This window comes from Helianthus annuus, chromosome 17 (assembly GCF_002127325.2).
Source record: "Helianthus annuus cultivar XRQ/B chromosome 17, HanXRQr2.0-SUNRISE, whole genome shotgun sequence".
In the NCBI taxonomy this organism is placed as follows: domain Eukaryota; kingdom Viridiplantae; phylum Streptophyta; class Magnoliopsida; order Asterales; family Asteraceae; genus Helianthus; species Helianthus annuus.
The window spans coordinates 28,888,149-28,960,237 of record NC_035449.2 but is presented as its reverse complement, the minus strand read 5'-3'; the positions used below and the strand labels follow the sequence as shown (position 1 = coordinate 28,960,237).

General features: G+C 35.1%; 6 protein-coding genes and 1 long non-coding RNA gene across 12 annotated transcripts; 1 reads left to right on the top strand and 6 right to left on the bottom strand.

Annotated features, from left to right (window-relative positions):
- Nucleotides 1–30,886: 30,886 nt before the first annotated feature.
- Nucleotides 30,887–36,806, bottom strand: LOC110923934. Its single transcript, XM_035986185.1, has 8 exons — nt 36,737–36,806; nt 36,314–36,352; nt 35,949–36,188; nt 35,593–35,844; nt 35,056–35,494; nt 34,011–34,951; nt 32,636–33,856; nt 30,887–32,550 (listed from the first exon to the last, which is right to left on the bottom strand). Exons 1-8 carry the CDS (start codon nt 36,804–36,806, stop codon nt 30,887–30,889), a joined length of 4,866 nt encoding a protein of 1,621 aa, XP_035842078.1.
- Nucleotides 36,807–39,591: 2,785 nt separating this feature from the next.
- LOC110926322 lies at nt 39,592–40,318 on the bottom strand. The gene is made up of 2 exons (XM_022170070.2): nt 40,022–40,318; nt 39,592–39,900 (listed from the first exon to the last, which is right to left on the bottom strand). The coding sequence occupies exons 1-2, from the start codon at nt 40,268–40,270 to the stop codon at nt 39,667–39,669; spliced, it is 483 nt and encodes a 160-aa protein (XP_022025762.2). The 5' UTR covers nt 40,271–40,318; the 3' UTR covers nt 39,592–39,666.
- Nucleotides 40,319–46,799: 6,481 nt separating this feature from the next.
- On the bottom strand, nt 46,800–47,396 carry LOC110866154. Its single transcript, XR_002551191.2, has 3 exons — nt 47,292–47,396; nt 47,016–47,224; nt 46,800–46,916 (listed from the first exon to the last, which is right to left on the bottom strand). It is a non-coding gene; the product is annotated as an uncharacterized LOC110866154 (long non-coding RNA).
- Nucleotides 47,397–52,303: 4,907 nt separating this feature from the next.
- LOC110867663 (translocase of chloroplast 120, chloroplastic) lies at nt 52,304–56,801 on the top strand. Of its 2 annotated transcripts, none has more exons than XM_022116673.2 (4): nt 52,304–52,455; nt 52,685–52,955; nt 53,033–56,407; nt 56,479–56,801. In XM_022116673.2, exons 2-3 carry the CDS (start codon nt 52,722–52,724, stop codon nt 56,330–56,332), a joined length of 3,534 nt encoding a protein of 1,177 aa, XP_021972365.1. In that variant the 5' UTR covers nt 52,304–52,455; nt 52,685–52,721; the 3' UTR covers nt 56,333–56,407; nt 56,479–56,801. The 2 variants fall into 2 exon arrangements, with proteins under 2 accessions (XP_021972365.1, XP_021972364.1); XM_022116672.2 differs by having other exon boundaries at nt 56,474–56,801.
- Nucleotides 56,794–57,929, bottom strand: LOC110866384 (pectinesterase-like). The gene is made up of 2 exons (XM_022115537.1): nt 57,698–57,929; nt 56,794–57,197 (listed from the first exon to the last, which is right to left on the bottom strand). Exons 1-2 carry the CDS (start codon nt 57,927–57,929, stop codon nt 56,794–56,796), a joined length of 636 nt encoding a protein of 211 aa, XP_021971229.1.
- A 706-nt stretch (nt 57,930–58,635) lies between these two features.
- Nucleotides 58,636–61,462, bottom strand: LOC110867664 (repetitive proline-rich cell wall protein 2). 5 transcript variants are annotated; one of them, XM_035986805.1, is made up of 3 exons: nt 61,047–61,396; nt 59,452–60,336; nt 58,636–59,355 (listed from the first exon to the last, which is right to left on the bottom strand). In XM_035986805.1, the coding sequence occupies exons 1-3, from the start codon at nt 61,213–61,215 to the stop codon at nt 58,889–58,891; spliced, it is 1,521 nt and encodes a 506-aa protein (XP_035842698.1). In that variant the 5' UTR covers nt 61,216–61,396; the 3' UTR covers nt 58,636–58,888. The 5 variants fall into 5 exon arrangements, with proteins under 5 accessions (XP_035842698.1, XP_035842697.1, XP_035842699.1 ...); XM_035986804.1 differs by having other exon boundaries at nt 58,636–59,532; nt 59,587–60,336; XM_035986806.1 differs by having other exon boundaries at nt 58,636–59,525; nt 59,682–60,336.
- Nucleotides 61,463–68,855: 7,393 nt separating this feature from the next.
- Nucleotides 68,856–71,154, bottom strand: LOC110867666 (translocon-associated protein subunit alpha). The gene is made up of 8 exons (XM_022116677.2): nt 70,974–71,154; nt 70,326–70,496; nt 70,189–70,239; nt 70,008–70,096; nt 69,845–69,922; nt 69,482–69,685; nt 69,269–69,340; nt 68,856–69,102 (listed from the first exon to the last, which is right to left on the bottom strand). The coding sequence occupies exons 1-8, from the start codon at nt 71,038–71,040 to the stop codon at nt 69,052–69,054; spliced, it is 783 nt and encodes a 260-aa protein (XP_021972369.1). The 5' UTR covers nt 71,041–71,154; the 3' UTR covers nt 68,856–69,051.
- Between the last annotated feature and the right edge of the window lie 935 nt (nt 71,155–72,089).

Here is a 72,089-nt window from a genome sequence, read left to right as displayed (position 1 = left end):
CCAGAGGGCTCAAAATAATTTATTTAACAAATAAAATCAGTAGAAAAAGGTTTGGGGTCAAAAGGATTTATAAAACTCATTTTATGGCTTAAATGGTCAACACCGGCATTAACCGAATCGACTTAGCGATCTATGAAACGATCAGCCAAAAATTAAATAAAAATCTTCAAAAATCCCAAAATATTATATAACATCAGTGGGTAAAAAGTTTCATATCAGAAAGTGGCCTTAAATAGGCTATACGCTAAATGCGCCGTTTATTTAACATAAAGATATAGTTTTACGCTATCGGCCATAACTCAAAATCTGGACCACCAACTGATCTCAAATTTTCGGTGCAAGTTTATAAATTAATAATAAAGATTTCTACTCTTTCACTTTTCCAAAAATCACGTTTTATATCAAAAAGGCAAAATAGTCAACTTTAAGCATAAATCGGAAACATGCATATGAATCGGTTAAGCATAGACTCAAGATGTAAAAATTCCAGAGAGTTAAACTTAAATGAAATGGTCAAAAATAAACTCTAATACAGATCTCAAACATGCATGCATGGATCCGAATCGAGAGTCAACGAAAAAGTCGTTTTATAAGACTTTCGGTTCCGATCCGAGTTTATACTAAAGATTGTCGAGTTGATTATGGTAAAACACATTCTTATATTCATTATAAGTTATTTTTGATGATCAAACTGATTGCATGTCATCTACACTACTATTTATGCTATATTTCGCAAAAACGATTTCTGTTGACTTTTTAGAAATAACTTTGACTCGACAAATAACATGCATATAGTGGGAATCAGAGAACACCCTTTTGAGGGTTTGTTTCCCACATAATTACCAACATAAGTGTGGTTTCAATTTGAGAAATGACTGAGTAAAACTCGCTTAATCAGAAAGTCAAAGCATAAGAACAATAGTTTGACTTTTAGCAATTAATCGATGCAAGAACGAATTAGAGACTGAATTAGGAGCTTACAAAGGTCCTATTGATGCTTAGTTATCACTAGGATGTTGCCTTGGCGTTCAGAAATGCTCCAGGAAGTTGTCTTGAGAGTTTTACAAGTTGGATGTTCTTGATCACAATGTATGAGCTCAAAGAAATGAGCTTTTGATCTGTTTTATGGATGAAATCAGAGGTAGTAGCATGTTCTCAGTAGCCTAGGCATGCAAGGACTTTCATTGGATCAAAAGAGAGGTGATAACAGCTGTTTACAACTTCAAATTCGGACCCAAAATGGTCATTTTCGCGATTTCTGTTACTGGTAGTCCCACGCGGCCCGCCTGGGCATGTCCAGGCGGGTCGCCTGACCCCTGCTGCTGTCAAACAAGTTTCAAACTTGGCAGATTTGGTCCCTGAACTTGCACGCGATGTTTCGGCTTCTTATTTTGACTCGTAAACCCCCAAACTTGGTTTTTAAGAACCTTAGGACATTTACCAACATGGAAATGTCCTCGGATAACTTTGCGCCCAACCGAAAAGCCATGAAATTCGACGTTGACGCTTTTAGTCCCTCAAGTACGGTTTTGGCCATAACTTTCTCATACGTTATCGAAACTTCACGAAATTTTTACCACATATTCTAGTGAGTATATTTTAGCATTACAATGCTTCGGGTCTGCCAAAAGTTCACTCAGAGGTATAAATTCAACATGTTGACACTTTTGGCCCCTATAGTTTGCAATTCCTCACTTTTTTGTAATTTCCGCGTCGTATGATCCATGAACCATCCGTTTAAGGTTATAAACATTATGTAGGGTTATCATAGAGTCCATTTATCCATTGTTGACACTTTGGACCCTTACGTTCCATAGTTTTCACCGTTTGTCAACTTTAGTCCCTCTAAAGTTTGTTTTCGCATATGCAAAGCCTATGACACGTGTCAATACATTATTGGACGTAAATTTTTGAGGTGTTACATCCTCACCCCCTTAAAAGAAATCTCGTCCTCGAGATTTACTGAAACAAATGAGGATACTTCTCTTTCATCGTGGATTCTACTTCCCATGTGTATTCGGGACCTCTACGGGCATCCCTTTTGACCTTAACAATAGGTACATGCTTCCTCCGAAGCTTCTTCATCTGTCGATCCTCAATCGACAATGGTTTTTCCACAAATCTTAAACTTTCATCTATGTGTATATCTATATGCGGTATAACCAGTGATTCGTCAGCGAAACACTTCTTCAGATTACAGATGCGGAACACATTATGTATAGCGCTAAGTTCTTCAGGCAAGTTTAACTTATAAGCGACTGACCCGACACGTTCAATGATCTCGAAAGGTCCTATGTATCTCGGGCTTAGCTTGCCTTTCTTACCAAATCGCATCACCCCCTTCCAGGGCGATACTTCAAGTAACACTGCATCACCTACTTCGAAGTGAAAATCTTTGCGCCTTGGATCCGCATTCGATACGGGTTTATCATTATATCACAAGTCTTCCAACCGCTTTGTGATAGTGCTTCATGACTCATTGGTGAAACATATCCTTAAATCCTTAGGGTGTAATACATTGCGAGCTCCACCAAGCTCCTTAAATAGGTTTTAGCTCATAAGTTATTTGATCTCGATATATTCGTTTACTTCGAATGGTTTCATATATTCACAGCTTACTAGCCTGACAATTAACAGCTTGGCACACCTTTCCAGGGTGATATCTTTTGTTGAACCTTATTTCTTAACAAGAACTTAGGAGGTTTGCTATTTCCATGAATCCTTGATTCTCTGCCGAATACTGGCAACTTATAGATGGTTATGGATTTGCTCGATCTTATTCGTTGTTTCCAAGGCAACTTTTAGATCCCGATAATTGGACTTACCAATTTTCTGTCTAGCAATAGATGTTTAACATCTTATCTATACAAGGTCTCCCAAAGGAGCAGCGTTGATACTTATACAACAACTATTACCGAAAAGCTTATCTTAAGGCGATATGGTTATTCCAATCACTGCTTGACTAATCTCAAAGAATAGTTGTTCCTTACAGCTAGTCGAATAAATCGACGATCCTGGCAGCAATTTGGGGATTTCTAGTTATTGCCTAAATAGGGTTGCGGTAATCAATGCATAAGCAAGATGAACCGTCTTTCTTATTTAAAAAAAAAAAAATCGGAGTTCTTAGAATCTTGAATTTTGGCTTTACGAAACCTTATCCAAAACTTATTTATTTGGCTCTTAGTTCTTCCTATTTCGTTGGTAATAACAGATATAAGATTCTTACGATAACTGCAGCCCTAAGCGGGATGTTTGTCCTAACATCCTCTTGCCTCTCAGAAGGTAACCATGGTAATTCTTATAAGGAAGCTAATTATGATACATAGAGATGTCAGAGATTTACGCATTCTCAGGCTTTAGCTTATTTATCGCTTTCGGTGTCTGATAAATGACATATTCCCTTTACCATTGCAAAGATGCCCTAATCAAAGATACTTATAAGGACATTTTTATATTGGATATCTCCTTTGAATACTACTAGTCGACTTTAGTACAATATGACAATTGGGATATCTTCGGGGATCCCATGCATTAAACCTCCATACTGATCAGGCATGGAAGCAATCTATGGGACACACTAGGATACGCAAATCCTCATATGGTACTCTTATCAAACATAGTTTGGCATTCGCAGATGATAGAAAACAATGAGAAAAAAATAATAAAATAAAATAATTAATATATATTGTCGTACTCTTTCTGGGGTAGAGTACTCCAGATTCTTATGAAAGGATTTTCTTCGAGGATGGGAGAGAGGTCATTAAAGATTCCATTGGTAACTTATACCTCATATTTAATATATGGAGTCCTTATGAATGTAATCCAGAGTTTGCTAAGCTTATGGTTTGCTAAAGATTTATTATCCCTTGCATCAATGCAAAAATACTTGGCAGTCATTATCAATGCTAAATGGTATAGGACGTACCTATTGCTATTATCGATGTGCACTGTCTCAGGTATTCAACCGGTAGTCTAGGCGGTTCCTTTCTTATCCTTTCCAGACCTAGCTGCTCCTTTCTTGGCAGCCTTAGGGCAATTAGTACTGATGTGCCCCTTTTCACCACAGCTGAAACAGTTTGCATCCTTCATGTCCCTACATTCGTGGGACTGGTGGCCAGTTCTTTTACAGATGCCACATTGCTTTATCTTTTGGCTTAATCGACACTGCCCCCAATGTCTTCTTTTACAGGTTTTGCATGTAGGCTTTTTGTTGGAATCCTGTTGGTTATTGTTGAGCTTGGATTTGCTCTTCTTAGGATTCTGAGAGTTATCCTCCTCCCTTTGTCTTTTGTCATTAGTTTCATTCATGAACGACTTTTGTCTCACTACATCTAGAGTGAGAGACAAGGATAGATCTACAGCTGATCTGTAGTTGGCTGGCCTTGAAGCCTTAACATCCCCTTTTATTTCTGGTGCCAAACCACCGATGAAACGCGCAATGCGTTTTGGTTCCGGGGTGATTAAATAGGGTACTAGTCTAGATAGGGAGTTGAAGTCGGTAACATATTGCTGGCAATTTAGGTTTTTCATTGAGAGGTTCAGAAAATCTGTCTCCACCTTTTCCACTTCGTGTTGTGGACAGTAGTTCTCTTTGATAAGGTCCGCAAACTTGGTCCATCCCATAAGGTATAGGGGAATTTTCCCCGTGGACTGCATCATGGCCTTCCACCATACAAGAGCCTCTCCTTTAAAAGATTGTGAAACAAATTTTACTACGTCCTTATCAGCACAATCGCTGATGTCCACAACCGTTTCCATTTCCTCAAGCCATTCCATAGCATCAATTGCTCCTTTTTCGCCATTGAAATCTCTGGGTTTGCATGAGACGAAATATTTGTAGGTGCACCCGCCCTCAGTTGAACGGGGCTTATCATAGAGTACTAACTCCTGAGGTTCGCTCTTTTCATCTGAAGAGTGAACGAAGCTCTCCTTACGAGCTGATGTATGCGTTTCCGTATGGATCTTTGAGTGAGTGACACTTGGTTCCTTTTTGTTCTCAAGGACCTTATCCACAACTTCACTAATTGTTGCGCTAATCAAGGCCTGAAGAGTAGTGCCATTAACATTTATATTTATATTTGCATCCTTGTTTTTAGCCGCTGCATTGCTGTGTGCTTCGTCGGAAACCTCCATTCCGGAGCTTTGGTACTAACACCAAAATAACATATGCTTAGATGCAAGTTATTATGGAATCATCGTAACGGATGATTTATAAAGTCATGGTATTACTAAACCATAATGGCTTTTAGGTTTATAACTTCCTTATAGTATGCTATTAGAAAGTATGTCAATTATATTTAGCCTAGGTCAAAAGGACCATCAATTGAGTTTATGGTTTGGACCGAGTCCATCACCTTTTGACTGGGGGTCACAATGTCACAACTGTCCTTGTCATAACGACAATCTTTAGATAGTTGGAAGGCTTGCCATGAAGGACATTAATAATCATAGGCCCGAAGGCCTTGTCACAAAGGACATACAAAATATGGCACTTAAGGAATTAATATATAAGCTGCAATCTTATTGGATCAGAGATCTTAAGGTTCGAACATAGTTCTTCACCTTTGGACAGAGAGTCAAAGACTACAACCGTCATCTTGTGGAAGATAATTTATTTTGCCACAAAGGCTAGTCAATGTACATCATCCTGACTAACTAGATGATTGGGAGCCCCAGAGGAGTCGGCCGTGGTAAAGCTTTGAAGGCTAACTAACCATGAAGTAATAGCGTATTTAATTACAGGGAATTGTCGAACCTGATAATTTAAATAGCCATGGTGCAAACAAACCATATAGGCCAATAGATATTATTAAGTTTATTTGATCATGTTTTGCCTAGATTTTTAAATAAACCATCTTTGGCGTTTAAATGGAATAAATCCTTTATACTTACTAGACAGGGGACATAAGTCACGACTGTCAATGTCATAGCGACATCTTATATAGCACAACGGCTTGTTCCATAGGACTTTTCGATGGCACAGATGCCTTGTCACTAGGGAAATTTTAAAACATAATCAATGATTCCTTTGGATCAGAAAATTTCATAATTCATTGTCTTGACAAGAAGTTATGGAATATAACTATCGTTTTCATGCATGCACCTTTGCCCGTAGGTATACATCCCAGGTGGATGTTTAGATGTGTACATCATGTTCGACGTTTATTAGCCATGATTCCTATCGATCATATAGGCTAATTAAGGGGTTTGGAAGTTCCTAATATAAAGGTGACAATCGCGATTTTATCGCATCACTGTTGTCGGGAGTGTTAACACGTTTTCAAGTGTTAATCAGGATCTGAATCTCTTCTAAACAGGTTTTACCATCTTAGCAAGGTCTTCAATGACATTCAAGCTAGGTCAAACCTTTTAAGATTCTCCTTTAATACATACACTTAACAGAAAAGGAATAATGTTTATTTTATTCAGGATTTTTATCATGAATCCTAATTTATAAGTGAGTAATAGCACAAATGGCCTAGTCGAGTAGACAAGTTTAATTTATAAGCCATGATTTCTGAGAATCGAGGCATTACAATTTATCCTAGTTATAAAACATTACGGATATTGAGGTGGCACCAAGGCCTAGTCACAAGGACATTTATAAATTATAAGCTAGGATTTCAGAGAATCAAAGCCTTGAGGTTTGAACCTAGTTCATTACCTTCTTCTGACAGGGAGTCATAGGTTACGACTGTCTTTATTAAAATTTCTGGCCCGTGGGCCTATCAATTGACATCTCGTAAGATGTTAAGACATATAGTCATTGTACTGATGATACGCTCAGCGGTCACAGTAATGACATGACGCCATGATCAGTGTCATTAATTTAATCAACTGTCGTTCAGTGGTCATAATGATGACATGACGGCAGGATTAGCACTTAATTTATATCAACTGTCATTCAGCGGTCATAATAATGACATAACGACAGGATTAGTACTTAATTTAAATCAAATGTCATTCAGCGGTCATAATAATGACATGACGACCAGATTATCGTCTAGAGGGCTTTTGAGCATAGCTCACCCCCTTAGGACAGGGAATCTCAAAAGATTCACAACTGTCGATGTCGCAATCGGACAGTGTATTATAGCTCGTGGCACTTCATCCTTAAGGGATGATTATTTTACTTACAGGGAATTTTAAATAAATCCCAATTTTCAAATTTATTACCCGTAGGCACTTCATCCTTAATGGATGGCTATTTTACTTGCAGGGAATTTTTAAATAAATCCCAATTTTCAAATTTGGCCTGTGTGATTTATACTGCATCACAATTTGCCTAGCATGTTAACATATTTTCAGATGTTAACATAAATTTGGAATCTTTTTGACAGGTTCTACCATCTTGGCCATGTCTGCGACGACACGTGGCTAGGTTTCACCCCTAAGATTCTCTTTTTAATATAACGCAGATCAATCCTAAGTTGAGACGTTAATTATGGATCTGAATCTAATTAGGGAGATACCATCTTGGCTCTGCCCTAAATGACACCTGAGCTAGGTCTTGTCCCTTTTTAGATTTTGCCATCTTAATATAATGGTAGATCTTATAACAGAATTGTTATTTTAATTTACTTCATATATTATATTCATACATAATGATATAAATGAAATCTAGATAAAACATCCCAATGATTTTAAAAGAGGTATAGAATTGCCCAAAAAGGGACTTAAAAGAAATGATGTTGTCCTCAAAGGGACCAAAAGATAAATATCGCTATAAAGACTTTAAGGAAACGATCTTCAGTAAAAGAAGTTTCTTCTTCATTTTTGTTCTGAATGTCCTCTCCTTGGTCGTACATTAATCCTGGTCGCGGTACGAAGCTCAGTCTTCCCTAGGCCTCTAATGGGGAGAATTTCCATTATGGCTTCTTTGCTTGACGACATATCAAGAATATATAGAATTGAAAACAAAAAAAAAGATTCTCCGAATAGAGATGAGGGTATTCCTATGTTAAGTCTAGACTCAGAAGGTTAAGGAATGTGCTATTGTGTCATTGAGATTAAACACAAAAGGCTAGTGTTTAATTCACTCAATGTTGGCTCTGATACCAACCTGTCACACCCCGAATTTCCACGTGTCACCGGTGGGCCCGGTGGGGAGTATCGTGACGTAGTTGATAACATCATAGTCAAACAACACAATTTATAAATGCACAGCGGAAGCAAAAGATAATATTTTACAATCCGAATATAAAGTAATATCAAGTATTACAACGGATAGTAGGGGATCCACAGGCGGATCTTAAAAATTAAGTATTGTTCAACAGACTTTAGACGCCTAGAATTTGCAAGATTCCTTATTAACGCCCTGAGCAGCTTCCAGCCTATTACGTACTTGTACCTGTCACTTAGACTTTGGAAAATACGTCAGTTTTCACTGGTAAATACACTCAACTGACTCATTTGAAAAGAGTTTATGAAAATTGGTTTGGGCGCACAAGGCACAAAACTATTTTGACACTTGATTAAGATGCACAAGGCAAGATTAATCTTTTATACTTGGGACAAACTATATCTCATGTTATCAGTTTTACATAACTTGCTCTACATACGGGGCCCGGTCCTAAGCCGGTTCAAGATTAACCGACACACCACTATTCCCCTATTGGGAATCCCATATTGGGTATAATCAAATAATAAGCATAAAGCATCTGTCAGGTGTATGCCTACACCCCGTGCTTAGGTCGTGGCCATTGCAATTAATGAGTCAAGGATATCCAGGACACGGTCGCATTAACCCCCAATGTTTCAGTCAAGCAATACGAATTAAAACAGGTTATTTGAATTTCCCGACACATTGGTCTTCGAATCCCATACCTGACCATGCGGTATTTATATTACCGTATCCCAAGCCCGTAATAGGGAAAATAAGTTAAGAGTATTTACCTGAGCTAGCTCCTGTCTTAAATAGCAAGAATTATAATAACTCAGCCGTATTCACTTAAGTAAGCGTAGGTACAATTTTACCGGAAGGCTCTAGTCTGGAACGATGGTATAAATAACCAATTAGAATACTAACGGGTCTTTAATTAAGCCTAAGCTTAGACCGGTTAGTTTTAAGGAAATATACGGTTCAAGCGCACGATTAAGCGAAGACCGGATAGAACGTGATTTAGACCCGACAAGTTTGGATACTTGTATAATATGGGTATACTAAATACATTCTGGATTTTGAGACAAAAATGATAACGTTTGACCCGTTTCGGTCAATTTATGCAAACTAGTTATATAAACCGAACCGAGCGCTAAAAGAGCGTTACGGGTAGGCAAAAGAGTCATATGCAAGTTCCCTGAGATAATATGCTTTAAATATGATATAATATCAGCAAGTTATGTTCTATTATGCCCCGAATAAATTTAAACTCAATTTATGCCTCATAAGGGCATTTCGGTCATTTAAAAGATTATAAAAGAGTTAAATTGGAAATCTGAGTTACGGGTCTGATTTATACAGTAAATATGTTTAATTCGACATATTATAACAGTAGGGTATGACCCGTATACAAAACTTATTATTTAAAATCAAACTATGCACCGTAGGGGTATTTTAGTAATTTCGCAAGGGCTAAAAATGTCAAAACTGGAAATCTGAGTTCAAAGACTTATACTTACTGTTATTATATGAAAATATGCTAAATACATCAGTAGGTATGAGTCTTATATGTTTAATATGAGTATAACGCTTACTATGCGCTAAAAACGCTAAAAATGCGATTTAGAGCCGTTTCCGGGTTTTTAAAAGAAAGCTGAGATTTTTATATTTCCAGAGGGCTCAAAATAATTTATTTAACAAATAAAATCAGTAGAAAAAGGTTTGGGGTCAAAAGGATTTATAAAACTCATTTTATGGCTTAAATGGTCAACACCGGCATTAACCGAATCGACTTAGCGATCTATGAAACGATCAGCCAAAAATTAAATAAAAATCTTCAAAAATCCCAAAATATTATATAACATCAGTGGGTAAAAAGTTTCATATCAGAAAGTGGCCTTAAATAGGCTATACGCTAAATGCGCCGTTTATTTAACATAAAGATATAGTTTTACGCTATCGGCCATAACTCAAAATCTGGACCACCAACTGATCTCAAATTTTCGGTGCAAGTTTATAAATTAATAATAAAGATTTCTACTCTTTCACTTTTCCAAAAATCACGTTTTATATCAAAAAGGCAAAATAGTCAACTTTAAGCATAAATCGGAAACATGCATATGAATCGGTTAAGCATAGACTCAAGATGTAAAAATTCCAGAGAGTTAAACTTAAATGAAATGGTCAAAAATAAACTCTAATACAGATCTCAAACATGCATGCATGGATCCGAATCGAGAGTCAACGAAAAAGTCGTTTTATAAGACTTTCGGTTCCGATCCGAGTTTATACTAAAGATTGTCGAGTTGATTATGGTAAAACACATTCTTATATTCATTATAAGTTATTTTTGATGATCAAACTGATTGCATGTCATCTACACTACTATTTATGCTATATTTCGCAAAAACGATTTCTGTTGACTTTTTAGAAATAACTTTGACTCGACAAATAACATGCATATAGTGGGAATCAGAGAACACCCTTTTGAGGGTTTGTTTCCCACATAATTACCAACATAAGTGTGGTTTCAATTTGAGAAATGACTGAGTAAAACTCGCTTAATCAGAAAGTCAAAGCATAAGAACAATAGTTTGACTTTTAGCAATTAATCGATGCAAGAACGAATTAGAGACTGAATTAGGAGCTTACAAAGGTCCTATTGATGCTTAGTTATCACTAGGATGTTGCCTTGACGTTCAGAAATGCTCCAGGAAGTTGTCTTGAGAGTTTTACAAGTTGGATGTTCTTGATCACAATGTATGAGCTCAAAGAAATGAGCTTTTGATCTGTTTTATGGATGAAATCAGAGGTAGTAGCATGTTCTCAGTAGCCTAGGCATGCAAGGACTTTCATTGGATCAAAAGAGAGGTGATAACAGCTGTTTACAACTTCAAATTCGGACCCAAAATGGTCATTTTCGTGATTTCTGTTACTGGTAGTCCCATGCGGCCTGCCTGGGCATGTCCAGGCGGGTCGCCTGACCCCTGCTGCTGTCAAACAAGTTTCAAACTTGGCAGATTTGGTCCCTGAACTTGCACGCGATGTTTCGGCTTCTTATTTTGACTCGTAAACCCCCAAACTTGGTTTTTAAGAACCTTAGGACATTTACCAACATGGAAATGTCCTCGGATAACTTTGCGCCCAACCGAAAAGCCATGAAATTCGACGTTGACGCTTTTAGTCCCTCAAGTACGGTTTTGGCCATAACTTTCTCATACGTTATCGAAACTTCACGAAATTTTTACCACATATTCTAGTGAGTATATTTTAGCATTACAATGCTTCGGGTCTGCCAAAAGTTCACTCAGAGGTATAAATTCAACATGTTGACACTTTTGGCCCCTATAGTTTGCAATTCCTCACTTTTTTGTAATTTCCGCGTCGTATGATCCATGAACCTTCCGTTTAAGGTTATAAACATTATGTAGGGTTATCATAGAGTCTATTTATCCATTGTTGACACTTTGGACCCTTACGTTCCATAGTTTTCACCGTTTGTCAACTTTAGTCCCTCTAAAGTTTGTTTTCGCATATGCAAAGCCTATGACACGTGTCAATACATTATTGGACGTAAATTTTTGAGGTGTTACAGTCAGATACAGCATCAAGTTTGCGAGACTATTCGTGATGCTAGGAAGCTATTACCAGCCAAATTTCGTGTAGTACCTGCACTTAATCTTTTGGGGAAAATACGTCAGTTTACACTGGTAAATACGTTCAACTGACACATTTGAAAATGTTTATTAAAATTGATTTGAATGCACGAGGCACAAACTCGTTTATAACTTGAGAAAATTATTAAAATCTTGTGAACGAATTACATGTCCTTTTATGCGTTCAGTAGCCCGGATCCTGTCCGGGTTAAAGATTAATAGACACACCACATTGCGTAAAACCGTAGTGTAAAAACCAACGGCTATGTCTTTTAATAATAATAATGTCGACATAATATACCGGGTGTACGCCTACACCGGGATGTCGAGGTCGTGGCCATTTCGTAAAATGATGCCAAGGATATCCGGGACAACGGTCATTAACCCCCCAAAGGCTTTTAAGTAACAAGACTGTTTAAATGAGCCGATCACATTATTCAATTAACCACCTAAGCGATGGAAGATATGATGCTCAATCAAGCGGTATTAATATACCGTATCCCAAGCCCGTATAAGGGAAAATAAGTTAAAGTATTTACCTTTGCAAGTATATTCCTTAATGGATTACGTCACAGGTAGCTTTTACTGGGGCTCCTATTCTGGAACGAAGGTTTTAATTAACCTATTAGAATCCTAACGGGTCTTTATATTGGCCGTAGCCTAGACCGGTTGGTTCCGAAATATAAATATGGTTTAATCGCGCGAAAAGGCGAAAACCGAGAATGGAGTGTGATTCCGACCCAACAAGTTCAGAGACTTGTTTTATATGGGTTCAAGGTTCACACTCTGGATTTTGGGGTCAAAATAATATGGTTTGACCCATGTCGGCTAATTTATGAAAACTAGTTCCATAAGCCGAACCGTGCGCACAATAGGCGAAACGGTTAACCATGAGAGTCCTACGTTTATTTCCTAAGTTAATATGCCTTAAAGAGGTTGTGGTATCAGTAGGATACCTTCCGTGATGCCCGTAACGAGTTTAAGTTAATATTACGCCCCGTAGGGGGTTTTCGGTCATTTTAAAGACTTTTAAAGAGCTTTTCGAGTTCTACAGGAAATCTGAGTTTCCCGAACAGTTTATAAAGTTTAAAATACTTTATTTATTATTTAAAATCAGTAGCAACTGGAATCGGGTCAAAAGACCTTGTAGAACTCAAGTTTTGGCCGAAAAGGGCATATTCGGTATTTACCGAACCGTAGCCATAACCGCAGGTTATGAGCGAGGTAAAAATTATTAAAAATCTTTAAAATTCCAAAAATATTATTTTATAACAGTGGGTAAAAGTTTTGGTGACGAAATCTTGGTTTAGATAGGCGTTATGCTAATTGCGCCGTTTATTACAAAAGTTTCTTATAAATGCGCTATTTAGCATAACTCTCATTCTAGACCTTGGATTGACGTGAAACTTTAAGGACATGCTTATAATTTAGTAAGCAAGGTTATGGTCCATTCACGTGTCCGAAATACTCGTTTTATTTTAAAAAGGCCGTTACGGTCAACTTTTAGGCGATTAACGGAAATGCGTAAAAGACCCGGACAACCAATGAACCGGTCACGGAGGGTTATACCATCATGTAACCTGGTCCTAAGAGAGTCCTAAGGCATATCTATACTTCACTAAAACGGGTCAGAACTGAAGTCAAAGCAAAAGTCAAACTTTTGCGACATTCGGCCCCGAACCGAGTCAATATAGCAAATGGTCGATTCAAACGAGCGTAAACAAGTTTATATGCTTAATATCATGTTTTATGAGTGTCTAAACAGGTTGCATATCATTTATATTACAGATTATGCAAGAATCGCAAAAATAGCTTTCTGTTGACTTTTTAAGCATTCGTTTGACTCGACATTTGAGCTAGTTAGAGTGGTGATCAGAGGGAACCCTTTTAGAGGTTTATTACCCACATGAATACGAACTCATAACTACTTTTGATCCGTCATAAGACTGAGCCATTACGGATTTATTTTGAAGTCAAACCGTAGTTACGACGGTTTGATTTTTAGCTATATTACTAAGTAAAATTGAACCACAAAGGATCTAAACGACTTACAGAAGCTTAGGCTTGCTTAGAGAACAAAGAAGAACACTTGGGAGCTTTTGAAGTGACCAAAGAAGTGTTTTTGAGTTGTGATAAACTTATGCACACAATGTGCTTATTTATAGTGCAAGAAGAGCTTTAAGATCATCACAACACACTCTACAAGTGACCATGGATGAATGGCAGGTGGCCTAGAGAGTTATGGGTCGAGTAGGGGGCGCCCATGCCTCATTTATTGGATGTTTGGTCGTTCACAAGCTCAAAAGGCATGTAAATCCAAAGTTTCTGCATCTGGGCGTCCCACGCGGCCCGCATGGAGGAATTAGGCACACTTTAACGCGGGCCGCCTGAGGTTTTAAAAATCAGGCGCGTATATTAGAAGGCTCGCGGCCCGCCTTCACTTAACCCAAAACTTAACGCGGGTCGCGAGAGGTTTGTTTTTCAGGTTTTTTAAATCTTTTGCAATGATGACGAAATCCTGGTAATTAATAACAAAATCTTTCGTAATTATTAACCTGACCTTTCGGGTTTGAAGGGGTAACTTTGCGGTTTGGCCCTCGGTTAATTACAACTAAGGACCTCGTGTTATTTACCCGCATTGTTAAGTCCCCGGTTAGTTTATTAATTATTCGGAAAGCCTTAACTTTCATTGTTGACGCTTTTAACCCTTCTTATACGAATTTGACCACAACTTTCTCGTTTTAAAACGGAACTTCGCGGAATTTATACAGTATATTCTAGTGAGCGTATAATACTGTTACAAAGCCTCGGGAGCGTTAAGGGGTCACTCAGAGGTATAATTTAAACATGTTGACACAGTTAACCCCTGTAGCTTGTAATCTCTCACTTTCTTCCGTGTTTCGCTTCCGTACGATCCATGATTTATTCGTTTGAAGGTACAAGCATCACTTAGGGTTACTATACAGTATATTTACCCTTGTTTGACATTTATAACCCTCGAATTTATATACTTTCAAGGTTTGTCAACATTAGTCCTTTATTTTATGTCCATGCCACGTGTAAACTAATGACACGTGTTAACACATTATTGGACACAAAAATTCGAGGTGTTACATCTAACTCAGAATGGATTTCTATTCGATAACTTTATGGTGTGAAACCGAGATCTTTAGATACTAAACCTATTAAGACACCACTAGGCCCCTCAAACACTCTCAAGACGATTCTTGTGGCACTACCTAGGCTGTTACGCTTACCGGTTTTCTAGATTTCCTCACAGTCCTCTACTTTCTTGAAAGTGCCTATATAAGACGCTCTACCTCACAGCGCGAACGTCTAAAGCAACTACGGGTTTTAATCTTGATTTAATAGACAATGGAATGTTAAGGACTTATAACCAAACCAAGACCTATTAATAACCTCGAGCCTCACAGCGACAAGTTTAGCAGAACACTTGATTTTATTAAATTACCGAATATTACTTCTAAGGTTACTTACTCGATTTTCACCCTAAAGGATTAATGATCTATTACGTGATAAAGACCGTCACCTAAATCAAGAACCCTAGCACAACCATATTATGTGATAAAGACCGTCACCAAGGATTATACGAAGCAATAAACAGTGATAAAATAATCGTCAAGCACGCATATGCACCAAGTTAAATTCCCGAAGCTTTTACAATACAAGAAAAATCCACAACCACGCCAAAAATCGAATAAAGAACCAAACTTTATTTAACTATTGTCATCACTAGGTAGTTTAAAAAGTCTAGCTAAGAATCATAACCAAGAACAAGATACAAGTCTCAAATAAATAACAAATCATAGTATCCAGTTAAGAGAAACACAAAGTCTTTAAAACTGAATACTAATCAATTGCAAACACGGACTTAAATCTTGATCGTGACTTGAACCCTCGTACCAACTCTTTTCTTTTTCGTCCAACTGATGATGTGCGTATCCCCCAAATTCAGTCGTCCAGAATAATGTCGACTTCTTTAATGTATTCAGAATGATGTTGTTGTGCATCTCTGATGTCGTATTATGCCTCTCGTATCTCCCCCCTTTAATAATGTCAGCCGCCTCTTAATTATAATATGTCACCCCCAAAGTCTTGCGTGCGTGTCAAGGTGAATTAGATTCCCTCTATTCTATTGCCGCCTGTATGCTTCTTGCATGGCCCAAACCAATTCACGAAAACAACTTGCTAGTGGGCTACTAAGATCTTTCACGGCCCAACCAATATTACTTCTTTTTTTTTTTTATATCATCGATACATGTGGTGTTGTGTTTAAAACACAAACCCACCAATGGGCCCTTCATGTAGATCCCCAATATTCAAATGTGCATGCTGTCCTTTTATTTTTTCTCTTACGCGGCCCACTTTGTTCCAGATCTCTTGCCTTTTTAATTCCTTTACAATCACCAAGTAATGCGCATATGGCTGATTAGGAATTATTATGATGCTTTAACATTATTTTAAATAGCCCATAACCCAAATTCACGATTCTGCTCAAATAGTTGGACTAAACATGTATGGTGGCCCTTTTAGATAACATAGAGATAGCGGACTCGGTCCACTCATGGAAAATAGCTGCAATTTTACTTCGGTCACTGGCACTCTAATCTGCCTAACTGGTTGGTTATTTCCATATTACTCGTTTTTGCTCCATTTGCACCAGGACCTGGCAAAACACAAAATAATATAATATAATACTAAAAACTAAAAATAATAAATAAAAACTATCCAAAAATTATACAATCTACACGGGACAAATATGTGTATTTTAACCTACATCAGGCAGCGGAAATTACATCGGAACCGTAGTTAGGAAATATTTTATCAGAGTAAAATACCACACTTTTATAATATTAAATACGTGGGAAATTTCCAAGTTTCCAGTACACACATGTAAGACCCATCTTAAGATAACAGAATTTATAATATTTAACACGCATTTATTACAAAATGCGAGCTTACAAAAACTTTGTTGGGTTTACGATCATACATGATCAAAATATACTAGTCATCATCCTACTTTTTAAACCTTCAAAATGAGATTTTTAAGAGTTTACATATTAACTAAACAAAGTAGATCAATGCGGAAGCTTGGTTTGGTGCGTTCGGTTCTTTAAAGTCGCTTGATCTTCATCCGGAGTCTTGCGTGCTTTTACCTAATGCCAAAACCACGTTAGATGTTAGTTTGACACTTTAAAATCAAGTATAAACAAGTTCTATGGTTAAACAATGAAAAACAACAAAAAATCTGGAAATGGTGGCTGTCGCGCCCCGCGACAGAGATGAGGTCAGCTTTCGCGGCCCGCCACTGCCGTCGCGTCGCGCGACGGTGAGACCGTTTTGCCGTGGCGTAGCGCGAGTGCATGTTTTTGACAGTAGGATCGTTAGCTGGAGCTGCATATCAGCCCAGCATCACTATTTTTCATTTCCAAACTTTAAACCAACATAACTTTTGACTCGAGCGTCCGATTTAGCCGATTCTTTTTCCTACGCGTCCGTAATTAAATTACGGACCCGTTTATCAACATGATTCATGCAGGAATTTTGTTTAAGAACAGTTGGCCTATAATTCGGCTCTTTGCTTATTCGACCCATTTGTTTACAAGTCCTACAACTTGTTTTGTTGTCATCTCTTGTTTTCAAGGATTTTACCCATTCCCGGGTTTACCAACAATAGCGTTTCGCTCCCTTACCGAGAGTTGCTTACGCCTTAACAACATGTCTTGTTTTTTAGGGTTTAAACATGCTCCTCTTAAAAAGTTTGACAAGCATTATTTCTGAACTTAATCCCAATACCAAGGGTTCATTTGCAACGAGTTTAGCGAGTCCGCTTCACGGCTTACGCTTTTATTATAACAAATCATCGAGTGATGCTTCAATCACTTCGACATTTACGACTCGACAATGTTTTGACCCGTTTGGATGTCGAATGGAGACCACCATTTCAAAGACATACCAAACTCTACTTTAACTAATGTTTTGACCCGTTTTATTCGTCTAATGAGCTTTGTCACTTCCGTGACATAACGGGTTTCCTTTTTCACTTAATTTCAATACAACAAGCTAAAATAAATAAACAAACATAATGTAACGAAACCATAGGTCGCGTACCTTTAGACCACACCCTTCAAACGCGTATCCCCTCCGGCTTGTCCGCTTGACGATCCGGATTCTTTGCCTAAAGAGTTAAATTCACATTCGATTTAGAACCCTTTTTGTAATCATTAACGCATAGTTCACTATGATAATAAAACCTGCGTTTTCTTCCGATTTTCAACATTTTAATCCTCACTTAGGCATTTTAACAAACACCTAGTGGGTCAAATTTTTACATAGTTAATACCAAGTTCTTGTCTTGTTAATTTCATCTAAATCAACTTCAATTAGGCAAATCTACACATAATTTTAACATCAACATTTCAGAAATTACCTCATAAATTCATATTACACTAGAACAAGAATCATAATCCTAGTGTTTATCTACTTTCTACAAACCCATTAATCACCTACAATGGTGATTATAAATCCCACAAGTATCATGCAATATTTTAACAAGAAATCATCTAGGGTTTATCCCTAGACATTATATTACTTCCAATTTCATCTATACAACACATAATCAAGCTTAATTTTCGTTTTTCACAATTAACCTAAAATTCAAGATGAGTTAAAATACCAAAATTTTGCCTACCTTATGATCCCTTCGACAAGGTGATCTCAAATTTGTGCTTGATACTTGATTTAGAGCTAATTGTGGGCTTCAATTTGATGGAAATCAATTGAGTTAGGGTTTGTGGGGGAAGCTCTGTGTCGCCCCTATGTTGTAATCGACCAGACACACACTTTTGTGTGTGTTTGGTGTGATAAACTTTTGTTTTAATATTTCAAGTTTCAAGTTTGACGATTCTAATCCCTCTACATTTATTTAGTTTGTATTTAGGTATTTTAACCCTCTTACATGTACCACAAGATTCGTGACCAACTGGGTTATCGATTCCTAGTTAGCTTGTTCTTGTTTAATTAATACTTTATGTATTTGATTTAAAGTTTTATAATTTCTGGGGTGTTACAACACATTTTCATAGGGATAAACCCTATTTTATTTAAATAAAAACATCTCTTTATTTAGGTAACTTTTATAGCCACTTTTCCAAGCCTTCAGTGTTGTCCAGCTGGCTTCTATTCGGCTTTCACATTTTGTTACCTGAAATGCGTTTAAAAACATTTTGTTAGTGGGAAATACTGGTGAGTGAATCCCAATTTAATCAAGACGGGTAAAAATCATTTACAGCATTAAGGGCGGTCGCGCAATTACATTTGTTTATTTTCTACTTTAATTACCACCCACGGTACTGTCAACCCGACTTGTGGTCATGTTACTACTCACAGTGTAGTAACAAATTTTGTATACAAAACCCCAACATACCGACGATAATTGTAGAATACAAATACTTAATCGCTGTTTAATATAATGTAAATTATTTGAGGTTTTGTAAAACAGTTTGCGAAAAGGAGGATTACTCACCTTGCAATCTTAGGGTTTTCTTTTGTGATTTCCTGGTAATTATCTATTAATTACACAATGCACACGCGTTAGTATAATAACCCAATATTTACATTAGTTATACCCTCCCCGAGACAGAACTCCAACGACTACGTCGGGCAGAGCCTCGAAAGCCGTTACGGAATCCTAAATCAATCGGGCAGCGTATCTAATACGTAACCGGGGGTTATAATACTTACAATGAGGCATGACTTTGTTATTTAGGGGGGTATTATGCCCGGGTATAGTGTATACTATATAGAAATTGAGAGAGAATGTTGAGAATTGAACGACGGAAAAGTGAAACTGATCGATCTCATTTATAGGCTGGAAATCGGGTTTTTCGCGCCCCGCGTAAGCTGAAGCTTAATCCTTCGCGGCCCGCAACATAGGGGTAATAGGGCCTAGCTTGGTCGACTCAGACCACTAGCCTTCACACGCGTTGTGCCCGTGGCAACTCAGGGTGCGGCCTGGTGGTTGATCTGTCGCGGCTCGCGTAAGATGAAGAGGAGGTCTTCGCGGCCCGCGAGCGACCCATAAAACTTGATTTAATTTAATTTTTAATTATATAAGAGTATTTGGGACCAGTTTTCATATACGGGGTGTATTTTAGGACGTATAGGGGCTCTCTAAATTTTAGGGGTGTCGGAAATAATTTTGGAAGGTTGTTATATAATCCAACACCAAAAAGTTAACCGCATAATAAAAATCCTCCACCTTAACCATCACATCAGTCAACATTCCCCTTGGACGTATAGGAGTTTGGTTAGCCAATATCACAGTGGTTTCGACGTTTTGTAGAGGACCAAAATCGTGTTGGTCATACATACCTCCCGGGAGAATGCTGACACAAGCTCCAAGGTCTAAGAGTGCCCATTCAACTTTAACTTCTCCATCTTGTATTGAAATAAGGGGTGCTCCTGGATTTTGGAGTTTTGGTGGCAAGGTACCTGACAATGCACATGCATGCATCATTAGATCAAACTGTTTTGGCAGCTTGTTGTGCCGATTCTGGGTACTTAACTCTTTTAAATATTTAGCATGAGCAAGAACTTCATTAATAACATCATTTAACGCTAAATTAGTTTTTACTTGTTTAAAATTTTCCCACCTCTCGTTCTTTGATGGGTCCCGTTTACTCTAAACCAATGTTTTAACTGGTTCTACTAAAGCTAAAGGAAATGAGCTGGTATTAACCTCCACACCCTTATCCTTAACCTCAATTGACAATTCATTCAGACAATTTTCACAAAAAAAAAGACTTTTTTCACCGTCTTTCATGATTATGTTGAAATTGTTTTATACCCATACTCACCCTCAGATGCAAGATCAACATCCTCCACTTACCCCTCAATGAATTGCAGTGGTGGAGTAGCTTTAGCATTAGAAATTTCTTACATTAGAAGAAGGCTTACTGCGTTGATGTGTACATTCCTTGTAGTTCGGGATCCCAATGTGTCACACCCCTTTCTAAGGCGGAAGCACGAGGTGTGATCATGAAAGGTTTTCATTGCATACGATTGGTAAACATACTACATGCTCGTAAAAATAACTTCAAATGCCAAACATTACATAACTGAAATCATAGTTTAAGTGTTAACATCAAAAGACAGCATATTGTCTGAAAGTTTACAACTTTATTCAAAGATAAAACATAAGCAACATCCACGAGCAAGAGTAAGACCGTGCGCACATCCACTTTAGTTACCTGAAATACATGTGAGTTTTTGGAAAAACGTCAACATAATGTTGGTGTGAATTCATGCAGTTCTTGTATTGAACGTTTGTATACTTTGTATGAAAAACATGGTATGTATCTTGTATAAATCAAGTATTTCTGTATGTATCATGTTGTTAATGGGTTGCAAGGCCATTAACATGTGACACGACATAGGAAGCATCTAAACCATAGGCATTTTTCTAGTTGTCGATTCACGACTAAGACACAAAAGCACTACTCGGTACTAGTTTTCACCAAGAGTGTGGCTGCCCGAAAACCCTTTAGATCTAACCTTTTGTTCTGCGGTCTTAGTATGTACACGATTAATGGTGCTTATGGTACCCTATTCGTGACACGATTTCTCGTATCATTCCTCAATTCTTGTATCCATCATACCATTTATAAACATTGTAATTGTAACATGTATTTCACCCCCGAAGTTATAAAACTGAAAACAGTTAAAAGAAAAGGGGGAGCATGAACTCACAACTTTGCGTTCCTTGCGCCGTAAACTTCACCGGTTTTTGCTTAACTAGCGTCGTGACCTAAACGTGTTTTATTAGTGTTAGTCACTAGACTTGTATCGCGCAAATACAAGTCACCATCTTTTATGTATTTGTTCTTGTGTTAAAAATAATTTATATTTTTAACTATGTGTCTTACTTATATTATTTTCTCAACAATAAATATAAGTATCTTGTATATTTCACCCGAATTATGTATTTTGTCCAAACCTTCATTTCATGCTCATAACTTGTCCAAGTTATTTATTCTATCAAGTAATATATTTTCATAAATATATTTTCTCGTATTTGTCTAAGCATGTTGTATGTCTATTTTTGTATTTTCACTCCTTAGGAGTATTTAGTTTATTTTCAAGTCCTAATACACTATTATATGTAATACATACTACATACACTTAGCACAAAATTTTGGTGATCAATAAATATATATATTTTCCTCAAAAATATACATACTTAATATCAATTTTTATCTTGAAGAAATCATCATTTCTTAACACAAAAATTAGGGAAACCTTGGTAAATATTTGTAGATACATATTTAGGGAATAAGTTTCTCAAAAACTTATATTTTTCTAAGTGTCAAAATTTATAAAAATTTTGACATAGTCTCCCCTAAAAATGGAGGTTTCCCATGTTTTCAAAACATGTGTTTATTTTCTTTTAAATCATCATCAAACATCAACAACTCATTCAACACTTATCAAGTCTTACCATAAGCCTAGATCATGTAAATCACACTACATCATGAACTTGAAGTTCTTGTAAAAACTTATAGTAACTTACCATGTTATTTAGTAGGTTTAGTTACCCTTAAAAGTGTGTTTATTTCTTTAAAAATCTCATTCTTGAAAGGTTTAGTCATTTACAACTTGTAAGATGATTTTTCTAAAAATACTTCTTTTGTATTTTTCTTGTTTCGTAAGTGTTTATACACTTGTTTTTCTAATAAAAATAGTGTAAGTTTGGTAAAAACCATGATCTTTCAAAAATCATATTTTGAACTTGGTTTTCTTGGAACATCATTCATAAATCTTGGATCTAATAGTTCACTAGCTTACTTTGTTTACTACTTTTCGAGAAATCATTTTGTTTTCAAGTTCAAGTCTATGTATGAGGATGATCTTCTTGTGTTAACACATAATCATCCTCTAACTTGCCAGATTAAGTGTTCAATCACAATCTAGCAAGCTCCATGTAGTGATCAACATCAATATTTCTAGTAATCAACAAGCAAACATTATACATCTACTAAACAACATTATTTCATTAAGATATCATCATATTTCACCTTGTGTTTCAAGATTCATGTGTATGTCTTTTAGGGTTCTTATGATAATCAACATGTTATATCTTTTAACCAACTAATATGGAAGTAAACAAGTGTTAAAAGGATCTTACTACTAGCTTCAAGCTAGGGAAGAACAATGAAGAAGATTGAGTGGATAATAGCACACAAGAGAGGTCCTTCAAGATCCGTGAGCACCGAGCCTCGTTAGTGACCTTCTAGCACCTTGAGAAGACCTTGGATTGTATGACCTTGAAATGAAAATGGTGAGTGTATGAGGGAGAGGGGTCGGCCGTAGCTTTGAGTGGGAGAGGGAGAGAGTGTGGTGTGTTGTGATAAGTGTTGAAGAAGATGATGGTTCTTATAAACACAATCTCTAATACCCAAAGGTCCTAATGTCTCCTCAAGTACAAGCACCATCTCAACAAATCCAAGAAGAGATTATGGAAAGATTTTAGAAGATTATGTAAATCTTGGGTGTGGGGGCCACCTATGTGGGCCGTAAATTTGTATATGGGGGGGGGGTTAAATGTAATTTAGATGGTAAGTAGGTGATTTAATTGGAGGTTAAGTGTAATGCCTAGTGTTTTAAGTGTGGGATGCTTCATGTAGTATGTTAAAGCATTCGGGAACCATAACTAGCTCTGAAAAAGTAAAACAATGCTTCTAGTAATATTTTGATGTTCCGGGTAATGTCCGGTTATTCGGTTAAATACCGGTTCGTTAAAGTGCTAAATTGCACCGTTTAGTGTCCTTTAAGTACCCTTTTGTGACACTTTTAATTCCCGACACTTAGGGAAGTATTCTGGATGATAAAACATGAATTCTACATAATATTTTGAGGTTATAAAGCTGATTGTAGCTGAATTCTGTAAAATTCTGCACTTAAAGTGCATTTCGGGTGCTTTTTAGTGTGTATTTTAGCTTCCGGAAAGTCTATACATAAACCCTTGTATGAACTCTTGGGTTTTAATGTATTCTTGTTGTTGGACCTACATCTAGGCACCAATTCTATTGTCTGACTGCTTTCTGCAGAATTGTTGACACAATGTGTCTCACCGGTGAGTTTACTAGTATTTCTGACGCAACGCTGTTCATTAATGCATAAAGTAATTCTTGTAGTATAAAACGTGCATGAATTCACTTGTATAGTATGTAATCAAACAATGTTGACATTTAAGAACATAATTGCAGTCATTAAATAATAATTAAAGTGTACGGAAATTACCGGTTTGGTGCCGGTTGTCACACAATGTCTAATGTTCTGGATTTACTAGTATATCACTGGGAAATTTTCCAGTACTCGTTCTTGTAACACCCCGTGTTACGAAAGTCAAAGTCAAAGTCAAGATTGAAGTCAAAGGAAGAAAAGATTGCTAATTGCGATCTGTCACTCCTTGCTCAACTCCTATTTTGACTTCTTTGACTTGTAGTCAATCTATTTATTTTATCGCATTAGTTGTATTTTGTGGAGTACTTGTTAATAATCGATATTTAATCGCTATTTATCGCATGTTTTATCGCTTATCGCATCGCCATCGCATTCACGCCTTGAATTATAGATTCTGTATATTGTTTTATGTGTGTGTGTTACCTAAATATTACTTGTGCACGTTTAATTTATGTTTGTGGTGATTAATCGAAACGCACATCGCAACTTAATCGCAAACGCTAAACGCAAGTTATTTATAGTGATTGTATGTTAGATATAGTAGTTAGGTTATTTGTGTAACTAATGGGTAATTCTATCGCATCGCTCGCTTGAAACGCATCGCAACGCTCAACACGCGAATCGAAACGACAAAACTCAACACGCTGGACACCAGGATCGAGTGGCCATCCGATCGGATTGCCATCCGATCGGATTGTCACCCGATCGAGTTGCCATCCGATCGGTGACCAATCCGACCCATGCTCCCTTTCCTCTTTTGGAAACCCTATAAATACCCTCATGTCATATCATTTGTGATGTGACAGCTCTCTCACTCGACCAGCCCGCTCAAGCTCTTCTTTCTCTCGATTTCTCGCGATTCTTGTAAGTTTTCAACCTAAATCTTGTACTTCTATGATCTACACACACTTCTTCATCATTTTCTCTTTTGAATCTTAACTTTTAACCGTGAAATCAGTGGATTTGAGGTGTTCTAGGGTGATGTCATCATGGAGTTCTTATAAACTTCAAGTCTTGGCCTCATTCCACCAAGAACAACTCAGATCTGAAGGATTTCCACAAGATTAAACAATGTTTTCGCATAGATCTACACATATTCATGGTTGAAAGGATTGAAAGATGGTTTTCTAACTTTCTTTCAACTATTTTACACTCAATGCACTCAAAACCGATAGAATCGGAGCTCGTTCTGATCTTCTACTCCTTCTTAGTGTTGTGTCGGTTCAAGATCTGGTAACTATCGACGAGACTACCGATTTCGGGTTAAACATGAACAACTGTCTTGAAACAGTTGACAGATCGGACTAGGGTGATTCCTGTTCGATCGGGTCACTTTGGTCTTGATGGGATTTCTGTTGTTTAGCACGTTGTCACACCGTCTCGATAAAAACTACAAACTTTCAAAACAATCAAGTGCCAAAGACGTTCAGGTCGTTGGGACATATTGCCGTCTGATCGGATTACCATCCGATCGGATTGCCATCCGATCGAACAGCCATCCGATCGGCTTACACTTGGTTCAACACTTAACAATTTTCAACATGTTCAAAACAATGTCATAACCAACGGATTGCCACCCGTTCGGATTGCTATTCGATCGAGTGACAACCCTGCTGTGAACTTGTTCTCACTAAGTGTCCTACCAATCGGATCGTTACCCGATCGAACCGCCGTTCGATCGATCGACCTGAAGGGTAAAGATACTTCTCTGTTTTCAAAATGCTACAACGAAAACTTCAAAGCCATCATACACAAACACATCCTTACCAAACAAGATGTCAATCCAATCGAATGGCCATCCGATCGGATGGCCATCCGATCGGATGACCATCCGAACGGATTGACATCCGATCGACTGGCCATCCGATCAGATTGCCATCCGATCGGGTTACCATCCGACACTTGGTATTTATGCACCGTTTTACGCGCCGCTTATCGTTTATGCTATCGTTAACTGTTCAGGTTAATCTCTCTCAGCGCTCCCTTCAATCCAAGAGAGTGTTTACTTGTTAAACACAATCTGTGAGTATACTCGAACCCTTTTTTGCTTTACGCACTTTTGGGTGTTACACACGTTACTTATTCTAATTCACAATCTACACACAACGGAAACACTATTTATACGATAATCGCTCTCGCATGTTATACATGTCATTCGATGAATGCTAGTATGTTATGTTTACACAATGATTGTTGCCTGACACCTTAGCAACGATAGTACTATAGTTTGGACTCAGCACATGTCGTGGACAGGGGTTGTTAAGGGTTTTACTTCACGTGTCCCAGTGGGGATATGTGTTGCGCATTCTATAACTCGCAGTCACGTCTGTGCATATTTCTCTGTCGATAACCTACTTGCCTTCACTTTGTACATGTTACATGCTGGTTATGCGTAAACTATTTCGAACTCTATTACTATTATCAAACTTGTATGCTCACCTTTACACTATGTGTATTGACATGTATTTTAACGTATGTGACAGGTGTTTGAATGCTTAGGATGCTTGCTTGCTCTTCTTGGAATCGAGTAGGATTGAGAGTCTAGAAACAAAGACAATTTATTTTATTTAAATCTGAGTTGTCGAAACATGTTATTTGTCTTTGAGATAACGCTGTCTGTAATAATTTTACTTGCTTAATAGGTTATGGTATGGGACATAATATTAACTATTCGGTTCAACCATCTCTCCAGCAAGTTGTCTCACTTGTGTTTTCAAAGATATGATGGCTTTATTTTATATATCATCTTTTTGAGTTTGTGCTTCATCCAATTGATTCCTACTTTGCATCTCTTGATGCATGGCTTTCAACATCCCCATCATCTCATTTCCACCAGAAGAGTTAGAATATCCAGATGATCATCTTTGATCATTATTATGCTGATATGACCTTTGGTAGTCCCCAATATTTCCCCCTTGGTAATTTTCATAATTTTGCTGACAGGGTTGATATAGTTTCTAACTACCACTTTAACGACTTCCTTGGAAATTAGGGTTTGCTTGATTTTCACCATTGTCACCATGGAAATTACCGTGATCACACGACTTGCACCAGTGTGATCAAGCCATCACGGTGGTAACGTGGCCAAATGGATCCCAACAATTAAGTAAATAATTAATTAAAGTATATTTAGATGTTTAGGTAGTAAAGTTTAGCAAATGATTAATAGATATGCAACTTTGCACAAAATGCACACCAAATGTTAAATTTGACTTTTAGGATGTAAACCAAGAGTGGACAAGAACTCACAATGAAGAACTTCAAACAACCCAGATGACTTCATACCATTTTGTAAAAGTTATAAAATTATTAATGGGTGTCCATGTTTAACATATACTAATATATAATGATCAAGATTTTCAGGAAGACGGCCAACCTAAGAATCAATCTATCATTTCAAACCACATACTTTGCTCATATTTGTAAAAATGGAAGGCTCATATAGATCAATGAAACAAATTCGCTATTCTTTTAACGTGATAATATATACAATTGTCTTAGGTGTAGTTTGTTTTTTAAGATGTAAATTATCCGTAGTTGGCGGACCACATCTACATATAACTGTAGAAGAAGAGGTGGACCAAATATCCGCAATCTGCAAGAAGAATGTTGTTTTTTTTTAAACTTATATAGACTTCTAAAATAAATTGGTGGTGGTGTACGGAAGCTGGTGGGTGGTGGTGGACGGTGGTGAGTAGTGGACGTGGACGGTGGTGGTAGACGATGGTGGTGGTAGACGGTGGTGGTGGTGTTTAACCCTCTGCAGACCTTAGAAGATCTTAAGAGTGGTTGGGCTAAGGTGTTGTTTGTTTTTCTCAAGAAGAGCTTTTTGACCTCTTATGTCTGCGTCGCGCAGACCTTTGGGTCTGAAGACTGTTTGTTTTCTCGAAGACCTTTCATTAAAAAAGGCCTGCGCGCCCTCTTCTTGGGGCAGATGTGGACTCATGTCTTCAAACCTCTTCTCATTCTTTCTTTTTGCCCACACAAACACAATCACCTAGAAAAAAACCATAGCTCCGATCTTGAACACCTCCATCATGTATTCTTCACCTTCTCCGTCTGCATCTCTCCGATCTTGAACACCAGTCCACCATTCTTCACCTTCTCCGTTAACCTTTGTCAAACGCCACCAACCTGCATCCGCCATTAACCACCGGTCATCACCATCATCTTCTCCGACAACCGATGGTCACCAACCTGCACCTCACCTTCATTCACCATCCATTCACCATTAATTGAAAATGGATATTTAAGGGGATTGAAGATGTCATGTTCTGGGAATAAGGAAGGAAGGAAAATTTTGAAGTTTTATCGTGGAAATTTTCCGTCGTCAAAATAATGATAGTTTTCATTTGAAAATTAAATTAAAGTCTTGATGAACAAAATAATGAATAGAGTTAATTACATAAATTGTATATATAGTTTTTACAAACTTTTTTAACTTTAATAAATCAATTTATTTATATTTCAGTTTATTTCAGTAGCTGGCAGAAGTTAAAAAACAAACAGTCTTCTTTTTGCAGACTGCAGAGGTTTGGTCCACCTCTTCTGCTACAGATGTGTGCAGATATGGTTCGCAGACTGCAGACGTTTTACCTCTGAAAAAACAAACAGCACCTAAGTCTGCACCAAGAAGAGCTCGCGCATACGTTTTTTTAATGAAACATATTTGGAAAAACAAACAGTCTGCAGATGGCAATTTCTGTGCGATTTGAAAAAACAAACAGCCTGTAGATGACAATTTCTGCGCGTGGTCTGCGCGATGCAGACAGAAGACCCTGCGCATATCTTTTGTAGAAAAACAAACACCACTTTACATAGTTGGTCCACAAGAACAAGAGATATTTTGGTTTTATAAGTGCATATGTAGTGGTCACCCCCCACCCCATAACCCTCTTTACCCCAACATAACCCCACATAACTCCCCCCCCCCCCATAACATATCTGTGTAGTGGTTAACACCACATAACTCTCCCATAACATATATGTGTAGTGGTTAACACCACATAACCCCCACCACATACCCCACAAAACACATCCCCCCCCCCCCCTTCACCGCTTATCACCGAGGGACTAAGACATATCCACCCTTTAAAACTATCAAGGTGTTTTTTTTTAACACATGCTTGACTACATATCTCAAAGAAATTATCGGAGCTTCGAGCCTTTACATCTTTAATGTTGAAGTTTATTAAAGACATGTTTCTATTGATTCAAAGCCTCTCACCATATCATGGTTGAATCTAAACATCACTTAAACGGTTTCTAGAGATTACACTTATGTAAAGTTAGATTGTTGTATCAATGTATCATAACCAGCCAAAGAACATTAAGTCTAATACAATTTATATTCTATATTATCCGTGTGGCCATTTAGGAACCACGCTTGCCTTAGCTTGGGACTTGGGTTACTCAATCCACCATGTGAGATTGAAATTTTGTTATACACAAATGGGCCGGGAGCCCGAGACCTTTTGATTAAAAGACAAAAGTTGCCTCAAAACTCATGATAATAAAATATATATTTATCATTTTTTTAAACGGTAAACTTTATATATAAGGTTATCACACTCTTCAAATCGGAGAGTTCCGTATTGTTCCACTTTGGCCAGACTATGTTATCTTAACCGGGCCTACGCTGGCTTCAAAATTTGGCTTTTTTGGGTGATCCCCGGGAAACCATACCGCCGGCTGCCACTTGACAGTCGTTGTGTCACCACAAAAGCAGAACTCTCTGGTGTAACACACGGTGGGATGAAAACCCGGTTGAGCTCGGGAATCGAACTAACAAACTCACACAAGACCTAGTCCAAATCTTTCATTGCCTATATCCACCCCAACATGACACAAATTGAAGTTAAAATTGAGTCTCCATTAGAAAGACCAAATCTCTTACCACTAGGTCACAAATAGTGGATATGTATTTATCATTTCATTGAGTGGGTTGGTAAACCATTTTAATCTTTTAATTAAATATACATAAACATAAACATAAAGCGAACTACAATAATTGATAATTGATAAGCTACAAACTTCACTTTTCGGCTGTTTAATTTCACACTTAATAATATACTTTTTTATTGGCATTTGCATTTTATATAGATAAATACTAGGCTATCACCCGCGAACATCGCGGGGTAGAAAAAATTTATATTTGGATTAAAAAAATAATACATAAGTAATACTTATAAACTAATGAGTGGATTTTTTCCTTTAGTAACAAATATTTTTTTTTCGGTTTGAATAATATTCACAATTGGCGTCCATGTGTGTTTAAAGGTTTCAGTTAGAATTATTAACTTTTTACATGGGGTAACGGCATGAGGAAAGTTTGTTCGCTTTGTTATTATTTTAAAATGCTTTTATTGCAGAAAGTTTACAAAAATAAGTTAGAAGTAATGGGTCGTTTAAAATGTTTGGTGAATGTATTTTTTTTGGTTCGCCTTCTATTGAATCAATTTGGGCAATCATGTCTTCGGCTCCAAATGATTATTTTGAAACCTTCTACAGGCAAAATAAAAAGGTATTTTCATAATGGCCCAACTTCCCTTTGACTCACACAAAATATGTTATGCAATTTATGTTGCTTTGTGATAGTTATGTATTAGTGAAATAACTTAACACAATAAATGGAAACAATAAGAAATCGTTTAAAAAAATACTATACTCTTATGAATATGTGAAATGTTATTCAAGTAGTGTTTCAATAAAATTATAAGTGACTGAGGTTACTTACTGTTAGTAAACACCAACATATGTAAGGTGATATGATAAAAAATAACTAATAACAACCATTCTAGTAATAACAACAATTCAAGTAATTTTTAGTACACCTATTAGAATGAAAATTCAATTCAGACACATATCATAAATGTGTGAACACTTCTTTGTAAACCACATTAGTTGTTGTGTTGGTAGGTTTGCCATCCTTATCAAGAATTAACATCTTCACACCTTCCCTTGATTTAACTCTTGACAATGCTACATATAGCTGGCCATGTGTAAAAACGGGCTCTTTTAAAAACAATCCAACCTTAGATAAAGATTGGCCTTGACTCTTGTTGATCGTCATAGCAAAGCACACAGCAACAGGAAACTGTCGTCTTTGAAAAGCAAAAGGAATTTTTTTGTCGGAGGGAATCATGCTAATTCTTGGTATGAATGTTCTGGTTCCGACATTAGCACCTGATATAATTTCAGCTTCTATGACCCTCTTTCCAAGAAATGTAACCTGTAACCTTGTACCATTACACAAACCATTTTGCTGATCAATGTTCCTAAGAAGCATAATTGGAACTCCAAGTTTTAAAACCAAACGATGATTAGGTAAACCAGATATCTTTAAACCATTAAGGACATCAGGTGAATACAACTCTTGTTGGAATGAATCGATACCTTTCTCCGTCGCACATATACTATCAGAACTCAGGTACTCTGTTGGTTCACCAGGAAACAATTCTAGTAGTCGATCATTTATTTCATGTACGACCTCGTTTTTTGGTGTCAGAATCGCCCTTTCAGAAAAATAATCTCGATCCTTATATCTTTCAAGAACAGATGGATATACAAATTGAATTAAACTTTCGATGGGATCCAAAGAATCTGTGATTAACAAATCAGATGGTATTTCTACAGTTGCTACACCATCATTGTCCCCTCCAACTTTACCCTCGCCTATATCAAGAAGCCATTGGGCAAATCTCTTTGTCGACTCGATTGTAGATGGTAAAACACCAACAGTCAATCTCATGTTTTTGGTCAAAGTAAGTAACTTGCAATGGGGCCAGATATAGGAAGAACTCAATGAAGCGTTAACAATTTCTTGCCTACTTCCATTTGGAATAACAGGAAGAATTTGTCTAAAATCACCACCAAAAACGATAACCTTACCTCCAAACAAAACATCCGACTGACAATTGCTTTTATCGACAAAAATATCTTTTAATGTTCTATCTAAAGCTTCAAACGCATGTCTATGTACCATGGGTGCTTCGTCCCATATAATCAACCTAGTTTGTTTAAGCAGATAAGCTACATCACCATCGGGCCTTATGTGACACATAGAACTCTCATCTAAATTAATGGGGATGTGAAATCTAGAATGAGCCGTTCTACCTCTTGACATTAGAAGTGAAGCAATACCACTTGAAGCCACATTTAAAACAATCTGCTCCCTCGACCTAACGGTTAAGGCTAACGTCTTCCACAAAAACGTCTTCCCGGTTCCTCCATATCCGTAAACAAAAAATACACCTCCTTTCTCGCCTTCAACGGCTGTCATTATCTGATTATAAACATATAGTTGTTCGTCAGTCAATGAAGATTTTAGACTATCCAACTCACTCTGTACCTCAGGAACACTAAAAGACAGTTCTTCGTCAACCAGACGATTGTTTCCAACTGCAAACGAATCGTAATCAGGATAAGGAATTGTTGGCCATCGTGTCAAAGAGGACCCATTTCGAATGAGGTACTTCTCAATCTCCACCAATGTCTTGTTCTTCAATCTGTCATCTGACATTACAAGATCTGTACAGCAAAAAGTAAAGCCATTTAAAATATGTGGGAAAAACTAACTATGAATAGTATTATGCTTAATAAATCAAAAACAAACCTTTGTTCTTTGTTTCTTTTCTCGTTTTATATAAAATGTCATCCCCCAAGTATTTCCATGTTTGTTCGAAAACAAATTCAGGTCTTGATAATGTGTTTGACAACAGCAAAGTGACAAACAATGCACGAATATACCGACCATCTCCCGTAAAACTGGCTTCTTTAATAGCTTCGATGTATTCCATGTCATCGTCTAACAAACCCATTGCATAACATGCATCCCTGAAGGTTGGAAACAATTGGCCATCAACAGTTCTAATTTCTTCAAAGGATCTTGGTCCTTTGACTTTGTTTAAAAGAATTCTAAGAAAATATGGTTCACCCAAAGCAGGGGAAACAGAATGAATGCGTCCAATCTGTAATAATTTTTTTTTACGTTCTGCCCAATTTCTATCCTTTAGTTTCCAACAGAATTTTGTAGGAAACTCAACATATGTAAGCTTCCGTGCTTCCTCATTATTTATGTTCATCTCCATCCACTTTAAAAAAATTGATGAAGAGACTGATGGCTTGTCCAACACTTCTTCAATATCATCTTCGGCACCAAAAACAACATTTTGTTGACCTTCCATATGAAAAGGAAGCCTCATAACTGGAGGAAACCTATAGTGAACTTCATTTGCAAATATTCTCCAAGAAGCTTCACAAGCGGAAACGTACCTACAATCATAATAAGCTTTTATCTCATCCTTTGATGTTTTTTCGTTTTCTGTACCGTCTCCATTTGACACCACAAGCGATGCTTTGTCTGGACCTTTATTAATGTATTTAAACAAATATTTGATAGAACCCGCTTGATTGCACCATTCTACATTAATGTGAGCTTGGTATCTTTTCAAAAGAAGCGGATTATATGGAACGACACTTCTGTTGTCCAATTGAACTTTGGACTTGATAATGGTGTTTCCATTATCTCTTCTTCTGTATACAGGGAAACCTTCAGCATCGGTAATTGTTTCATTAATGAATTTTTTTAGAAATTTTTTTGTACATCTATTATCAACCATACAAGGACACTTGGGATTTGCATTTCCACATGGGCCATGAATCATAAACTCGGATACAAGAGCATAAAGAGCGGGATCTTGAATCTTATTTGGTATCTCAGCAGATATGAATTTGTCTATGTGATCAACGGAGAGAAGCTTGGATTCAGGTTTCAAAAAAATACAAATGTGAGCATGTGGCAACCCACGTTTTTGAAATTCAACAGTATAAACCGCTACAAAAAAAAATTAATAGTATTAGAGTAAGTGTAACAATTTAATACTAAAAATAATAATAATATAATAATAATAATAGTAATAATAATAATAATAATAATAATAATAATAATAATAATAATAATAATAATAACATTTACATTGTATTTATACCTGCACTTAGTGCTCCAAGCACTTTCTTGTCTTTCAAATCCTTTATAATTGAATCCAGTTTCATCTTAAACAAACGACACATAATATCTGGTCTGTCCTCTTGCTTAATAGAAGTATTTCGAAGGTATCGGATAATCTCTGGCCACTTAGGATTACATGTCACCGTAATGAAAAAATCAGGATACCCGAACCATTTGCAAATAGCCATAGCATCTAGATAATTTTGCTGCATATATCGAGATCCACCAGTAAAAGATGATGGTAGTACTAACCGTACCCCAGTGTTAGATAGATCCTCTTTTCCTTCATTCTTAAATTTCTGAAGATTTGTGTATGATTCAGACCTAAGATGTTTTTGTTGAAAACGGATATAATTAAGTCTTTCACTCTCGATCATGGTATATGCATCAACCAAAAATTGCTGGAACAATCTGCGGGCATTTAATATTACCGAAAATGAAGTTGATCGATCTTGGATTCTATAAGCAAAGAATTCTCTCATTGTACACTTGGGACTAATTTTCTTTAAAGTACTTATACCATCCCTATGAGGAATGTCTATTCTATATCCGTCATCACCATTGGGAAAAAGAATTGGATACTGAAGTGCAAGATATGATGGATGAAGTTCACTTATTCGTTGAAGACCTTCAGTGTGAGACTCAACAACAATATCACGATGGTCAACTATTTCTTGGATACCACCAACAATCAATGCAGCAACTTCAGAAGATGAAGGCAAGTTGTAAGTACGACCATCAAGATCTCTTTTGTAAATGATACGAAGTTTGAAGTTCTCATTAGGATTATCAGTGAAGTGGTTTCGTGCTATTCTGTAACTTTTAACCAACTGATTATTATTATCCAGGAAGTCTTTTAAAAACTTTATGAGATGAAGATCTATTTGCTTTAAATGCAAGTCGGACTTATTTGTGGAGTCACTGTGAATTAAGAAAGACGTGTTAACTAAATTTAGCACATAACATAACATCTGTGTATTGGTAAATAAAAAAAAATAAAAAAAACAATAGTTTGTATGAAATACCTGAACAACTTATTTCTATTTGAAACTTCATTCTCAGTGTCATAAATATAAAGCTGGGAGAACTTTGGCTGTTTTCCAGGTGCAGGTACCAAACCACCTAATGTATGAAAATTCTGTCCACTTATACGGAATACATAAGGTGCCCTCCCACTATTGATGCTTGAATCTACTTTTCCACCCATGGATGTGAATGCGAACATAGAATTATATCGACGGATATTCTTTAGAAAATACTTGCTGTTTTCATTAGAATTTGCAAATAGATCCTTGTATATTGAAGAAGGCTCTTTCAAATCCGGAAGCTCCACTTTTCCATAACCACAACATAAGCTATAGGTTAACTTACCCAATGTAATTCTCCCTTTACCACCTTCGTCAGTCCATAACAATGAATCACACATCTCACATTTAAGGCTTTGATTACCGTGATCCAAATATTCTAACATAAAACAAATTGATCACTGAGTAATGAATAAATTAACGAATACAGTATAAGTAACTAATAAAAAAATAACAAATACTCAGAATTAGTATAACCTGTTGATACACCCTTACAAGGGTCTTGGATGGGTGCAAACACTACATTCTCATCATCAGACGTAAGATCTAACATTGGAATAGGATCAATACGGCGTTTCTTAGGTAAAAGCTTTTGTTTACCGGAATTCAACTTTGTTAACGTTGAAGAAGATTGACCAATGGAGTTACTGCTTTGTGTAACAATGTTTGACTCAATAGAAAACCGAGTACTTGTAGAAGTGGTAAATTCGTTATTCAAAGGAAGACCACCTACTGAATAAAAATACAGTAGCTACTGAGATATATTTAGCAATACATAAAGTCTAAAAATTTGTAGACTATAATGCGAAATAAAAGTTGATGAGATAACATACTTGTCGTGATGGTACTTGATGATGCTGATGTGTTTACATATTTCAAGTTCCGCACGGTGTGAAAATTATTAGATGATGAAGAAATATTTGAATTATAATTCTCTTTGTCGATGACCTGAGACCGATTATTGACTTTTGAGCGTCCTCTACTAACAGGACCAGTAGTTTGTTTCTTTGAATTCGAACGTTTGCTATCAAGATAGAGCTTCCGCATTTTTCTTCTTTCTTTAGCAAGTAATCCTGAAATATTCAATTTAATAAAACTCTATAGATTAGATCGTATTCGTGTAAGAAACTAATATAACAACGTAAGAAGTGTAGTGACTGAGATAACATATATTAAGTTAGTTTAAGATATGACATACCATTTGAGTTATAACTAATCGAAACTGAATCATTTGTACCTAATAAATTATGTATATACAAAATCAATAAGCACAACATATGATATGAAACCGTTAAATAACTGAACAAAATGAAATATATAACATACCAATAACTGTTTGAGGTGTATGAGCGAATGATATACCTAGATTAGTGGTTAAAAGTTGTCCACAAAATATAAATATATTTATATTGTACAATAAATGAATTTATAATGATCCAACAATCAATAAAAACTTGTAATATAACAATTTTACCATTGGAAATATTGGACAACGGTGTTCTTGGAAGCGTACCTAAACACATAGTTTTTAACGTGTGATTATATATAGAGATTACTAATATCAAATGGAATACATGTAATTGTAATTGTTAACAAAATCAATTGTACTAAAATAACTTACTGTTAGATGATTCCCCGACTAAAGTATTATCAATCAACGGTGTATTTTTAAATCTTCTCTTACTTGCCATTTGCTGTATTCATAAGTCAAAGCAGACAACATACGTTAAATTGATAATAAAAGGATATAAAGGAATAACAAAATCAAAATATAATAAAGTGTTAATTAGGTCGGTTAGGCAATTGTTAAAAGCCCTAAAATGATGCATAACCAATTCGTATGAAGTATGACTACATTTTTTACTTCACGTTTGTAACTTGAAAACAGTTGCTGATATAAGAAATGTGGATGGAACCTAATAAAATTGACAATAAGAAGTTAATAGGTGACTCAATTGGTTTAGTGTGATGCAATAAGGTGATGCTTAATCTGTAATATGAGTAAATCTGCATATGTACAGGTTATTAGTACTTACGTAACCGTGTATTTTGAGAATATGGAATGACTGGATGATATAAGGTGATGATCAGGAATCTGTATTGCATTCAACTTAAAAAAACAATTTTACAAGCATCGGATATTATAATTTAACAATGTTTAAAACTTGAACATATAACATAATAAGAGTTTTGCAGATACCTGAGAAATGAGGTTATGTAGAATCGTTGGTATGACGACGAATAAAAGAAAAAGGATAGCTAAAGACGAAAAAAAGATACTGTTAGATGCTTTGACAAGGAATTCAAGTAAGTGGTTGATGAATAACAAAAATGATAACTACTTTTATTCAAACAATGAACTTATTTATATAACGTATGTAGGATAACTAATAATTACATTCATAATATATAAGGAAGTAAATTAAACTAATTAATATTAAAAATTTCGTTACGTTAAAAAAAATACGTGGTCTTTAATTAGAATATTGTAATTAAAAGAATTATTAATTACTTGTATTTACAATTAGTATAAAATAATACACGCCTAATTTAAATAAGGTTTTAAATTCTTTCCATATAGTGGTCTTTTATCTATATATAACTCATATGATAGGTTGACTAAATATTGTAGAAACAAAAAATTCGATTGCTTTTCCAGTTTTGAAGTTATTTAATATATTTTTAATATTAATAAAATAACCCGAAAATGTATGTAAAATTTATAGTTCATCCATTTTACAAAATTAAGTTCACATAATATGTAAATTAATTTGACTAATAAGTTTGTTTGTTTTTTTGTTATAATTGAAAAAAGGGGTGTATTTAAGTAAGTTGGGCTATGATTGATTATGTATAAGTGTTATATATGCAAAAATAGTCTTTTCATAATGGCCAAAGTAAGTTTTCCCGTACACCTTTTTTTGATGTATTATTTGTTACTTACCAATAAAAAATTAGAACATATATGAAATATAACAACGCTATAAGAAATCAGTCACATTGAATTAAGATAATGAAAACATAAAACACCGAACATTTTGCAAACATAAAAAACCAAAAATCCAATACGATATTATCCATAAATATAAAAAACAGATATTTATTGAAAAACCCAGAAGACAATTCGACACAAAATACGGCCCCCTCGTATTATCAGATGAGAAACGGATCAGGATGGATGCCTTCTTCAAGAAGCTTTTCCTGTTACAAATTTCGAAAATAGTTTGACAATCACTACAAGGAGTGTTAAATATAAATATAGCAAATTAAATTTCTTTCCATTTATTATATGGAAAAAAAATATATTACCAATCTATTATTCACGCGGCTGCAATGCTTCATCAGAAATTCAAAACTTGTTAGTGCTTCATACCAATCTTTACACACACTTCTGAACCGAACAACTGATTTGAGTGGGAGCCTAAAAAAAATTTCCATTACCAACAATTCAAATGGCATATTCTCCATGATACAAGCAAACCTAGGAAAAAAAACACACATATAATAACCAACTAAAGTACTTCGTTATCATAAAACAAAAGAGAGTAGGTATTACAAAAGATATTTCGATAGTACCTTATAGAAGAAAGAGAAAAAAACTATAGAAGTTGATATGTATTGAATGAAAACATTGTTGTTAATTTATATGAAAAAAAAAATTATAAATGGAATGTATATATATATCATTCATTACAAGATTTTGTCATACGTGAGATTATATAATTGGGATAGATATATGCTAGGAATATGTGGGATGAGAAATTAATTATTATGTTTATTATAATTCTTTAATATGTTAATATTATGTTTGAAAAATATTGCAAACTTATCTTCGAATTTGTCATAATTGTTGAGAGAAGGATTAGTTTGCTCATAATTATTATCATCAATCAATAAACTAATTTACCGAATTTTAAAACTTTCCAAAAATGAGAACAATAATTTAAGAATTATTAAAAACTTGGAAGGTGTATTTGCATATACTTAATTTAGGAAAATAATGGAAAACCTATATTATATCATAAAAGTTTATAAATATGTATTAACTATGTGTATTAACATTAATTTTAAATGAACACCAAAACTTCGTATTTTAATTAAGTGTCTAAATAGAACTTTAAAAAAGGCCATAAAATATAGAGCAACCTAAATTTAACCGGGATTCAATGTAGACTTTAGAAAATTTAGGATGTGTTATAAGTTTATAACATTAATTGTTGTCTAATAGATAATTAATTAGAATCTTCCTATAGTAACAATATCATAGTAAGTTTGACAACCTACCAAGCGTCCAAACAGTTATCATTCATAACATCATGACGCAAACATTCCAAATCCGTAAAGTTAAAAGATTTAGAAAACATGATTGAGGAAGTTGGAAAGGGAAAATACTAAAACATGTACATAACATGCAAAAATAAGTGTCTGAACATGTCGTTAGTGAATCTAAAGTATCATACCAACAAAAACGGCTAATGTACTAATAAGTAAACACAAAAGGATAAGAATACTGTTTTTAACACCCAACACATCCGATCAAGCACCACCACGTCAACGGTAAATCAAGATACCTTTACTTTTTACGTATACCATATGAAATTCGGAACCTTTGACTAACTGTTTGTCTCGAACAAAGTTCTTCATACCAGTCACGTTATAGCGCGGATATCCTTCAGAGTGCTCGACACCAATTGACACGTCCCAAGTAAAACCGGCAGAGTCCTTAATAATCAAATCCCTCTTACGATCCAAACCGTGCAACTGTGCCCACTTCTTTTTTAGTCGCTACGAATAAAAATAAAATAATTAAATATTTATATTGGTTATTAAATTGGTCATCGATTTATAATGAATACAAAACAACACATGCAATTGCAGAAGTAATATGTAAATTTCAAAAACTTACATAATGATTGTCAACGCGAAATACAACCGGTACTTCATCGTCCGTACTCTCTTCAACACCAACTACCGGAATGGGATTAGGCAAGTCATCATCAGAAATATCAATCACCTCATTTGTAGGTTCTTCTTTGACAACACAAAGTTCTGGTGGTAGAGTTAGTAGGGTGGGTTTGCAACAGAAAACACTAATCTCAAATGTATGCAAATCAACCATTTCAAAAACGACCAAATGATGATCAGTAATAGACATCTCCTTCTTGATTCGATTCCAACCAGTTGTAATATAGATATCATTGTCAAAAATATCCATACGAACGAACCATTTCCGATTACAAGAGGAACGTACCACAACAGGATAATATGGACAAGTTGAAAGCATCTTGTGATCAACAAACAACCTACTCACATACTACACGTGATATGCAAACATATATAAGTTCAAACGTTCAAAACAATTATTCACTTCAAAATTTTAAACACATAGAATTTAAAATGGGATACGTACCATGCAGTTATCACGGTCCCAAGGATTTCCAGGTTGGTAGTAGAAATACTCTCCCGGCGCAAGATTTATGTCTTGATAAAAGTAGATGAGACGAAACGAAGATAAAGCTTCTTCATATTGGAAAACCACCCAGGCAGATGACGGTAACTTCAAAGACGTGACCATATCAAGCCACCCGTTATACAGAAAGTAGTCGCCTGCAATCTTAATAATTTTTACTTTGAATATCATCCCATCGACAGTGCGGATGACAGCATTCTTAGATGGGTAGTTGAATTGTTTAATCCAGTCGGCATATAATGCCGGAAGTTTCTATAAAGAAACACAGTATGTAATGTTAATGTTAATTATAACATGAATAATCAATGACCATTAATTAAAAATTGAATTATGTTGGTCCAAAATTTTATAAGATTAAAACTAACCAACGATTTTCTGTCCTTGTTATGGACACGAGCAGCAAATCCATAAACCATTCCAGCTTCCTACGTATGCGTTCAACATGACACCATTACTTTAATATTTATACAAGTATAAAAGATAATAGTAAAATTGTAATACTTGAAAAAGGATGTTAAAAAAATATAAAAAGAAAAATTATAAATAAAAAATGTATCTATATAATCATGAAATCTACCCATTAACAGTTAATCTAATCACAACAAAATCCATTAATAAAAAGACGAAATCTTCAAAATAAGTTAATGTCTAACCGAATACTTTCGATAATTGTACCGTAACAATATAAACAACTTTATAAAAGTACAAAATTGCAAACATAGATTACTAAACTACAGTCCAAACGATTTCGAATGTTGTTTTTATTTCCAGTTAAATCAGAGACAAATTTAACATCAACAAACACTTAGTAGCTAAGATTATACATACTTAAAATGTTATACCAAAAACTCGTATAACATTCAAGACATTGATTACTACCATAAAGAACAAAGATTTTCGAGTAAAAAGGATGAAAAAAATACACAAAGCGGGTATGAAATCAAACATTTAACCAGAATTAAAAGATGAACACAAAAAAACGATCCAGATATGCGATTGAATCTAAGGTAACATAATCGCAGATGGAAACCTAACTATGAATGTATGATATTACCGATGAAGATTTTGAGATATTTTTGATGAACTTGTTGAAGATGAAAGTATGCCTTGGTTCTTGTGTTGAGAGATTTAGAAAAGGTGAGATATTGTGGTTATTATTACTAAAATATCTATTTATAATAGTCCGGTTAACAAAATGGTTGGGCGGGTCGGGTATTAGTCCTCTGTCTCGCGGATACATGTTTAAGGTTTGTAAGTTTTAATTAAAAAATATATAATGTATTGAAAGTGATTAATATGTGTATCCATGTACATTAGATATTTTAAATTTGAAAATGCAAACTTATACAATATGCAATTTATATTTCTATCTATATAAATGTAATGTATTTAAAGTGAGTACGGGAGTTTTTTGAGAGTTAGGTTCATTCATTTGGATGTAGTGCTTTCCTTTATGTAGGGATAACCACATGGACCACTAAAGTCACCCCACTTTGGTTAGTCAAAAAGAAACTTTTGGACCAATTTGGGTATTGGGCGTTTTGTTTCAAAAGCTATTAGGATTGTTTTTCAAAATTATTAAAGTTTAACGCCCCATGTAATGGGGTTGGCGGCTTTTTAAGGCGTTATTTTGCAATGTTTTTTTAAAAATTTCGCCCCACAACGGATTGTCTTATATATAACTTTATTAACTCGGGAGAGGGGTAATTTTCCAGTGACAGTTATCAACTTGAAATAGAAAATTAGTTTATAATAATTGTATAAGGTGATAAAAATATTCTTCTCAAAATGGGGCAACATCTTTGTGACTGCATGAACAAATTGTAAGCTTTTAATAATATGTCAAATGGTATCCAAATAGTGATTCTTAAAAAGTGTCATTTAATCATCAAATTTTTAACTAATTGAGGTTAATCAACGTTAATCAATTCGAAAACATAAATATAACTTGGAACATCGAGGAGAGGGAAAATTATATTTGAATTACAAATACATATAGCAAATTAGTAAACTAATTAGTGTCTTCTCTCCCTTCCTAACAAAATCTTGTATTCGGTTTAAGTCAAATTAAAATTTGGCATCCATGAGTGTTTAAAGTTTGTTATGTAATTATTAACTTTTATGTTACGCGTTCAATATAATTATTATAATGTTTGGAGATTAATGTTTAACGATAATTGTGGTGTTAGAAAATAATATCTATATTTTGTAAAAATAAATTAAATAGAGATTATACTTCAGGAAGTTTTGTTTTTTTATTTTTTTTATTCTTTCAGATTCACTTACGGTAATTAATTATTTAAAGAAGGAATATCACCACAATGTATGCAAAAATATGTAATTTAATAAACCAAAATTTTGGACAAAAATAAACATTAAAAGCAATACACATAATTCTATTAATATTAAGGTAACCAAAATATAAAACACAAGACACTTAAAACAAATAACATAATTCGATAAACAAAACAGAAAATACTTTCAATTTAAATCCATTTTCCTAACGGAAAGGCGAAACGATTGTCTCCATATATAATGCGCCTTTAGGTCCGTTAAAGCTGTCAACGTGTTGAATGTAGTTCAAAGATTCGTTGGACATTTGAACTTCAACTGTATCTCCCCAAATACTTGTTACCAACCACTTATTCTCTTGAATTATATTCGTCCTTTGGTGAGGCTCCAACTGTTGAACTTTGCGAGCATTGCTGAAAGTAAAAACCGTTATCCAATCATCATCTTCGTATTTCACCAATTCTGCAATTACCTCATCAGAATATCGCACAAGAATGCCATGTAGCTTGTTCGAAATTGTTATAAAATGCACTTGGCAAGGATTCGCTTGAATACGTTCGGGAAAACGAAGAATACTGAAGGATTCAGATACAACATCAAATGCAACAATATTACATTCACCAGGAGGAATCCAGTAATTAGAAGCAGTGAAATAAATTGTTTTGCCTGAATAAATTCCAGTCGACCATGAATAAAAGTTTGAACCTAACAGACATCCTTTGATGAAACTCAGATTTCTCCATGAATCATTATATCGTGAGTATACACGAGCAGTAACTGCACCTGCGAAACAGTTAATATGAAGAACCTTGAGATCGTTGTTCTCGTCAAAGTACATCCCACCCGTATCGTCATGTCGACCAAAATAACGACTAAAATAGTCGTCCGATATCAACTTAAAACGCCGAGTTGTTGGATTCCAAAGGACGAGCTGATTCGCATCAGTCCGCCTAATGCAAACTAACATCAGTCCGTTAAACGAAGCTATAATTATTAGTCTTGATGGCTGGACATCGTATGGAAAATTGATGACTTTTCTGGTATCGACCTCCAAGTTGCCAGATACTATGTCGTCAACGACAATGGTATGTTCATCCAAAGACAGCAGCTTCTTTTGTAGTAACTTTGAAAGTCGTCGTGTATGTATTAAAGCAAACTTTGGTGTAGATAACTCATAACACCATTGTTTGCAAACACACTTGAATTGAGAAACTACCTTTGAAGGTAGTCTCGATAAGATTTCTTCAAACAACATGTCATCTCCAATACGATCCATTATCCTTAATACGCTGAAAACAAAAAAAATTTAAAAATTGAACAAAGAACGATCGCATATAAACTTGTTGTATAATCACTTCATAAGTATCATTTGAATAGCAAATATTTTGTAATAGTAAAATTTCATACAATAACCATAGTAGAACAACTTTAACACTACCAACAGGATTTTAAAAAAATATTAAAAAAAATAAGACAATAAAAGAATAGATACATTTTATATAAAATTGACAAATCTAACCATCAAAAGTAAACCTAATCAAAACATAGTCCATTAAAAACAAACGAAATCTTCAAATAAGTTTATGTCAAACCAAATACTTTCGATCACTATACCTTAACTATATAAACAAAAATCCATTGTATAAGAATGAAGACATTTCTTATTATCATCCAGACCAAACAATCTCGAAAATTGTTTTGGTTTCCGGTTTACTCAGAGATAAAACATCAACAAAAACATACTATCCAAGAATATGATTCGAGATAACCTTATACCAAATAATTGTATACGATTGAAGACATAGATTATTAACATAAAGAACAAATAACTGCCAGTAAAAAAGATGAAAAAACACACCAATCGGAGATGTAATCAATCATTTAACCAGAAATAATACATGAAGACAAAGAAAAGATTCATGTATATAGATTGCATGTATAGATACATAATCGGACATGGAAAGTTTTACATTTAAAGTAAATAAGATGAAAATAATACACAAACACCAGTTTAGGTATGAAAAATACATGAAATTACCGATGAAGATTTAGAGGTTTTTTGATGAACTTGTTGAAGATGAAAGGTTTCCTTGGTACTCGTGATGAAGGAATAGAAATAACTGGTATATTGTGTGAGAGATATTATTAAAATATCCCCAATATATAGTGTTGATACACATGTATTTTTGGTGGGTTTTATTGCATATATGGTAGAATATGTTATAAATTTGTAAGATCAAGTTTTAAACTATATAATGTACTGAAATTGACTAATAATACGACTGTACAAGAAATATATTAACTTTGAAAATACAAACTTATTCAATATATCAGTTATATATGTAACTATATATATAATGTATTTTAAGTGAATATGGGAGATCTTTAAGAGTTAGGTTCATTCATTTCGCTGTAGTACCATCTTTTTTGTAGGGATAACCAATGTGAAGACCCTTATGGTGATGCCATCTCATTATCGAAGGCCACTATAACATGACACATCATACCATATTTAGCATGTGTATTACATATAACTTTCTTAACTTGGGATACGGGGTCAGTTTATAGTGAGAATTATCGAGTTGAAATACATACTTAGTTTATCATAATTATATTAGGTGTTAAAAATAGTATTCTCATAATGGTGAAACTTCGTTGTGACTCACACGAAATTGATTATGCATCAGTTCTTATTTTAGGATAAGTATGTATTAATAAAATAATTTTAGACAACAACTATAAACATAATAAAATTGGTTAACACAAATTCTATACTTTTATGAATATGTGAAATGGTATCGAAGTAGAGATTCTTAAAAAGTCTCATTGAAAAAACAACATTTTAACTGATTGAGGTTAATGAAGGTTAATCAACTCAAAAGTATGAATATAACGTGATATTCAAAACACCTTTTCCGGTACATTTACTACCAAAAAGCAACTACAAATAAAGCATAAGATATTACCAAATGCCAATATAAAAAACCTTAAATAGTTCCAACAAATTGTCAAAATGAAATCCATAAAAACATCAATAGCATATAATGCCTTATTCCAACACATAAGTCTTAAAAATATGTAAAATGGAAATTCAAATTAAGACCATGGGCAGATTCCTTCATTTCTCTAATTTAGGAGTGATGAGGTCAAACTTGATAGCATCTTTTATTTCAACATCACCCGGAATGTTCGGACGTTTACTTGAAGAACTGTCAACAGCATCAACATCATAAACTTCTTGAAGGTTACGTTTGACGTTTTCCAACTTTGACTGACCATGATCGGCAACATCAACATGTTCTGGTGTAACATTGTCACCAATTACAGATTGTGATTCCTGCAGAATAAATAAAATAATAACATTCAAAATTAATTTCTATGGTTATTAATGTATTAAGTTAAGTGACACTGTGCAAAATTTAAATGTTACCTTGGATATGAATTTTACATTACTGACCGAATCAGACAGTGATTGAACATTTGACTCAGACTGATCAACCTACTCAAAAAAACATATAGATAAAAAAAATTGTATATTTAGAAAAACGGTGATTGTATCACCCGCGGGGAGCGTGCTAGGTGGAAAAAAAAGATGTTTATAATAGAGATATTTCTTGGGTACTACTAATATACCTCATTAATTTTCCATTTTTTCTCTAGCGCTGAGAGTATGTCATCGTCAGAAGATAACATAGAAATACCATAGTTTTCCGACTGGTTGGCAATGTTATAACTGGAAACTTTGATTTGAAAAGCAAACTTTCTGTTGATCAGCGTATCAAACTCATCTGGAATTGCTTGAAAGCCTGCTTCAATCGAACTGTCAACCTATTTAAAACATCCAGTAGTTGTTTGAAAGCCTCCTTCAATCAAACTGTCAAGCTAATTAAATTGAGGATAAATAGTTAAAAGGTGTACCTTTGTATAAACATCCAGGAGTTGTTTGGCGGTTTTCTTAAAAAGCTTAATAGCTTCATAATCAAACAACGTACAAGACACAGTCCCTGTCGAATCCTGAACCCTTAGAGGTATCTTGTATCTAGTAGGCAGCAATAAACAACAAAAATCCAAACATGCACTTAGATTATATGTTATGTATGATTACAAAAAAGCAGTAATCAAAAGATATATATTATACCGATGAATAGGGGTAATGTCAACAGCCTCGCAATCACCGTTTGAACACTCAATGATATTCTGATCTAAAACGTCAAAGCTGCCATCCTCTTTTTCAACCAGCTGAGATCTCTCTTCAATTTGTTTCTTACAGTGATTGCATGCTAAATAGTACCAAGGCTTATTATTTGATATTGCAATAACAGTACCAACGATGACAACCTTCTTTTCCTATTATAATAAACAATTAGAATATAAGCCACAATTAACGACAAAATACATGATGTAGGAAATGTACCACTTCAATGGAAGAAATGAAAGCATTGAACACAAAGTCACCAGCATTTAAAAACTGTTCTTCAACATTGGATATCACTTGAGAACATGACTGTTTACTGGAAGACGACTGAGAAAATTCCTTCTCCACATACCTAGAAATGGAGTAATGTATTTAAAAAAGAAAAATAAAAAAGGACACTTTAACTTTAATTCGAAAATGACTCAGAAATACCTTTCTTTGAACTCTCTTATCTCATCAATATCAGAATTCATGAAAAGACGACTTGCTTCAAACATATTGGTAAGGCCAACTTTTTCTGATCATCGTTTAGCAAAGTAAAAAGGAACATAAATAGGATATTTATTTATTAGTATATATATAAGAAATTAAAATAGATGAAAATTTTTTATGTTTCTTGATTAAATTTATTTCAAATGAGTACCTTGATAGATGTTTACCGTGCCAAAATGCACAAGAAGAACCACATGATCTTCTCGGTCCTTACCATTCATGTAATCGGACATCTCGATTGCATAGTTTTCCCATAATGTAAGACTAATCTTGGTATCACTGCACAATAAATTGTTTACATTTTAAGAATAAAAGCTTATATAATATGAAATCTATATATATGTATATATATGTAATGTATTTAAAGTGAGTACTGGAGATCTTTGAGAGTTAGGTTCATTCGTTTGGTTTTAGTGCCATCCTTTTTATCCACATCCTCAATAGGATAAGACACAACCACATATCCAAGAAAATCTACGAAACAGAAAGATGTGTTAGTTTAATATACGTTTGACTTTTTAAAAAGTATTAACATAGTTTTGATAAAAATACAGACAAGTTAACTATAACTGGTAAATATTCCATACCTATAGGAGTATTCGCTGGAACCTTTTTGGTCAACACAGATTTAAAATCAGTGAAACGAAAATAGTACCGAGGCCCAGACCAATTATCTATTTTAAGAACAGAACTGAATGGATACAAAGATAGCTTCTGATCCTTTCCCGTGACCTTTATCTTTGTAGTATCTTTCGCAAGAGATGGTTTGTAAATCAATAAACAGTCATCAACAATCAAATGCTTGAGGAAGCGTTTGAAAAGCTTGTTCAAACAACTACATTGCATAAACGAACCCTGAAATCAAAATTACATAATGTATTTAAGTTCATCAAGATGCATAACAAATAATCTATAATAAATTGTTAGGAAGTTTCATAAACTAAAATAAAAACAGTAACCTCCTCATCCATCAAAACCATATCAACTCGATATACTTGCTTTTCATCACCATTCATTTTTTTATGCCACAATGATATGATCTTCGCCTTGATGGTGTAGTTAGTTAGGTGAGCATCGAGTGACCGGAACATAGTAATCTTATTGTTCTCCATTGAAGTGGTATACAAGTATTATCTATTAATCCGTAAACTAATTTATAAACTACGCAATGTTAATTTTTTGGAATGATTGGTAAGTATTTTTGGAAGTTTAAAAAAGACAATCAATCACATATTATTTTAAGAAATGATTGTCGGTTACATTTCAAATATAGAAGATTCAATTTCCTAGTTTATTAAGTTTTGATAATTTTTAAAAATCATGCAATTAATATAAGATATACATTGTATTTATACGGTCAGTTTTTTCTGTATAATGAATTACAAAATTCAAAAAACATTTCAGCAGTTAAAAAAAACCTACATAGAAGATTTATTAAATCTGTATAATATGTGTATTGAACAAATATAGTTGATTAGTATACTTTATTTTAACTTTTACATGAAAAGATGTTCAAGTCGCAAAAACATGGAAAAGAAGAACCACATGGACTTCGACGTTGTTACCATTCATGTATCTGGACTGCTAAAATTTAAAATAACATATCAATTTAAAATTTGGGTACACATAAAGAGTAACAGCAGACTGCAAAAAATCAAAAACACCAAATTGTAGAATTGCACTCTGCTACTATATACGGAATAACGATCAGATGTAAACACAAAGAAATACACAAATCTATACAAATCTATAACAATAAGTCAAATAACAGTATTTTCTGATACGTATCTATACCTGGAGGATAAACAACACCATTATATGTGATTTATAAATAAATAAAAGAAATACTTCAATAAAATCCTTCAAACATAAAGACGAAATCGATCAGGGGATGTAAAAGTTAAGTAATGGAGGATAAACAACACCATTATATGTGATTTACGAATAAATAAAAGACAAATTTCAATAAAATCCTTCTAACATTAAGGTAAAATCAATCAGGGGATGTAAAAACTAAATACGAAACATACAATTGTTAGAACACTTGTGAGAATGTGACTTACGAAAAGTGAAATAAGAATCAGTTACAATGATGAACAATCAACGGATGTAAACCCTAAATAAATTAATCATCGAATGTAAAAACAGAAATTAGGAGAAACCATCAGTGAAACAAAATATACATAATACAAACCTTGAATCATATGGAATGATCATGAATGAATGAATATAAGATTGAAGATCGTGTGAGCGGGAGTAGAACAACCGGAGCCGGCCGATGAAGATGGGAGAATTGATAGGTTTCATTTAGGTTGGGTTTTTGTTTAAGTCTTTATATACTCGGGTCACCAATCAAGATATGGATACCCAACACGGGATCCGAATGCGAAGATGTACTTTGTGGCTATGTTTTCCCGCCAAAACCATCCATCTAGTTGCATGATGTAGGGACACGTGTCCCACATCTAATTCATTTATTATATATATAGATACACACCTCAAATTGTTCCTTATACGTTAAAGTTAAGTGAGACCTAAACAATCAACCTTATAGAATAAAGAATGTTTTAGATAAACACGTTGATGCTGCAAAATATGTTGATAATATAAGATTTTATATGAGCAGTTAGTTACCACCAACAACATTCATGTTACCCAAGGGCTTGTGGCCTAGAACTACCAATGTGTATGGAAATGTGTCCCTCCTCATGAGGTTGAATGTCTAAATACAATAACAAACAAAAGTGTATAGAGTTAGAGTTGATTAGAGGGTGTGTGAGCTAAATGATAAAAAAAACATATATATACATAATAAATTAGTATATGATTGCATCACGTGTCACAGTTTATATGCCTACTTTCCTTATTTTCTTATTTTACCCTTTCGCATTCTATTTCTATTGTTAAAAAAATATTTTCTAGATCATACCCGATTTCAATATATCATTATATAATTACTAACTATTAGTTATTAACCTTTGGGGTTGCCATTTGGGTGGGAAATGCTAAGCTTCAATACGTTTTTCCACCTTTTCAAATTCGAAAATTATAAAGTTTGCAGGATCAAAGATAGGTGCAATTGGATTGATCAGAAAGTCATGTGAAATTGGGATTGGAAACGCTAATCGACTTCGATAAAGGAGCTTGCGGAGTTGGAGCTTCGTAGCAAGTTAGTTAATTTGACGAGTCAGATTGAATGTAAAGATTCTTTGTCTTAGTTGGGGGAATACACATGCCAATGTTCTGTGGGTTCGGTCAAGAGATCGATGTACTCGGATATTGATGTTAGCAACTACTTTATGTTGGATCAGTGTAACTCGGTCTTGAACAAATGCAACATATGCGCGTGGAGGGCAGGGCTGAATCAGATCCCTACCTTTGATGTTTTAAAGAGAAGGAACATTCGTTTCGTTGATCTAAATTGCACCATATGTGACTTCAATATCGAATCAGTAGATCACTTGTTCACAACCTACTCTATCTCTACAGTGGTATGGCAGTTTGTTAGTGTTGGGTGCCTATTTTCTTCATTTTCTTCCATAGAGATCTGTTATACCTATAAATGTTCTCGAGGTCTGGGGTTAGAGAAAAGGAAGCGTTCTAAGGTACTTTGATCATCGCGTGTTGGATAATTTAGAAAGTAAGGAATGAGAAGATTTTCTCTAACAAGGACATAAAAAATTTGAAGGATTCTATAAGGCTCTTGGTACGTTATGGTATATATATAGATCAATTAATATCTTCATTTGATGATCTAGCTGTTGTAAATCAGTTTTAATGTGGTTAGTTGTGTCGTGTGTCAGTTTGGGTATGCTCATTCGTTAGCGTCGTGGCTACCCTTGTTATGAGTGAAGTTTACCTATTAGTTACTAAGTATTCTAGGTTGTTATATAAATTATGTATGTATAGACTAGGGGGAAGATCCACTAAAACGTGGACTTTGTCTTAGTAGCCTAAGAAATATTATAGAGATGACATGTGACATTCCTTATAAACAGGATGAAATGACATTTTTATCATAAAACACAAACTTTCACCTCTTTTGTTTTCTCAAAATACAACACAAATATTTAGTACAAACAAATAAAGCACAAAAAAATTCAGCACAAAAAATATAGTACAAAGTCCAGTAAAAAAACAAGCACAAAAATGTTATATAATATAGAAATAGAACACAATTCTTGGGGCTCTTTAAGATATATCAATAGCTACTCAAATTAAAGATGAAAATATATTATGGTGCAACTTTTTTATAAAAAAAATTACTGTCATATTAAAAAATATGAATGTATAAAAGATGAGAGAAGTATATTGCATACATGTGAACAGAGAGTCCAAAAATAGCATATTCCAAAAATATTCATTATATTATTTTTTTTTTCAATATTTTCATCTTAACAATTGATTTGAAATATAAAAAATTTAAACTTCATTTTTACTCAATCTACCTAACTTTTAATTTTTTTGAACAATAAATTTCTTTTAATCCTATGATGGACTTGAACCCAATATCATCCCTCCCAAAATATTTAAAATGTTTTACCTTTACAAATAAACCATCACCTCATTAGTTAATTTTTTATTTGATTAGCCCATAAAAGTTACATGCTAAATTGAAGAGAGATCCCATATACTGAGGTAACTATACTGATTACTATGTATATAAAAAGATTTAGATAATAATACGAGTCGCCCTAAACCAACGATTATTCTGATGAAGCATTATCCACCGTACGATCTGATACCCCCTCGAAACAGTACAAGTTAGGTGTAAGATATAGCTCCAACAGGGATGCGATAAAATTCTATAATTTTTCTCCCCCTTTTGCTCTTTCTCCTTTCTTCTTCTTCTTCATCTTTTCTTATCATCAACACCAATCCACAAGTTCAGGTATCACCTTTTATCCCTTTAATATACATCACTTTGCTTCCTTAAACCCTAGTTTTTATCTAGAATTCAAGTTCAAGTTTTCAACTTTATGTATCTTTGTTGAATATAGATCTTGTTATAGTGTGTATTGACCTGTGTTTGATTGTATTATTGTTAATATTTGGTTTAGTATATGTTTGCTTTATTTATCTTTTTTAGGTTTTTTTATTTATTTTTATTATGGGTTTAGGGATCCAGGTTCTTGAGATAGATTTTAGGGGGTTGTGATGGAAAATGGTGTGAGTAAAGTGGAACAAGTGAAGTTAGAAGTAGAAGAATTTGATAAAGATGTTTTTGAGGGGATAAATGGTGGTGTTGAGAACGGTGGCGATTCGGGTGTTTCGTTACGGTTAGATGGGGAAACGGAGAAGTTAGAAGATGCATCAGAGGGTTCTAGTGAGAGTCAAACGGTTTCGGAGAACATTGATATTGATCGTGTTGAGGAGGTTGTACCTGTGAAGGTAATCTTATCGTTGTTTGTTATTTGTTTTTCGTTAATAAGAAGTTTGTTTGTTTTATTGATTGGTGATGTATGCAGGTGGCTGATGGGGAAAGTACCTATGGTAATACAAACGGGGATCAACCCGTTATAAAAGAAAGTAACGAGTTTGTGGATTGTGATGAATCGGATGAAAAAATGCTTAATATGGCGGATGGAAGTGAGGAGAGAAATGCATCTGAGAATACAGCCGGCAAGCAGCCGAGTGGATCTGAAGCTTATGAGGCCGTGAATAACGATAGTAGCAAGGAGAGAAATGCATCGGACGATACTGCCAGAAAACAGCCGAGTGGATTTGAAGCTAATGTGGCCGTGAATGACGATAGTAGCGAGGAGAAAGGGATTAATGTGTTGCAGGTAATCGACGGAGAAAGTACTTCCGACGATACTGCAAAAGATCAGGCTAGTGAGTTGGAAACTGATGCGTCAGTGATTGGTGAAAAAGAGGAAGCGAAAACGGTGGATGTGATTGATGAGCAAAACATGACTAATGAGATTATAGACAATGGGGTAAATGAGGTTCAAACGGTATCCAACGCAGATGTATCGGAAAATGTTCACGAGGTTAGCGAGAAGCCAGCTACAGTAATTTTGGAAAGTTCTGAAAATGGAGTTTCAAACCATGTTGATCCGGATGAAACAGTGGTTCATGAAGATGGTGTCAATGGAGATTCCGTGAGTCTCGAAACACAGCCAGATGGAGAGATAGGAGTTGAAGCAAATAGAGATATGAATGAAAACGATAATTTGGTTGCTGAAAATAAAGACGTACCAACAGCTGAACAAGTTCAAGAGGGAGAACCGAAAAGTTTTGATTTATCTTCACGAAATCAAAATGAAAAAATAACAGAAGAAGAAAGTACTTCAGTCATCAATGATGAAAAAAGTGAACCGATTGAACATGAAGTGAAACAAGATACGCCAGTGAAGAAAGAACCAGAACCGAGGTCTGTTATCGGTGTTTCTTTATCTACACCAAAATCTACAACACCGACACCTGTTCCTAATCTCAAACCTGATTCCAAACCTACCACCGCACTCATCCCCACCCCATCTTCATCGACAGCTCCAACTCGTCCCGCTGGTCTTGGCAGAGGTGCACCGCTACTGGAACCGGCACACCGTGTGGTTCAGTCTCAGCCAAACGGAAACGGAAACGCTTCTCTGCAAAACCAAGTCGTTGATGAACCAACGATCGGGGAGCCTGATGAAAATGACGACACCCGTGAAAAGCTCCAGATGATTCGGGTCAAGTTTTTGAGACTTGCCCGGAGGCTCGGGCAGACCCCGCATAACGTTGTTGTGGCTCAGGTCTTATATAGGTTAGGTTTGGCTGAACAAATAAGAGGTAGCAACGGAGGTCGTGTTGCGGCTTTTAGCTTCGAGCGTGCTAGTGCCATGGCTGAGCAGTTGGAAGCCGCTGGTCAAGAACCGCTTGAGTTTTCGTGCACCATCATGGTTCTTGGGAAAACCGGTGTCGGGAAAAGTTCAACGATTAATTCGATATTTGATGAAGTTAAGTTCGGAACCGATGCGTTTCAAGTTGGAACGAGGAAAGTTCAAGATGTTGTTGGAACCGTGCAGGGGATAAAGGTTCGTGTTATTGACACACCGGGCCTTCTTTCTTCATGGGCTGATCAAAGGAAAAACGAGAAAATTCTCCACTCTGTTAAACGGTTTATTCAAAAATCACCTCCGGATATCGTGTTGTATCTTGATCGTTTGGATATGCAAACTCGGGATTTTGGTGATATGCCACTTTTGAGAACGATAACCGATATATTTGGTCAATCTATATGGTTTAACGCTATTGTGGTCTTGACCCATGCTGCATCGGCTCCACCCGAAGGCCCGAATGGTACAGCTACTAGTTACGACATGTTTGTGACCCAACGGTCTCATGTGGTCCAGCAAGCCATTCGACAGGCTGCGGGTGATATGCGGCTCATGAACCCTGTTTCCTTAGTTGAAAACCATTCGGCGTGTAGAACGAATCGGGCTGGTCAAAGGGTTTTGCCGAACGGTCAAGTGTGGAAGCCTCATTTGTTACTACTTTCATTTGCTTCGAAGATTCTGGTTGAAGCTAATATGCTTTTAAAGTTGCAAGATTCGCCACCTGGCAAGCCGTTTGCGGCAAGAACTCGAGCACCGCCGTTACCGTATATTCTTTCAAATCTTTTACAATCTAGACCTCAGCTTAAGCTACCTCATGAGCAGTTCGGTGATGATGATGACGGTGATGACATGGATGAGTCATCTGATGAGGAATCATCGGAATACGATGAGTTACCACCGTTTAAGCGGTTGACTAATTCCCAATTGTCAAAGCTTAGTAAGGCACAAAAGAAATCATATTACGATGAATTGGAATACAGAGAAAAACTCTTCATGAAGAAACAGTTGCACGAAGAAAAGAAACAAAGAAAAATGATGAAGAAAATGGCAGAAGCAGCTAAAGATTTCCCAACTGATTTAACCGATAATGTAGAAGAAGACAGTAACGGTTCTGCAACGGTTCCTGTTGCGGCTCAAGATATGAATTTACCTGCTTCGTTTGATGCAGATAACCCGACGCATCGGTATCGGGCTCTCGAGTCTGCTAATCAATGGCTCATTAGACCCGTACTTGACCCACATGGTTGGGACCATGATGTTGGTTATGAAGGAATTAACGTGGAACACTTGCTTGCAGTTAAACAAAAGATACCCATATCGTTTTCAGGTCAGATTACCAAAGATAAAAAGGATGCGAATCTCCAAATGGAGGTATCGAGTGCGTTAAAACATGGAAAGTCAAAGTCAACAACTTTAGCGTTAGATATGCAGACTGTCGGAAAAGAAATGTCGTATACTTTAAGAAGCGACACCCGGTTCATTAATTACAGAAAAAACAAAGCGTCAGTGGGTTTTTCAGCTACGTACATGGGTGACTCGTTAACCGGTGGTGTTAAATTTGAGGACAAATTAACGATTAATAAACGAGGGCAGTTAGTGGTGGCAGGAGGAGCGGTTATCGGTCGTGGTGATGTGGCTTATGGCGGCAGTTTGGAGGCTACGTTAAGAGATAAAGATTATCCTTTGGGTCGGTTTTTGTCAACAATTGGTCTCTCGGTTATGGATTGGCATGGTGATCTGGCGCTTGGATGGAATGCACAGTCGCAGATTCCTATTGGTCGGTCTACTAATTTGATTGGTCGTTTTAATTTAAATAATAAGGGTTCCGGTCAAGTTAGCGTTCGTTTAAATAGCTCAGAACAGCTTCAAATTGCATTAGCTGCCTTCGTTCCACTTGTCAGTAAGCTATTGGGGTATTATCAGGATCGCGATTCTGCATACTAATTACATATTTTTGGACTCGAGAATGAAGAAAGTTATTTGGTCTATGCTGCTCGAGTGCAATCGTTTGACCAATATGTGAGTAAAACTTTCATCCACTTTAGCCTTCTGTGTATTTTTTATTAACATGATAGTTTCTTGCAGATTAGTCTGATCGCTGAAATAATAGCCAAAAAGAAGGCGTAAATGTTTTGCAATTATGGGAAAACAGTAGGTAAAAATGCACAAAAGACTGTAGCGGTAGAGCTAGATTTGGAGCAAATCACCATGCTGCTAGTTTTTTTTCTTAATTTTTGTCTTCATTTTGAAGTTCTTATTGATATAGAGATTTTCTTGTTAGAATGGTGACCAAGTTTAGTTATTGTATTATACGTATGATGGGTATGCGAGTGACGAATTCTAAATTTGGTTCAGTGAACAAGACTCCGTTTTTGTAGTTTGCATAATATGTTTGGCTTAATGGTTTATGGTGAATTTGGGGCTATGGTTGTGGCTGCTCCTTGTTTTAGTACAGTTGTGATGGTGCAGCCCTGGAGGACCAATGCACCTTTTGATGTGCGGTTGGTTCGCCCCTGGGCTGTCATGGTGCACACTTGGTTGTCAAGTGGTTTCCTGACAATCATCTTGCAGTCTTGGAAGACGGCTGATGCATTGCCGAATATGAAATCGATGGTTCCTGTGATGGTGCATTGGGGGTAAAACTGGCTGTTAGAGTGGGCATATAGGGTGTCTTGGTATCCGTTCATTGCACAGTTGTAAAAGATGGCCATATCACCGGAGACACGAAGGGCAACTGCTTGATACTTTAGGGGTCCCGCCATGTTTTCGAACCCTATGCCCATCGCCATGAAGCCATCTCCGCTCACCGCTGTTACATATCAATTACAAACATTAAAGCAAAGGGTTGTGCCTTGTGCTAAGCTACCCCCTCCCCAGGGGTCTGTACTAAATATACCCCTTTCCCCTACTAAATCAGTCACGTCATCACTCTATTTTTTTCATAGGGGTACGTTTATCCTCACCCAGAAACATTTAACCTTAGCCCGAACTACTGGACACACAATAAAATAAACTTACCAACGGTAGCAGTCTTGAAAGTCGTTAGTACATCATTATGACTTGTGTTTCCGGTGATCCTTGTTTTGGTTGGTCCTTCACTAATGAAGGTAACATTATTTATTTATTTACATGCTCAGGTATTTTAACATACTCATTGTAAATACCTTTCTTTAATGAATATAACAAAGGGTCGCCTGTAGTTTTTGGGCACGGTCCTAACCGCATCCATGATGGTTCTAAATGGTCCTGAACCATCTTGAGCCACAACAGCATTAGGCTTTCATGTTTTCGCATCCGCCCGCCTCTCACCTCTAGCCCACCACATCATGAACTCTTTAGTGGCATTCGTATTGTTTGCATACTCAAGACTCTTTCGACACGATGGACTCATTGCCTTGTTGGTTGTGTTAAAAGAACCATCATGTTTGGTCTCGTTAGAACATGTGTATGTTTTCACACCTAAAACCGCACCGATCAGTGTCACTGCTAATAGGACGTAGCTGATTCGGATTAGAGTGAACTTCTTCTTCATGTAGCACATTTTTCTTGTGCTTCAAATTTTCTATATACCCTAGGTACCAAAAATATCAAGAAAATTTTGGATCTATATAGTTACAAACACCTTCATAATTAGTCATCATGAATGCCAGTTAATTTATTTTTACTCTTTATAACTATTTCTTAATAACAATTAAATGAACTTTAAAGAGCGTGCACCATACATGCAGTGCCTCGTCGCTCTTATTCCGAAGGTATTGGATCCTATAACTCTCTCTTATTTCAGACCAATATCATTAATAGGTGTGGTGAACAAAATAATATCTAAAGTCCTAGCTAATAGAATAAAAGGGGTAATTAAGAGTGTTGTGACTTGTGTCGAATGTTCAGTCGGCTTTCATGTCGGAAAGAACCATTGTGGATGGGCCTTTGGTAATAAATTAAAATTCAAACAAGCATGCATTTCACACTTGTTTGATGCAAATTAGGATACACTTTGGTCAACACAAAAATAATCAACACCTAGTCAATAGTTAATTGACTAACTCACTCACCTGTAATTTGCAACAACATTGAAGATGATAATTATATATGAATATATTGCTGCTAAGATGTGATTTTTCTATACTTTGCACCGATACAATAAAGACGAAGAATTGCACCATAAGCGGGCGGGCCACATTCAACCAAAATGTCAACAATACACAATAACTAAGTAACGTACACATTTAGCTGACAACCATAACTTGTTTCAACTAAAAACGCCATTGCTGAAACAAATCAATCGATACAAATAAAATATAGAAATCAAACTTAACGGATACAAATATAATATAGAAATCAAACTTAGAAACACACAAACTCCTTTCACTACATCCACCATGATAAACATTCATAGAACAATTAAATCCCTAATCTCTTAGCATGCATGCATGCATGTTCTCTTCAGTCATGCAATCAGTTTCTTGATATAGCATGCAATACGTATAAAATATATAAAACTTAAGGGTGAGAGAACTTAGGAGGCAGTGGAGGTAGATCCTTGTGATGATGGAAATGCTTAGGAGGAATGGTGGGGAATGGAGGTAACTGTTTTGGAGGAAGGGTGGGGAAAGGAGGAAGCTTTGGAAGAGGTGGGCATGGTTTTTTATAAAATGGTGGAACAGGTACTAGCGGTGGCAATGGCGGCTTTGGTGTTGGCTTGTATGTTGGAACCGGAGGTGGTTTGTAAACCGGTGGCTCTGGCTTGTAAACTGGAACTGGAGGTGGTTTGTAAGTTGGGACAGGAGCCGGCTTGAAAACAGGCGGCTTTGGTTTTGGCTTGTAATCTGGGACTGGGGCCGGTTTAAAAACTGGTGGTTTTTTCTTGGGGTCACATTTTGGTGGCTTAACGACTGGCGGCTTTGGATCTGGCTTGACAACTGGTGGCTTTGGGTGTGGCTTGTAAACAGGTGGCTCTGGTTTGACAACTGGTGGCTTTGGGTGTGGCTTGTAAACAGGTGGCTCGGGTTTGACAACTGGTGGCTTTGGGTGTGGCTTGTAAACAGGTGGCTCTGGTTTGACAACTGGTGGCTTTGGGTGTGGCTTGTAAACAGGTGGCTCGGGTTTTGGCTTGTAAACAGGTGGACATGGCTTTGGCTTTGGCTCTGGCTTGACAACTGGTGGCTCAGGTTTTGGCTTGTAAACAGGTGGCTCTGGCTTGACGACTGGTGGCTCAGGTTTTGGCTTGTGAACAGGTGGCTCTGGCTTGACGACTGGTGGCTCGGGTTTTGGCTTGTAAACAGGTGGACATGGCTTTGGCTCTGGCTTGTAAACAGGTGGCTCTGGCTTGACGACTGGTGGCTCAGGTTTTGGCTTGTAAACAGGAACCGGTGGCTTTGGTTCTGGCTTATAGACCGGGGTTGGAGGAGGCTCGACAACAGGAGGTTTAGGTGTCGGTTTATACACCGGAACCGGAGGAGGTTGGACAACTGGTGGATCATAAACGGGAGGTGGAAACGATTTCTTAAATGGTATTTTCGGTGGAAAAGGAAATGAAGGATAAACTTTTGGTGGAAGTGGTGGTAGCGGAAAATGGTGGCCGAAAAACGGGTGTTTTTTCGGCCAATGCGGCAGTTTCGGCAAGGGAGGGTACTTAAAAAAAGGCCACAAAAATGCAGAAGTACAAACAGCAGATGAAAACTTAAGTTTTCCTGTTGGTCCAAATGTGTGCTTTTGATCTGATTTTGACAGAGAGACAATTTTGATGGCATCTAAAGTAGCATCATGAAGTGCACATGGTTTATTGGCTGCATTGTGAAGTTGTACGTAACATTCTTCTGACAGTTTTCCATCTTTTATGAGCTCTTGTGGTAAAGGAATGTTGAAATTTCCTTCACCATTAAGTTCCCCAACACCTCTTGTTTTCAACTTCCCGTTTGCAAGCTTGCAGTCGATGGTTACTTTAAGCCCTGAACAAATTACCTCAAATATTTCCATTAACTTGTTCAGAAAAATTAAGTATGAGATGCGTACAATAAATATATAAATTTAGGGACAATGGCAAAAATAGACAAGTTGATGCAAAAAAAAAAAAACAAACATTGTGCTTTTAACTTTAGCTTTTGTAAAAATAGACATAACCAATAAGGAGATAAGCATTGGCGGCTAAGATGGTAAATGGTGGGTTGAATTTTAGCCAGCATAAAAAAACCTTGAAAAGTACCATGGGGTTCACGAAAAATCAGTCAAGATAATAATACGCCTTGGGCTAAATTTAGCCTACCCTTTTAGCCACCATCTAAAAAAGTGTGAGCTAAATTAGCCTTAAAGAAAAGTGTTGGCTAAATTTCAGTCTTGGCCGACATTTTTTAAAGCCAATAAAAAGAGACCACGTGTGGTTAAAGTTTAACTGCCTTAGCCAGCGCATTTGTCTATTTTGGTAAAAACTACAAAAACAATGCTTATTTTAATAACTTTTTAGCTTAACTTGTCTATTTTGGTAATTTTCTCTATATGTTTAAGTAAAGAACCATGATAACAACCTTATAAACACGAGACAGGACATGGTTATGCGGATATACGTAGTCATTTTAATGTAATAAATTCAAGTGTTAAACTTGACTTCAAATTAGTAAACTATCATATACAGCAGAAATAGACAATCTAACTGCATTGTTACCTGATAAAGCATGGCTGCTCTTAATATTACTCTCCTTACAATCACCACATTCTCCAATCCCTACAACCTCAACAACTTTGTCATCACCAAAACACAAACTGCCTGAAAATAACAAAATCAGCAAGAACCCCAAAAGGGTTTCATGCCGACAGACCGAATAAACCCGCATTAAGAATTGTGAAAAACACAAGACACACACTTGATATACACTTGGTACTTGAACCAGTTACTACTACGTTGTATATATACTATAATGGGAGCTTATGACAGTTTGGCTAAATTGAACAAGATCACATGACAGTAAGGACCCACATTTGAATGAAAGTTAAAGATAGAGAAAATAAAAAAAAGAAAAGCTAGCTAGCTAGATAGATAGATAGATGGGCTGAATTATATTTTTCATTGATTGTTCTCTCAACTGCATTATATACTTAGCTAGCATGTAAATAAGTAAATGGGACATCTACATGACCTACTGACTAAATGATGTTCATTAATACCTTCATTTCTTGGTGCATGATGGAGATGGTTACAGCTTGCTGTTATTTCAATAACTTGTTTTGACAAACTTTTTGAAAAATTTTCAACGTAATAGAATTGACATAACCGTACACAATTATCAAATACATCATAATATTTCCTAAATCTCGAAAAGGATATCGGCAAACCATTCGGTTGCTGTAATTTCACAAACCAAAATTTTATGAGTCTACCTACCACCCTCTTTGATAAAATCCAAAGCCGATTGAATTGGGGGACTTGAAGAGATATGGTAAAGAACCCGGTGTTTCGGGTCACCTTACCCACGGTATCTTAACCTATCAGGCCAGGATTGTGTTAGACTGTTGGGTACGTCCATGGTGCTTTGCCAAGCTGTGTGGAGTGCATGTTATATGTTATGTGACCACGAATCAAATCTTAACCTTTATTGTTTGCCTCTTTGGACAGTTAGCTAGCAACCACAACATGATAAACCTTTTTGGGATATTGTTAGGGTCTCCTAGATGAACAAAGCTATAAATATGTTTTTATTTAACATACCACCATCTAATACCTAGTTACAACTTCCTGTAAGTAACAGGGTCAATATATTCGTGTTACAGCTTCAAGAGCCATGCTTCATGAGTAATGGTGATGATGTATATGGCCACCTCTCCCAAAAAAAAAATCTTTTTAGGTCCAGCTAGACATTAATTGTATCAAACAGTTGGAAGAAGAGAGATTGAAATGAATGATACATTAAAGTGATACGTACATTCAATGTAGAAAAAATCACAAATGTACCAACTTATATATAACTTGTAAGTTAAAACGTACCCCCAACCATTTTCACCGAATGGAAATCATAAATAAAAACATTCTCCACTCAAATTGTACAAATGATTACAAAGTTATATTTAAAACCATAAAATGTAGTGCGTATTTATCTCCATAAAGTGTATTACTACCTCCGTCCCACTAAATGTGTCTTATTTTAAATCAAAGTCTTTATTTATAAACTTTGACTTTAATTATATATTTTTGTGTTATATAAAACTTGATGAAAATTAACCCGATAAAAACACTTGTAAAACACACTCAAATCATATAACTTTCATCAAGTATTATCTAACACAAACAAAATTATTTAAGGTCAAAGTTTACAAATAAAGACTTTGAAAATTCAAAATATGACACTTTTAATGGGACGGAGGGAGTAATAAAACTAAAAGAGTACCCGTGCGATGCGGCGAGAAACACAAACATTGTCAGCAGTGGCGGATCTAGGATTTTTTTCCTGGGGGTGCGGAATATTTTCAACGATCTTAGACTTCTAGCTGTATAAAAAAAATCGGTTCATAGCGGGCCGGGTTGGGTCGGATCATGTAAGACAAAAGAACGTCAAACTAAAATTTATAAAATCATCAAAAACACATCAAACGTCATTACAAACGTATTTAAAATTGCGCCCTACAGGTTTTCATTTTTTGAAATATATCTAAAACATCATCTAAAGATACTAAACACGCCATAAGTTCATTACATTCTTACTCATTGTTCCTATCACAGATAATTTGCTCCATAAGTTCATAAAACAACACTAAAAACTTAAACAAAATAATCATGTTCAACCATAGTTCATAATTTTCAATTTTATTTTCAAACATTCAAGCTCTAGTATTAAATGTTGATTATTTGTAACTAATAATTAAACAAACAAAGCTATAAATAAAACAACAAAATCATTTAACTACAAGTTTAGAACAACAAAAAAATCAAAAAATATAAAAAGATCAAACCCTTACACATCTATATTTTCTTCTAATCATCACATAAAAAATTACATAAAGAAACCATACTAGTTCTATATCGGAATTCTGGCGTAATATGAGTCGGTCCAGCCAGAATTTTGGTTTTTCCGGCAAAAAAGTCGTCCGGTCGTGAGAATGGCGTCAAGTCGCTGGGAATTTTTTTGGGGTCGGGATTTGGAATTGGAATAAGTGGATGGGTTTGGGTTATTTTATTTAGTTCAAATTTCTTTGGGTTGGGCTTGGGCTTGGGCTTGGGTTAATAAAAATAGATTGTAGATTGAACTTTAATGGGTTAAGTAATTAAGTGAATAAGTGGTTAAAAAATAATTTTTTTCTAAGTGGGGTGGTTGAAAATTTTCAAGGGACGCGGGTAAAAATTTCCAAGGGGTGCGGTCGGGATTTTCAGCGAAAAATAACACTAAAAAGTATTTTTTTCATGGGGTGCGCCCGCCCACCCTTGGCTTATGGTGGGTACGCCGCTGATTGTCAGTGTGTGCATTGTTCGGTTATTACCTATAACTGAAGGCATCAATTAGTCTACTTTATTAACAAAATCGATTTTCGGTTAATCAGTTTGGTTTATTCGGTTAGATTGAAGTTTTTTGGTTTGATTCATTTAATTTCGGTTGGTAGCCAAAATAAAACTCGGACCGAACTTTTGCTTAGAAATACATGAAATTATATGATGATACGAAAAAATCGATAAATGGTTTTGGTTAATTCGGGTTTTGGTTAATTCGGGTTTCGGTTAATCAGTTTTCTGTTAATTCAATTTTTAGTTGATTAGGGTTCGGTTTCTTTTAACAATCCAGTTATTGCTCACCAGTACATGTTAATGACGTAACATATCAATTTTTTTAATTAAAACATTATAGCAATAGTATATTAAAATTAAAAAGAATAAAATACTCATTTTTATGGTGTAATTTTTTTTAAATATATTAACGTACAAAAAAAGTTATGATCGTTTAAAAATCATGGGGAAGTTAGTTTTTTATAAGTGGATAAAATATAACTACTAACTAATCATATATAATTTTGTGAAAGACTGGGGATTGAAGTGTAATTAAGATAAGGATTAAAATGTAATATGTGTTTGAAAGACTAATTTACTCTCATTTGAGATTATACCTTATATATTAAGCAATTTTTGGGTATTTTAAAATGTCATTTTCTCATACATTATATACAATGTAATCATATATAGTAAAGACATATATTTAGAGGATTTATACATACGAGATTCAAAACTAAATGGGCATTAAGCTTGATGCATGAAGGCAAGAAGAAATGTATATGAAATTCTACTATAATTACTCAAAAATAATAAAGATATTACAAGTTTTATTATTTGTTTGAATAACTAGAATGGGAATGTTATTAGTTTGTCATATTTGTGCTGTTATGATTTATAAAAAAATTGAATAATCATTTATGTTATGATATTATCATTAAGTATTCCTACTATTCTAGTCGAATCAATCAAAGTAAGATTAAAAAAAAATGTGTTAACTTCACAATTAAGTAATTGAATTTTGCGGAGAGAGAGATCGAGGAGCTGTTTTGAAAACGTACTTAATTTGGTAGGGCATTATTTTCTTTATTTACAGGACCACCTAATAAGTAAGTCTCAAAATAATTGTTAGCCAAGAATCCAAGATATGTTAGTTTTTGATAAACCAAACAAAACCGATAGAAAACAATGTAACACACATTACCTTTACTTGGCATTACTCACTCTAGAAAAAAGTAAACTTTCTAATATTGATAATAATCATAGGTTTACTTTACTTGGCATTACTCACTCTAGAAAAAGTTCGAAGATTGATAATAATCATAGGTTTACTTTTGTCACTAAAGAAAAGTTGATGACTTGATTCGGAAAGCTTATTATATAGTAGATAATTAGTGCGTGTAGACTTTTAACATAATTGTAACATTATTCTTAGCTATATGAAACAACAATAAACTTTTGTAATTTTTGAATTTTTTTAGATGTAAATTTCGACATTTAAGTCACTAAACATTTAAGTCATTTAAGCCACCTCCACCTCTATCTCCACCGTCATCAGTCATCACCGCCTTCAACTATCACCACCACTCACCACCCCCACCCCCACCCCCACCCCCACCACCTTCAGTCGTCACACACCTCCACCCCTCGCGTCTGCAGCCCCACGCTGCCACACTCATCGGAGTTCCTGCTTGTCTTGCCGGAAAATCACAAAATACCACCACCACTACGATCTTGCCGGAAAATCACAGTGGTGGTGGTGGTATTTCGTGATTTCCTAGAATGGTTGGGGGGGGGGGGGGGGTTGAGGGTGGTGGTATGTGATGGCTGAAAGTGGTGGGGTGGTGATGGGTGCTCGTGCTGTTGGGTGGCGATGGCTGATGGCGGTGGTGGTGGTAGAGGAGGTGAGGTGGTGATGAGAGTGCCATGTCAACGTCCACGTTATCAAAAAAATAATTGGGTTAGATCTCAATTTAAAAAAAACTCGTTATGAGAAAATAGGTTAAAAGGTGAAACCTTCTGGTATGATGATCATCATCATCATCATTTACTGAGTATGATGATGATAATTATCCCTTATTAATTTGATGCCTCATTATATATTTTAACTCGTAACATAGATCAAATTGTCACCTAAATCTATGCAACATATGGTTCAAATCAAATTAATATTGTAAGTTACAATCAAGAAATTAAGATTAAACTAAAACATTAGATGGTTTCATGGCAACTAAGTTAATATTTAGTTTAGCTTATAATATTCTAACATAATGTAAAGCTTATATTCATTCAAATCTAAAGACATCGTTATACGATGAATCATCTTTTTCCAATAACAAAAATAATATTTTTCATAACATATTATATTTTTTTTACATAGTTGAGAGAGAATGGAAATATGTATGTATCGTTGAAAATATGTGTTTAGCCACAATGAATGCTCAACCATGGTTGTTGTGTTATACTCATGATTCACAGGAACTTTATAACTTTCAATGGATCCTTACGACTTTTCCTAGAAATTTAGCAAAAAAAAAAACATATTTTATTTTAGAGATATAATTTATGATTGCCATTTATAAGTTATAAAAAAATGGTATTGTACTCCATCCCTAAACTTAAAACTAATTTTATTAGGGGTGAGTAAAAACCCGATTAATTGATTTGAAACTAATTCTATTAGGGGTGAGTAAAAACCCGATAAATTGAATTGAAACCAAATTAATCGGCATAAGTGAATGGAAATAATCAATCCCAACCAAAAGCCAAAGGTTAGAATAATGCCTAATGGGAAGGAAAACATGGAAAGTAATGAATAAAAGGGCATTGAAGGGCCTTAACCATTACATGGGACGTTATAATGTTAACGTAGTAAAAAATCTCCCTAAAGGGGTATTAACCATTATGAATGATCTAATAATTTTCGTTATACCCCCTTTTTAAAATCACTTAAATTTAATGGTATGTATTACTTGAAGAAACGTTAATTAACGTTACAATGGTATGTATATATTAGCTGAAAAAACATAAATTAACTTTAAGAATAGTATGTGTTAATTAAAAAAACATAAATTTAAGTGATATTTTAAAAATGGAGTGTAACAAAATTATTAGAATCACAATACAAATATATATTTTATAAATTTTTTATTCAATAAGATTAGGAATAAGAAATGGAATGTTTTTAAAAAAATACCTATTACGGGAAATATTTTTCAAATAACTCATTTTGGTAAATAAGTTTTCCACTAACACTTTTTTAAGAAAAAACTAAAAAAAGATGTGATGAAGTGGGTGGAAATATAAAGAATTTGTAAAGATGTTTGTATGGTTAGAAAAAAAAAAGTGTTTTTGTGCATTTACAGAAAGTTTACATAACAACTTAGTAGGTGTTTGTGGTTGCATCTACCCTTTTGCATATCCACTTCATTATTAATATATTACTTTATTGATAATTTTAAATTATAACGCCATAAGTTATCGGTTTGATGTTTAAGATTTAACTATTTAAGAGACACTAGGCAAAGAGTGCTAAGACAACAGGTTTCTGGTCTATAGAATTCCATTCCTTATTTCATGTTTGTGTCTTTGAGATAACATGTAAGACGACAAGTTCCTAGACTTCCACCATGTTCGAGTCTTTCACTACGGTAGTATGGTTTAATACCTTAAGTGTTAGTAAGTTTTATTTTATTTTTGTGTATTAAGGGTTCTAAGCGAACCATCGTTCAAACGACCATCTAAGGGTTCCAAATGGTATATAGATCAAATTTCTGTTAGCATCATTTCTACTTTCTAGGGAGTAGGGACCAAGATGACACACTAAACATCAGTAAACATCGTTGTTCATAAATTCATGTTTGATGTCCTTCGAATATATTTGTTGCACTTTGAATACTTTGTTTGAATGTATTTCATTTTTTTTTTTTTTTGTTTGAATGTTTGTTGCTTGATTAAATTTTGATTCAATGTATGGATTAGTTCTTTTGTTTGAAATTTTTTTATTTAATCTATATATACTAGCACCTTTTTTTAAATATAATACATAACAAACTATAAAGCCCAATCAATTTAAGCTCAAATATGTAAAAAAAAAATGACAAGTAACAAAAGTTTTATACTCAATGTTTCAGTCTACATTAATTGTTTTGGGCCAATTGTTTTTTTTTTTTTTTTTTCAAAAGCCGAACATTTTAAGCCTAAAAATAAAACAGAATACCAACACATAACCAAAATGAATCCATAGATCTATAAGCCTGTCATGTAATTGCATACTAGAGTTAGATTGAACATCAATTCAATTGACCAGTTGTCACCAAAGCCACTAAAATGAGTTCAGTTACCTTGGCTTCCACCCTAATTCATTAGTTGGAAAACACTTGTGATGTTTCAACATTTGCCACAAAAATTGACCTTCATTGCTTTTTTAGTCACTTAATTCATAATAAATTACACAATTCACCCTTTAAACTTTTGACAATTCTTCCACCATGAACGTTTTCTTAATGTCTTCAACATATAACTTCAATGAATAATTTTCCATTGCATTTTGAGTAAAATCTTAGAAACTGGAAGCGGCTTTAGTGTAAAGAAAGATATAAGCAGAGCGCTTGAAAGAGGAAACCGGAGTCGTAGTTGTAGTGTTGAGAATGAAGGTCGACCAAAATTCATAGCAGACTACCGCCTCGCTCCTCATATAATGCAGCCATTTTATCGCGAGAACATGTACACACACAACATATGGAGAAAGTTGGATTGATTTTTGCGAAAGGGCGTTAGAAAGGGGTTACAATACACTCAAAAATTATTATGATTCTAAATTCTAAATATTGTCAAGGAAAACTACGATCTTCACAGATTATACTTGGAAACCATATGTTTATAATTATGATTAAAACACTAATTTTTCACTTGATTACTTTTCGAACTAAAGGTTACTTTTGTATATATGCAACTATGCATGTATATAAACATATACATACATAGATACAAAAGCAAGAGCAATGGCACAAATAAACAGCAGGATTTAAACGATTGGAAAGTTGTTGAAAATTTGCCAAAACTAAAATTGCAGGTATATAAAACACTCTAAAAAGAAAACAAATGCCTGTAATTGCTAGTTAAAACTCAACAGAAAACGAGAATGTTGGTCGCTCTACAACCGACTGACTACCTTTGCTCAACATCGAAAACTACTCCTCTACTTCTTCTTCTTCAGTTTGTTCGATTGTGATTGAGTATAAGCAGTTCCCTGAGGTCATAACAAGTTGTTCATTAGCAAAAAACTCTTCCATTATCATAATCCAGAACGTAATTCAACAGTTATACCATGCCATCTTGTTCAACAGTAATGCTTATATTTGTTAAGGATATATACAGAAACAAATTTTAATCACAAAAATAAAGAAAATACAAACCTGCAGCCACTCATCCATTGATGCATCGACAGTTCGAGTTCCAACTTCCACCTTAGTTATCTTCTTCGTTTTCTGAGTCGAATACATTAACCATAAAATCGGGACAGTTAAGTAATTGTACCACGAGAAGGTGTTAACAAAAACAGATGACAACAAGAACATAAAAAAGGCAATGACAGAAAATATACCGGGAAATTTTTTATTTAAAATTACCTTGGAAAGAGACTGTAGCTGAGTGCGGACCCACAAGCCGAAGAGCACAAGAAGAGCAAGTCCAAGTGACACCAAGAACACGGTCTCAACGCTAACAAGACCACCGGCTTCGGTAACTTCAATGGTGCCATTATAGAATACGTTCTGGTATGGTAGTTGGTCGATCTCGTACACTATTGTCCCAACAAGATCAAATGTTCCAGGCTGCAACAAAAAAAATAATGTCTCAGTACTCAGTTTTGTAAATTATAGAATCACTTAATGTGATTGATATGATGGCTAATCAAACAAGATTCTGATTTGCTAACCATCATTTTTGAGTCGGTTAACGTAAATCATATACAGAAGTGATTAATATTTTACCTGCAAGAATTTGCTGACAGCAAATGTATAGGGAAATGTAGCTTGAACTGAAGCAGGGACCGATGCATCGTTGAAAGCCTGAGAGCATGAAGAAACATAAATCATATCTAAGTTTTTTATCTAAAAAGAGCGGAAGATTTATCATTATAGTAATATATATTACCACTGTAGAGAGGTTTTGAACCAACATCCGATGATCGAAAGGAAGATGAATACTAGCGTGAACAGCAAAAACCTTAACGTTTTGTTCTCCTGTTCATCAACAATATCAAATTATCATATAACAACTTTTCTCCAGATGCAATGAACAACAAACATAAGGTAACAAACCAACAACAACTTACCTTCGTTTTTCAATCCAATCAAAAGTTCAGTTTCTTGCCCTGCTACTACCACTGTAGAAACAAAAAACGACTCTCGGAATTCAAATCTCGTAACAAGAATTTTGATGCTTACAAGAAACAAGAAGTATTAAACTTACATTTCGCAAAGTTTTTAGGGAAAACCGACACGGTTTCCACACCAGGAGCCGGATTATAATTCCCAATACCGATATCCTCAACATCGTCACCAACATGACTTCCTTCCTCGACAGTTTCCGCCACAAGTTCGGCATCCGCTTCTGCGTCTGGATCAGACTGAGACCTAGCAACTATAGAACAAAACTATACAGAGTTATATATGGCACACAAACGCCTCGAATAACACGAAATGATTAAAATTTTTTCCATATATTCTCAATTTAGTTCAACCAAATAAAAATCAAACACTTCCAATTAACATATTTCTGAAATTAAAACATGCATTCACAAACATCTAAACCTAAACTCAAAAATTATTCTAAATGAGCAATAACAATCAATCCTACAGATTAAATGACAATAATTTTCCTAAATAAAGCAATGAAACAGCATCACCGACCGATAACAAAAAGTCAACTACAGTAAACAAGAACTTCATGAGCCAAAATTATGCCAAACAATAACAGATCTAAAAGCAGATGAATTAAAATATGCACAAATGTTCAATGAGTAACAGATCTAGGGCAAAATTGGATCTTGATCGGAATTAAAAGAAGCAAATGTGAAAGGTTGAATGAATCCAGATCTGAGATGAGAATGAGGGATACCTTGAAGGAAGAAAGAAGAAGAGAGAAGAAGAAGAGCGAGGATGAAAAAAGCCCTAATCTTGGCCATGATCGGATGCTTGAGAAAGATGAAATTTGATGATCGGAATGACACAAAGATTCAGCAGCGATACTATCGAGCGAAAATGGGTTATATAACAGGTGTGAGACGTGGGGTTGGGACAGTGAACCAAAACTCAACATTTGCCCCAAGAAAAAGAGCAAAAATGGATTTTTTTTTTTTTTTTTTTTTTGAGATATAACTAATGTATACTAGTTTTTTTATATCGCGTCTTGCGGTAAAACCGAGCAAATCTATACTATATAATAAAAGAAACCACTTTTGGGACACTTGTCATCATATTAGGCCATCTCTTATAAATAATTATTAATTTAATTTAATCTCTTATAGATAATTATTATTTTTAATTTAATATTATTTAGTTTAATATCTTATATTATAGATAATCCTTCTACTTAATATTATTAGTTTAATATCTTATGGATAATTATTATTTAGTTTTTTTTATAACAAAATTAATGTGCTAAATGTATGTTTACAACTTGGGTGCGTTATTTTATTTTGTGTCACATATTTGTTACAAATAGTCAAATACATTAAGAGACATGTTTCTCTTATTGTTATTAATTATTAATAGAATACCTTTCTTTTATTATTTTATAATAATCTCGTGTATTATACGGGTTAAGTAAATAAAAAATCAAATAGTTAATAACTAAGATTTACAATTAGAAAATAATATTTTTAAGACACGTTTCTGATATCCAAAATTTTTTTTTTGTGTCATGTATGAACAAAACGTAAATAAAAAATCAAATAGTTAATAACTAAGATTTACAATTAGAAAATGATATTTTTAAGACGCGTTTCTGATATCCAAAAACTTTTTTGTGTGATGTATGAACAAAACGTGTGATGTTTGTCAAATTTACAAATATGAAAGCATTTGAACCATCGATTAGAAGACCACCTAATATTATTTATCATTTATACATTTACAGAGTTTTAAATAAAGGGTTAAATTTATTGAGACTTCGTTAACAAATTTTGCAATAATAGAATAATCAATTTTTATCACGAAAATCAAACTTTGTATT

Bases quoted from the DNA above. Each gene is read 5' to 3' on its own strand.
- LOC110923934 (XM_035986185.1), bottom strand. From the start codon at position 36,806: ATGGCAAGTAAGAGAAGATTTAAAAATACACCGTTGATTGATAATACT. The intron at 34,952-35,055 runs GTATTTCATACA...CTTAATTCACAG, and splicing joins AATAGAAATAAGTTGTTCAG to TGACTCCACAAATAAGTCCG. The intron at 32,551-32,635 runs GTTTGTTTTTGA...TTTGCTGTACAG, and splicing joins AAAAGAAACAAAGAACAAAG to ATCTTGTAATGTCAGATGAC.
- LOC110926322 (XM_022170070.2), bottom strand. From the start codon at position 40,270: ATGTCTATTACTGATCATCATTTGGTCGTTTTTGAAATGGTTGATTTG. The intron at 39,901-40,021 runs GTAAGTTTTTGA...TTTTATTCGTAG, and splicing joins TTCGCGTTGACAATCATTAT to CGACTAAAAAAGAAGTGGGC.
- LOC110867663 (XM_022116673.2), top strand. From the start codon at position 52,722: ATGGAAAATGGTGTGAGTAAAGTGGAACAAGTGAAGTTAGAAGTAGAA. The intron at 52,956-53,032 runs GTAATCTTATCG...TGATGTATGCAG, and splicing joins AGGAGGTTGTACCTGTGAAG to GTGGCTGATGGGGAAAGTAC.
- LOC110866384 (XM_022115537.1), bottom strand. From the start codon at position 57,929: ATGTGCTACATGAAGAAGAAGTTCACTCTAATCCGAATCAGCTACGTC. The intron at 57,198-57,697 runs GTGAGAGGCGGG...GATATGTAACAG, and splicing joins CATGATGTGGTGGGCTAGAG to CGGTGAGCGGAGATGGCTTC.
- LOC110867664 (XM_022116674.2), bottom strand. From the start codon at position 61,215: ATGCGGGTTTATTCGGTCTGTCGGCATGAAACCCTTTTGGGGTTCTTG. The intron at 60,337-61,046 runs GTAACAATGCAG...TAATTTGTTCAG, and splicing joins GAGCAGCCATGCTTTATCAG to GGCTTAAAGTAACCATCGAC.
- LOC110867666 (XM_022116677.2), bottom strand. From the start codon at position 71,040: ATGGCCAAGATTAGGGCTTTTTTCATCCTCGCTCTTCTTCTTCTCTCT. The intron at 70,097-70,188 runs GTAAGTTGTTGT...GTTGATGAACAG, and splicing joins GATTGGATTGAAAAACGAAG to GAGAACAAAACGTTAAGGTT. The intron at 69,923-70,007 runs GTAATATATATT...TCATGCTCTCAG, and splicing joins TTCAAAACCTCTCTACAGTG to GCTTTCAACGATGCATCGGT.